The sequence below is a fragment of the Lepisma saccharinum genome, chromosome 20 (genome assembly GCF_977018435.1).
Source record: "Lepisma saccharinum chromosome 20, izLepSacc3.1, whole genome shotgun sequence".
In the NCBI taxonomy this organism is placed as follows: Eukaryota; Metazoa; Arthropoda; class Insecta; order Zygentoma; family Lepismatidae; genus Lepisma; species Lepisma saccharinum.
Window position 1 is genome coordinate 4929569 of NC_139248.1, and position 53600 is coordinate 4983168.

Sequence of the window (53600 nt, forward strand, 5' to 3'; positions counted from 1 at the left end):
CAATGACAGGAGTAAAAGATGAAAAGTTTCTGGACTTGCTAAATTCTCACCTTTTGGGAAATTTGACCATGCTAATGTATCACGCATTTAAGAAACGTTTACAACATCCTTGCTGGGAAAATTGGTGATAGTAGACTTCCAGGAAGGCAGAGATGAAGATGGAATAACAATATTGAGATGGACCCGAAGGAAATTGGTGTACTGGTCTTTCCATAGTGACAGACGGAAGCATTAGTTTGCACCAATTGCGGCGCAGTAGTACTATATTTACCCAGCCGGGCATCTCTTTAACTATTTTGATGGAAATATACTGTTAATCAACTTTATCTACTCTTAACATTCCACTGTCTTATTTTCAACAAGATCTTTGAAAATCATTCAGATTTCAGATCGTTCAGTGGATTAAATCATTAACTTCAAAACATTCTTGAGTGTTCACCGATAACGTAGTGGCTATCATTGTCACATTGTAATCAAGGACTTCGGATGGTGGAACACTTCAGTTTGGTCCTCGCTTTAGAGCGAGTATGCAGTTCGATTATTTATCTTTCTGATCACAAAATGAATTTTCTGTTTTTTCAAAGTATTCTTGGTTCAGCTAATAATATTCAGAGCTTAGTTAATATGTCCACCTGTTCCACTGAAAAGGTCACCGTTCTCTCATTTCATAGTAGAATTTGGTTTGCTCTTATTCTGGCAAAGTATCATGTGAGCGTTTATTTCTTTTATCTTTTAATAAATACAATCGTTTTCGACAATATTGCTCTAGTACATGTCGAGAGTATTTTAGAAGGTGTACTGAGAATTGCTAAAACAAACGTTGAAACGTTTCAGTAAACGTTCTTATACGTTCTTAAACGTTGAAACGTTTATATAAGAAACGATAAAACGTACTGTGATACTTATCTTCACGATTAGTCAAACGTATCATTCATTCGCTCTTCATATTTTCCATCCTTAAATTCTGATAATTATGTATTTTATCTAACAACAGATTAAATTATATACCAAATATTATCGAGAAGCAATTCTCAAAACATTATACTAAGATATTAACATTATAATAAGTGTCCTTCCATAGCCATTTCAGTCTTCAAACTGCTTCCAACGGCTTCCGTACGTTGATTCGCGATTAGTCAAACATGTCAAATGTAACTGCTATTAGTAAACGTACGAGGAAAAATAAGTTTTGTAGAGATTCTCTTCTCAATAAGAATACTATATTACTACCTTCATTATATTAAATATTAATTAATTAATTAATTCTCTAGCACTCTTGATTCTGAAAATTCGTAGTTACAGTTCAATTTGTACTTATCCTGAGCAAAATTTATATATATTCTATTCCAATCTTTACAGATTTCTTTTAGATTCATCTCCATGTTCGTTTTGGTCCTTTACCATCAGGTTTCCCAACAAGATTCCTGTAAAAATCTCTTTTATTCCTTTCTCATTCGTGCCGGTTTAAAAAAAAACATAGAGAGTTAGTTAGTTAGTTGTTTCCCACTGTACTATTTCAATTTTTGAATAATCACATGTTAGTTATGAATGCATCGTTGACATCCTGTCTGATCATATATGTGTTTGGGCTGAGGCTCCGTATCTACCTGCAACATTATTTCTTTTTTTTTTTCTTGTTATCTGCTTTCTATATTTAACATTAGAAACAACACATTCCCATTAACAATATTTCATGTTATGCAAAACATTTAAGTTTTATACACCATCAGAGGTGTGATTGCAACAAACGTTACCACTACGTCATCCGACAAAAAGCCAGAATCGGTATTGTTATATTTTATTGCTCAGGTCATTTCATTTTTTTAATATGTATAGCTATAGTGAATATACTAACTTAAGCCCTCAGACTCGTAAACCAACAAATATACACACCTCTGTTAACTGCCTTGTATTTTGGGGGGAGGGGGGGCAATTGTAGCTGTTGGTGCAATACACTTTGAAGTTTTTTGTTTTCTAAGTGCCACACATCAATTTCATCATAATTATCATTATTCATCCTCATCGTTGCCATTAGCCTCTTCTTTTTTACAAATTTTTTCGTACTGATATCGCCTTAGTAGATTAACAGAAATCGTCTAAAATTTGAACTCGTGACACCTCCCAATACCATTGCAAGCTTACTTGTGATTGTCCCCCTCAATTATTCAAAATACCTCACTTTCATATTCAAATACACACAAGTAAAAAAGTTCATATCACATTAGTGATTTTAAATTTTATTCTTGGGGCCACTTTCTAACATTGTTGCCTGATATTAAAATAAGCGAAAACACTCTGCTATGCTTAATAAAAAAAACAACATCTATTCATTGCCAGATTGTACAACTGTATAGGTCGAGGTTCATAAGCCTCATCCATCTCATTCTAGGGACTGCATATTTTGTATACAGTTTTTGTAGTGGAATCAAAACACAGGTTGTTAAGAATATCGTCAGTAAATATGAGAATTCTTGCTGTGAAATTTCTATGCTGTTTAACCTAATAGAATTCGAATCTCTGAGAGAGCCAAGTACTAAGCTTTAGCATTCCATATTAGCAAAACCTTTATACGTACGTATTTATAACCTCAATTTACTAATCAAAAAATCCCCCTTAACCAACCAATTAGCACATTTATATGACCTTCTATAGAGGAAGAGGACATGACATTTCCGAGCCGGTATTATTAATGTGACATTCTTAACAGGTTAATGCATCAATCTTTAAGCAAACACTTAGGAATGTTTGAAATTCAAACAATTCTTGTAACAAAAAAAAAACAAATAATTAGGAAATTCTTTTTAACCAAACAATCAACACAAATCTCTCTTTTTTATAGAGAAAAGAGGAAGCGCATAACATTCCTGATACAGTAATAGTGAACACTGTCGTTTGAAATTAGAAGAAGATTAATCACACGAGCATCATCATCGTCGACATCGCTTATCCTGACGGGGATGCACGACATGTTTATCCAACGTATAGGAATACACGTTGATCATTAAGCGTTTTCCTTCTGCATCTCGTGCTCGTGTTTCGAATTTTGATGTATCAGAAATAGTCACCGGGTATTCGATGCCAGACATTACACTTTCAAAACTCGGACTCGTATTGTTTGTAATATCCAACCCACTGTGGATTATTTTTGCAATAAACAGGATGCAGTGCAGCCAATATACACCAAAAAAAAAACATCCGGTTGCGGCGACAATATAAGCAAAAACTAGGTCGTGTCAGTATTGCCAACTCACTAGGCCTCTGAGTTTAGGGCGACCCGAATTGTGCTGCCAGAGCGTGTTGCGAGCGGACCAGGTTCGAGAGCACAAACTCAACTGGCATCTCTCGCATTACTATTTCAACGAAGCGTTGCAGAACAAGCAATATTTGTGTTTCCCACAGTCGTATCTCGAGTATCATCACAAGCTGGTCGGGGGTTGCGTACGCCGTAACCCTCACATAAACGTAGCACTCAAAAACAGAACAGAGAATGAGATTATTTTGACATTGGACTTTACGTCACTCTACCCGAGCATCATGGTCGCAGCCGGCCTCTCCCCTTTCAACGTGAACTTGGGGAGTGGCGCGAATTCCACGCCGCCGGAACAGGCATTCTGCCCGGTACGGAAGTTAATGTTTATCGCGGCGTTACAAATCCAGCCGGTTGTACGGAAGCTGATCTTCACGTGTATTTTTCACGAGACACGCTCAATGTCACGTGCATACGCAAGATCATGGCCTTGCGTAAAAAATCAAAAAATTTAAAAACAATAAGACTTTACCGCCGGGCAAACTGCTCGAAATAGATGCCAAACAGAACACGGCTAAATTAATAATAAATAGCATGTATGGTCAGATGTACGAATTGAAAAACATTCCGGAAGAGATTCGCCCGCACGTCAATCAATTCTACGTTCGAAGGCCGTACGGGAAAACCTTTACTTTTTTGGTTGGGCACCACACACTCCTGGCGGGGTTATGGGGGCCAGGAATCCTAAAAAACAACAATTATTATTATTATTTTGTCTGTTTGCTTGCGTCACAATACACGTGTGTGTGTATGTGTGTGTGTGTGTGTGTGTGTGTGTGTGTGTGACACATCGTTCCCCCGAGAGAGGTTTACAAAGGTCACGATATACAAACATTGGCCCCCGGGACTTGGAAAAAATTTACAATAAGAGGACATCGCTCATTACTGTTGCCAGCCATAAATCTCTTTTTCTCTTTTCATCTTACAGCAACGTTGGCATCTCTATTTTTTTTAGTTGTAAGTAAATTGCCAACACACTCTAGTTAATAATGCTACATATTATACGCACACACGCACGCACATACTATATTGCCATCCACCCATCTTTCTCTCTTTTACGGCAGTACATATTTGTTGCCGGCTCTCCTTGTTTAGTGTGTGTAGGTTGGCAAAAATTGCTTTATGCACTGTAAGGCAAGCCTCAAGCAAAGTTGCCAGCTCCTTGCTTTAGGCTAGGTTAGACCAAGAAAAAAAAAAGCTGTAGGTAGGTGTTGGCAGCTGTCGGTTGTTTAACTCTTCCCTCTCTCTCTCCTCTCTTTTTTTTTTTGTAAAAAGCCATGGCAAAAGTACCAGTAGGTTGGCAAAAATTGCTTTATGCACTGTAAGGCAAGCCTCAAGCAAGGTTGCCAGCTCCTTGCTTTAGGTTAGGTTAGACCAAGAAAAAACCTTGGTGATTTTTTTCGAGTAAAATATTGGCAACACTGCGAGAAAATGGAGCTCATGCCTTACAAGAAAAAAACATTAAGGCGATTTTTACTTGATGACGTTGAACCCGTGCAGTGTTACCACCCATCCATCTCTCTCTCTTTTACGGCAGTGCCGGCTCTCCTTGCCCAGTATATGTAGGTTGGCAAAAATTGCTTTATGCACTGTAAAGCAAACCTCAAGCAAAGTTGCCAACTCCTTGCTTTAGGTTAGGTTAGACAAAAAAAAGCTGTAGGTGGGCTGTCGGTTGTTTAACTCTTCCCTCTCTCTCTCCTCTCTCTTTTTTGTAAAAGGCTATGGCAAAAATACCAGTAGGTTGGCAACTTTGCTTTATGCACTGTAAGGCAAGCCTCAAGCAAGGTTGCCAGCTTCTTGCTTTAGGTTAGGTTAGACCTGGTTAGGTTAGGTTAGGTTAGGTTAGGTTAGGTTAGGGTGGGTTAGGTTAGGTTAGGTTAGGTTAGGTTAGGTTAGGGTGGGTTAGGTTAGGTTAGGTTAGGTTAGGTTAGGGTGGGTGTTGGCAGCTGTCGGTTGTTTAACTCTTCCCTCCCTCTCCCCTCTTCTCCTCTGCTGTATGACAAATAGCACAAACATAAAAATCAAGATTTTGGAGAGCAAAACATAAAATTTGCATGCATCTGATGTCGAACCAGGAACTTTTATCTTTCGGGGAGTCAACATTATTTTTTTACTCAGTCGTCATATAACATGAACACACGCAAATATTCACATGTGCTTTTTATTATTTTGTGTTCGGTAAGTACAAGTATATTCTTACATAAATTATTGTTTAATTTAATAAATTGTAAACTCGGAGCCCTCCTTCTGTCTATTGAAAGCGAATGTTGCGTGCATACGGAAATAACACAGAAAAAAAAAGCGGATGGAAGCAATTTAAAATCAGTGGAGCAAGGTTAGTATTACGAGAGCGTAAAAACATGTGCTTTCATTCAACTTCGAAAAATAAGAATAAATGTGTGCATACAGAACACATATGCTTTCTTTTCACAGTTGTAAAATCATATAAATTGTACATGAAGTAAGTTACGGGAAGGCTCTCTCTTTTATGTCTGTGTATATGTTGTACAATTAGGTACAAGTATTGTACAATTAGGTACAAATTGTTGTACAATTATTTTCCCCAGTTGCCCAGTTGGAGTTGGGGGCATAACACTGGTACTATTTGTAATCACAGTGCTTACTCATGTATTTTGTTTAATATTTTATTTCAAATTCACTGTCAGAAACTAGTGTTGCCAGTTCCTGGATGTAGGTTTACCTACTCTGTTGGTTGTCACTGTCAAGCTTCCAGTATTCGTACAGCATAAAAAGCTATAACCCCCCTCTCAAAATATATACATTGTATACGCCAAGATGCCCAATAGCCTAGCAACACATCATGAAAAAAACATGCCAAGAGGACCCAGTGGGTTTATAAGTCAGTGCTGCCAACTCCTATTTTTAGGTTAGCTTAGCCAGTGAAAGATCATATAGTAGAATTTTTGTGGAGTGGGTACGCAACACCGACGAGCCTCAAATAATAATTTCAAGCCTCAAATAATAATTTCGAGCCTCAAACAAAACATCCAATAGAGTTGCCAAATATAAAAAGGGGGCAATAGGTCCCCCTCATAAAAGACTACAGTAAAAACCCACAGTGTCGCCAACACTAGGCCCCCAACAGTGTTGCCAGACATAAAAAATACATAGGCCCCTCAGGTCCTTTGATAAAAATTTACAGTGAAAAAACCCAGTAGGTTAACAACACTGTCAATCTACGGTAGTGTTGCCAGATGTAAACAGAGGGCAATAACCCCCCCTCATAAAAGGCTACAGTAAACCCACAGTGTTGCCAACTCTGCCCTCAAAATATACATCATAAAAGGCTACGACAAGCGCCACAACCTTGGTGATTTTTTTGGGTAAGGAGTTGGCAACACTGCGCCTTACGAGAGAAATCCATTAAGGCGATCGAGCGCCAAATGATAATTCGAGCGCCAATTGATGACTTGGTACCCGGACACTAGGTCTACTCACAAGGAGGTCCCTATAACGTGCAGATGTCACTGTACAACTAACAGGCCCTCGAGGTGTCATCTCCTCAAAGAAAAACGGACCAAGAATGAAGGAGCTAGTGAACCCACACCATGCAGTCACGTAAACTGAGTGCAATGGTTGTTCCTGCACAACATGTGGACGAGTGGAACCCCATATGCGACAGTTCTGAGTATTCACTGTACCGACCAGAGTAAAATGCGCCTCGTCAGTCCACAGAATATTCCCCGGCCACATGTCATCCACTTCCATGCGTGCCAAAAACCGATGGGCAAACTCACGGCGTTGTGGAATATCTTGGGGTTTCAATTGGTGCACAATTTGAATCTTGTAGGGATACCAGTGTAAAATGCACCGCAATACCTTGCGAACTGTTGACCAGGGGAGTGACAATTCACGTGCCACAGCTCTAGCACTGGTTGCAGAAGTTGAGGCATGTGCTGGACGGTCAGCTACAGCTACAGCAACTTCGTCCACAACTTCCACGGGGATGGGCCGCCTTCCTCTCCCTGGTGCAACACCCAATTCACCTGTTTCCTCGAATTTCTTCATCATCTTCTTCAGCCCATTAATTGACATGGGCCCTCTTCTCAGCCCTTTCTGTTGGCGTTATTTCCGCAGTGCAGCGTTACTATTGCTCCCATTCTGGTAAAACAACTTCACTAGCAGTGCACGGTCTTTCTTCGCAATAGCCATTGCTTTTTACACGGGAAAAATCAAACTTTTAATGTTCGGCGAACATTCACATCACTAAAGGGAAAAAAAAGCAACAAGCGTCACCAACAACAACCAGGGAGCTCACACAATGGTTAGGCAATGTCACCGACTTTGACGTCAGAGTTACGGAAAATTCCACGTTTTGACTGCTTACAGCGCCATTTTTTACCCTGGTGGCGAGAATTGGAACTATTTTTTTTTTTTGCATAATTCGCGAGCGCATTGCTTCATTATCATATCTACGAAGTTTCAGACTGCCACTCTCATTACAGCCCGTGCTGTACCACTCTGAACACCGTCACTTTAATTATAACCACCTGGTATGACATTACGGAGTCCTGGCTTATACCGCGTTTGTTACAACCTGTCCCGGTTCCCGCGCTAGCTGGTCGCTCCCTTTTCTCCGTGCTGGGGAAAGTCAAAGCCAGGTAGCCAATTAAAATACGCAACGTCGCAACAGCGTCTACGTAAGCGCCTCTCTTCTGGCTTTCATTCGCTCCTCGCTGCCCAGCAGACGCTTTTTTCCTCGTTTCTCATTGGCACCGAAACTCTCGAGCGCTCCCTAGCGCGGGAAAGGGGACAGGTTCTACCAAACGCGGTATAGGCAACTGACAATGCATCCGTCCCCTTCCCTCCCTTGTCACCTCCCCTTCCCTCTCTTCCGCTACAATAAACTTTTCCTGTAGCAATAGGCATAACGATACGGACGGAACATAACGGACGACAACAACAAAAACAAGACTCAAATATACCTTACGTACCTCTTTTAAATTGAACGCACTGTACAAGAACCCGATTTTCGATGTTGGAAAATTATTGGAAAAGCTATTTTTTCAGTGTCTGTAAATCCCGAATATTTTCAATTCCAAATGTAGGTATTTTCAAAATTTTCCGTCTCGGGCAAAAAAAAAAGAAAAAAAAGTGAAACGGATTGTTCGGATCTTACAGCGGTAATCCCAAGTAAAATGTACTTAAAATCGGATCTTACAAAAAAGATGGCCGCCCATCAGTGGGAGAAGCGTCCTGCGGTCTAGTATCTGTGAAAGGTCTTTGAACAATTATCATAAACCCACGAATTGTCCAAGTCCATACAGAAATAAGTTTGCTAGAAATATTAAAGCATTCGTTCATGGGGTATCCAAAAAATCCTGAAGTATGCAACCTGAACGTTATCGCATATATTTTAATGTGTTAAAATCACATATGTATGAAATAATTATGTTTTCTGTCGTTAGTGTTTGTTCTTCTGTGCGATTAGGGCTTAATCGTAAGATCCGGCCTTGGAACACTTGAATAGATGTGTTGTGTGTGACGAATGTGGAAATATTATGGATTTATTTATTTAGTTAATCTTGCTTGGATTATTGAGTGATTGGAAAATGCGTGAAGACAAATATTTATTAAAGGACTGGATATATATTTATAAGGACTTCGTTCATAGACCACAGGCATAATACATAAATGATGTTCGAAGCATCGTCACTCCTCCAAAGAGGATATTGTAAAATAAACTATATTACAAACTATTTACAATAAGATCTTATCAGTTATATCGCCGCAATGACTTCATCCATATCATTTCTGTTCGATAAATACTGTCGCCTTTGTGCTGTTCCAGGCGAAGGGAAGATCTGCCTATTCAACACTTCAGAGAATAACATGGATTTAGTAACAAAAATTAATGAATGTTTACCGGTAAATGTAAGTGAATTACGGTTATACCTACCAGTAGCGTACGCAGGATTTCATCAAGCGGGGCGGTTATTTCTAAAACTATATCCAAATTCAGATTACCATTGTTTTATTATACTTTAATTAAATAATAATACTCATAATTATTTAATAATACTTATAATTAATTAATTAGCTGAATTACTACTATTAAACCTGGATTGGTAATGCCTCAATGCCATACGTTAATGCTAACATATGGCTAATGCGTAGTCTCTCAGACTACTCTTAGGAAAACAATGTTTAAAAAATGTAAAAATTAGAAATTATTTTAATTAAGACATGCACATTATAAATTACAATGTTTTACATGGTTTATTAAAATTTCGGTAACCACCAAACGTCTCTAATTCCCTTATTTTCGTATTTTTCACATTGATACTTACATATTCTGCATTCGTAAGGATTCTTCTATTTCGCGTTTCGTTTTTTGCACGCAAATAATCTCAATTTTCGAAATATCGAGTATTTTGATTTTGTTCGCTTTCGCTTGTGTTGCACGAGATATGGCGGAGAAATCTTGACTAGCGTAGTCCATGATCAGTGGTTATGCAGTGTTGCAACCTCCTTCATAGAAAAATACCTACTTTCGTGTTACTGATTTTGTATTTTATTCCAAGTTCGAAAACTCCACGAACCATGCACGGATAGACCCACGAACCATTCATAAATACCGTATTAGCCCCACGAACCATGCACGGCAAGGTTAGGTTAGGTTCTGTTAGGTTAGAAAACATAGTTAAATTTGTTTTTCAATTTTTTTTTTTCGGGTTCGAAAACCCCACGAACCATTCATAAATAGCCCCACAAACCATTCACGGATAGCCCCACGAACCATTGACAGATAGCCCCACGAACCATTGACGGATAGCCCCACAAACCATTCATAAATAGCCCCACGAACCATTCATGGATAGCCCCACGAACCATTGACGGATAGCCCCACGAACCATTGACGGATAGCCCCACGAACCATTGACAGATAGCCCCACAAACCATTCATAAATAGCCCCACGAACCATTCACGGATAGCCCCACAAACCATTCATAAATAGCCCCACGAACCATTCACGGATAGCCCCACGAACCATTCATAAATAGCCCCACGAACCATGCACGGCAAGGTTAGGTTAGGTTCTGTTAGGTTAGGAAAGATAGTTAAATTTGTTTTTCAAAATTGGAATTTTTTTACGAACCATTCACGGCTGGCCCCACGAACCATTCACGGATAGCCCCACGAACCATTCATATATAGCCCCACGAACCATTCATAAATAGCCCCACAAACCATTCATAAATAGCCCCACGAACCATTCATAAATAGCCCCACAAACCATTGACGGATAGCCCCACGAACCATTCATAAATAGCTCCACGAACCATTCACGGATAACCCCACGAACCATTGACGGATAGCCCCACGAACCATTCATAAATAGCCTTAGAGATACTGGGCGAAAGGGGGGGGGGGGTTATATCCCCCATCAACCTCACATTGAGCACGCCACTGATCCTGTGCACGTCATGTTGTCGCAAGTTCGTAATCAGAAATGATGAACAGTAACTCACGTTTATTTACGTTCTAGAACTGTTACACAGTTACAAAACCGCGCATTTGGAAACACTGACCGGTTGTTACGTCATGAAACGCTCGCAAATATTTGGTTCACGTAGTAGACGGACATCAAGGGAACAGCTTTCGTGCATCGGAGTGACATTAATGTCGAAAATTACATGATTTATCGGCAAAAAAATTTCAACCAGGTGAAAGCAAACTTCCAAGACCTTCCTAAAGTATAAATAAACCCATTTCGGTAAGTACTTTCTCCTGTAAAATTGAAGAAATACGTTTTGGGGATACGAAAATTTTACCCATGGTTTTTGATATTTGTATGAGATTTAGTCTTTTTTACCACATTCTATGCACACATCTCCTCGATGCTCTAAGCAAATATGCTTGGCACAGGTTGCACACTGGTCATCCTCCTTTTTTTGGCTGGGCAAATTGCGCATATTTTTCTTGTTCCTGGTTTTCTGTGAACATCTTGAGCAGAGGGAGCTGATGGTCCATATGTCGCTTGAGATTTGTAGACAAATTTAGCAGTTTTTGTCATTCCTGGACTTGAGGAGTAGTGAGTTCCATACAGATTTCCTTGGCAAACCCTCTTCTTGTCATTGGTTTCTCTCTTTCTTTGAGATTGCTTGATGAACATAAATAACATAGGAGTTTATAAGAATGCTGTTCAACATCTCATAGAATACACATAGGGACCATCTTCTTGTTTTCCGGGAACATGACATTAAAGTTGACATTTCGTCAAAACTATCTACAGCACCTTTAGTATAATTATAAAATTCTATGATATCTGGCTTTCCACTTGCACCGACTGTTGGCTTTTCGTGTGTTGTAGATAGAAGAACTACTTGTTTCGATTGTTTAGCCTGGTATGTCACCATTGTTTTTTGACCATCAAAACAAAAGTTTGAACTGCCAGGTTTCTCTTTTTTTGAGCATTATTGTAGGTATCTCTGGCTTGTCTCGCATCATTGTGCCTACAATTGTCAGTTTGTAAGTTTCTAGCATCATTTTTGCTAGAGATACTGAAGTGAACCAGTTATCAAGAGTGAGGTTTCTATTAGTGTTGTGCACTGGTAGTGAAAGTTCCCTGACAAAATACATAGCAGAGGGGCGGTTGTTTGTGTCCATAGTTTTGCCAATATACGGGATTGCATTTATAAGATATTTTGTTTTCACATCACACATCATAAATATTTTGATTCCGTACTTGGAAGGTTTGTTGGGCATGTACATTCTAAAGGCACAGCGACCTCTGAATGCTAACAATTGTTCGTCTATCGTCAAATATGATCTTGGAGTGTAAAATCTTTGGCATAGTTCAATAAACTTTTGAAATAGTTCCCTGATCGGGGCAAACTTGTCATTGACATGTCTTTCAGCTCTAGTAGTTTTATCATCAAACCGAAGACAATTTATTAAAAAGTCAAATCTTTTCTTACTCATTACAGATATGTAATGTGAACCACTAATGTCGGATCAAACAGCTCTTCAGAACTTAGATGGTTGGAGCTGCAGTCAAGACTAGCAGCCCAATAAGAGCTTTTAGCTCAACTAGGTTAGTTTCCTTTACAGTTGCACTTGGGTTACTATATTTAGACTGTTGCAAAACTATTTCTTGGTTCGTAAACTGCAATATTTTTCGAAACATTTCATCGTTTGCAAGTAATGAGAATACTTCAATTGGTTTAGTTACTCTAGTTGCTTCATTTTTTGGCTTCTGAGAGAAATGAACCACATTTCGGGCTGGTGTATGAGTTCTTTAAGGCCCTGGAGGTCTAGCAGACCATTTATGACCATTTCTACCTTTCAAATTAGTCTTTGGAAGTTTAACAATATTTGGATGCATAGCTCATTCAGGTTCGGTAGGCTGAACACCATTATCACTGTCGCTATCTTGACTCATACTAGTTGGTGCACACCTACCTTGTAAACTTGACATTTCATCATTAGAGGGGTTATAGTCCGGGTCCATGTCAGTATCGTCTGCTTCAGTGTGTGTATTGTGCTCAGAAACTTCATCTTCTCCCTGTCCAACACCAACCAATTCACCATCATCCACATCACTTTCTTGTTGATCACTGTCACTTCTTTCTAGTTGCGATAAAACTTCATTTATCTCAAAACTAGTCTTGAGAATATCATCCATTGTAAATAAAAAAGTAACGCAAACGGTAACGCATAGACTGACAGACGACTGGTGGGTCACTAGTTTTTGTGAGAAGTGTCGTCTGAGAGACTACGCGTTACCATTCCAGGGTTAAGTAGTCGAGATCTACATAGATATAGTATTTATGAAAGCAATAGAACGAAATTACTTTCTAGTCATTCGATTTTTATCAAATTCTTGGAGCATTTTATTTATTTCTTAGTTACTAAATAATTGTCTGGTCAACGAGGTGAGACATTTTAAGTGTAAAGAAAATCCATAAAAACAAGAAAATATATTAAAATAAATTGTAATAATCAAAGTATGGAATTCATCCAAGGAGGTGTGGTGGTCTAGTCGGTAGAGCATCTGACAACCACGCGAGAGATCCGGGTTCGATAATTGATTCCCGGAATTAGTTGGAAGTTTTCCGGCTTCTTCCCCGCATAAATGTCCACGATAATTCACATCTGGATTGTCTCGCTGTTCTTACCAACAATGGGAAGGCGGACTGGTGACTGTATTCTTGTCCACCTAGCCTTTGTCTATACATTAGCAGCTTACAACCAACCAAGAACTTTCTTTAGTTAATTCTCATTGTTCACACAAAGAATACATGTTCATTGAGGGGTGGCTGATGGGATTACAGCCCCTACCGAAATTTTGAGAAAATCAATTTTCAAATAAAAATCCGTGAAGAACTTTAAAAAATCAAAAAGGGTAAATGCGAAACCTCCTTTAATGTGAGTCCCGATTACCATTTTTGTCTTTGAATACAATTTGAGAAGCTCCAAAGATACGTATATTTATTATTCATCCTGCCCTCCAAAATGAAGTCATGTAGCCCTCCCGAAAAAAAAAAATCCTGCGTACTGTGTATTGAACCTTGCAACTGAGATACAAAACAACTTTTCTCTTTTTAAAATCATAATTGCCCTCATATTTTATTTTCAAGAATTCGTGTCAATTTTCAAGGCAGTCACTCTGAAAGACGCAAGTGTTTGGAATGCTGTGCTCTTCTTCGTGCTGAATGGAAATAATAATTATTATTAGTAGTAGTATTGTCCCAGATCTTTGACTGTGATAAATTGGCCATATATTTTTTTTACACAGCATTTTCCATAATATTTCACAAGCTATGGGGGGGGGGGGGGTAAAACCCCGTAACCCCCCTTGCGTACGCCACTGATACCTACACTATTTATGCTCTGGCCATTTAACGTTGCTTTACGTACTTTGTGAGTAATTTATGCTAAGTTCTCAAAGGACAGTGGCATGCTCAGGATTTTCAAAATTTTTTGTAGCAGTATGTCATATATGTTGCCATTTTAGAGATGCTTACCCAAAAGGGGCGGGGGCTTGTAACACCCATCAACCTCCCCCCTCCTGGGCATGCCACTGTCAAGGAAAGTAGTGTTTAGTAATTTCAAACATGTGATTGGTGTAATTAATTTATAGTGGCGAGTTGTTGATTGATTTATTGAATTGGTGTTTTAAGTTCACTTTATGCACATTAAGGCTGATTGGGACTGGACCTACAGTTTAAAGTGTGATCTGAACCACTATGTGCCTCCACCGGGTATCAAACCTGGAATCTCTTGATTAGAAGGCCACGATGCTACCATTGTACCATCGCAGAGGCACTAAAGTGGCGAGTTGTATTGTATTGTATACAGTGTGGTACTTAAGAAATTTCCAGTGGGGGGAAATTCTACTGACTGTCAAGAAACAGAATAAGATAATGATTTTACTCCACCTATCAGTTTCTCCTCTCTCTCTCTCCCCACACACGTACATATATGTGTGAGCCTTTGTACCTGCTAGAGGGGTTGCATGGGGGTACCTCAATAATTTTAAATGGGAAATGAGGTCAGACCATACTTCATTTTTTACCAAAATATATTTTTAATAATTGCTGAAAAATTGCCGATTTAAATTTGGATCTTAACAGAAAAAAAGATCAAGTTCACCAGCTAATCGGTACTGGACCTACAGTTTTGGTGTTTCAAACCCCCACCAGAAATGTAGTCTGGCAGGGAAGTAACTTGGGACCCAAATTTTGGGGATGAGAATTGAACTTGGGCACAATCAAAAAGTTTGCTACCCCATAAAAATAGCATGCAAGACTACTGTGCTAAGCGACTGTTATATTTACGAAATCATAAGATTTACTCATTTTCTCGATCCTCAAGTCCCAGGAGCTTAACACAAGCACCATTAGCTTGTTAATTCTTTTAAATCTGATATTTGTGGGGGGGCGGGAGCACCGGGGGCAAGTGTCCCCACCAAGTTACTATGTAGTTTAGGACGACCCTCGGTTTATCCCGAAAGATGTCCCTAGTGTCAGGATCACTGTGCAGGATGGGGAGGAGGGAGTTGAGGGTATGTCTGATTTTCGTAATGTGGGGGTGGTATTGGGTGATCAGAGCTGGAGGGTTGGTTTTGGGTTGTTTGGTGCAGTTGTGGGAGGTGGCTCTAGTGATTTGTTTGTTGATGAGGGTGGAGGGGTAGCCACGGTCGGTTAGGGCATGGTGCAGGCGTAGGTTGTAGTTTTGGCGGGATGAGTTGAGGCGCTGGCCTCTGAGAGCAAGGGAAAATGGGATGGCTTTTTTGGTGTGGTAGGGGTGTGAGCTGGAGTAGTGGAGATACTGGAGGTGGTTGTTCGGTTTGATGTGTATGGAAGTTTCCAAGTGGTCTCCCGCAATGTGGATGTCCACATCTAGGAAGGTCACTTGGTCTTTTGAGTGGAACCAGGTGAATTTGAGGGTAGTGAAATCATTCAGTTGGTTTAGGAATGTAGTGAGGGAGGGTTCGCCATGTGTCCAGAGGAGTGGTTTCAGTTGCTGGGGGTCAAGGAATTCCTGTTCCAGCCTGCCCATGAACAGGTTGGCATAAGAGAGGGCCATGCGGGTACCCATAGCTGTGCCACGTATCTGCAGGTAATGTTGGTCACCGAAGCAGAAGTTGTTGCAGGTAAGTACAAGGTTGGCTAGTTGTATCAAAAAGTGAGTGCTGGGATTGTGGGGTTTGGGTCGGCTGTTAAGGAACTAAAACAACACAAGAAAACATCCAACAACTTTCAAATTTTCCTGCAATTTCTACATGTATGAAAAGAGTTGTTTTATTTGCAGTGAAGCAGGTAACATGGGAGAGTAACACCACTTGATTCAATAAAGCTACATTCATTCAATAAAGCTAGGTGCATCTTCAAATGGTTGTACAGTAGTTCTACAATCAAATCAGAATGTTATAAGTTTGTACAAAAGAAAGTTAAATGATATTTCCTAAAGTGAGTATGTTTTCTGAAATTAAAGTTGAGAATTTTTTTTTATAATCCCAGTTTTGCTTATTTCTACATTAATTTTACATGTAATTCTCTTTCTTTCTCTCTCTCTCTCTCTCTCGCTCTCTCACTCAGGGGGGTATTTGACACTAGGCTAGTTCAGGTACACTGTACAAATATGAGACGGTGAAGTAATAAGTGACAAAGACAATATTGTGATAATATCAACATAAAACAACACGAATTGACTTTTCTCATTCATCAGTTGGCTGCCATGAAAACCAGAAGGGTTTAGGCGAGTGTTCTCTTGTTAAATCTAAGTGTATTGTTTTATCGAAGCTTAATGAATAATTTTTAATCCGATGTGTTTATATTTTAAAGTTTACACTAACTAACTCTCTAGCCTTCTTAAACCCGAATGTTTATGGCTGAAGCAACACAAGCCTTCCATATATATATATATATATATATTGTTTATGATTGGAAGTAAAATTGTAATTCCATTTTGGATTTTATCGTCACTTTGTTTTTAAGGTCTGTGAGGAGGATGATCTTCCGAAGTCCATTTGTGAAGTGTGCGAAGCTAAAGTAGAACTACTTCATAATTTTCGATCGTACACTGTGAAAGCAGAAACTAAGTTGATGAGACTTTTTAAGACACCAAATCCAGACACGTTATTTCCTGTTGATATAAAGGTAAGCACAGTTAAAAACACAGTACTTAAATACTGTTCAGATTGTTTGGTAGAAAGTGATTATAAATTTAATTGTACCTGAAATGACTATCTTTTGTTTGCATGGTTCTAACAAGTGTAATGATTTATTTCCACTATAATGACAGAAGTAACAAAAGTTACTGTCTCTTCCAGGTTACTTGTGTACTCTTTGTTGCAATGGTTCAACTTGCATTGGTTTGTAGAGTGGGATACATAAGTATTACCAAGCAATTTGTTCATCACCAAGTTGATTCTCTTTGTTTTACCCAATGGGAGGTTCAAGAATTGAAAAAAAAAAAAAAAAAAAAGGCAACTAAGCTGCTGACAACTTTTACACCAGCATTTGCGAAAATTCATTCCTTAAAGACACATAGGAAACAAGAGGAAATTAATGAAAGGAGCACCATGGACAATTTGCAGAGCAATGCTTGTGCATGCGAGTGTACAGTACTTGGCCAATATTTTACCGGAGATCTGTGTTATTATTTAATTTTTGATCATTCTGTTCTGTAACGTTACAATGCACCCAAAGCAAGTTTTCAAATCTACATAAAATAATGAAAATGAAACATAACAATGATTCTTAGTGCTGTGCGTGGTTGCCAAATGCGGTGATATCAAAGATTTAGGGAAGTAGTATTTTCTACCTGTGACTACTAATTTTGGAATGAAACACACACTTATACCTGGCACTGTGATGGATAAAACAGAAGATAACATGTAGCACTAGAAAATTACAACCCATCATTTATTCTCTTTCCCCACCAAGTTTTTGCTTTGACCACTTATTCCTGGAGAAGACTAGCTTAACCTAGGAGAGGTCACGTTAACTCTTTGGACACGAGGGGTCACACTGGGTGTTTTAGACCAGTTTTATTTGAATTATTTCTGTCAATTTTTTAAAAATTTATTCTTGTACTTATTTTTATATTCTTTAATACATTATTTTCAATATTTTATGCAATATAGCGAAACATAAATAATGTTTTGAATTTAACTTCTTAATTATTACTAATATTATTACATAACCCGGTATAGAACCTAATGATTGCACAAGTTAAAAATGTATCTTCTTTGGCTTGTTTAGGTGTTCATCCTCTGCCTCTCCTTGTTATCCTGCTCTGCAGTGTTTTAGGATGCTGCAAGTGCTCCTCTTCATTTCTCTGGATAAGCAGTAAACTGTTTCATAATATTGAATATCATCAATGGCATTCTTCCTTTTCTACACTCCACCACAGCCTCATAATCCTCTTGTCTTCTGCACGATCCTTTGTAAAATGGCAAACAAGTCAGGTCACATGTGGTTAAAAAGAGTCGGAAATATAACCCACAATAGGCTGCACTGGGTGAATAAGACCAGGCCCAAAAAGAAAACTTGTTCTCACTATATCTGGAGCCAAACTAACAAATGATGAGTGAGTGGGGTGTCCTAATAACAGAGCATGCATGCGGAGGGACACATGAAATGAGACGTAAATATAATGTCGTTCGGAAAGTAAGTTCCATCATGCAATAAAACGAAAAATATAAATAGTAATATCACGACCTTTATAGGGATGAGAATATATACATGGTACAACATTCACACATAATCGCCATAAGAATTCAAGCACGCATCATAGTGAGATACCAAGTTCGTTATACCCCTATCATAGAACGTTTCCGCCTGAATGGAGAACCATTGGGAAACTGCACGTTTCAGTTCTTCGTCAGTACCATAATTTTTCCAGCAAGGAATGCCTTAAGGTGGAGGAACAAATGAAAATCAGATGGGGCAAGATCAGGACTGTAAGGGGTGTGTGGTAGTTTTTCCCAATGGAAGGTCGTCAGGAGTTCCTGAGTTGCATTTGCCACATGTGGACGAGCATTGTCGTGGAGGAGAATGACACCCCGACTGAGCATGCCACTTCGTTTGTTTTGGATTGCACGACGCAGGTTTTGAAGTGTCACACAATAGGTTTCGGCATTGATGTGCTGTCCATGCTCCATAAATTCCACAAGCAATACTCCATGCCTATCCCAAAACACAGTGCACATAATTTTTTTGTTTGTAAGCTTTGGGTTTGGTTGCGTTTTCCACGGTGACGCGGAGTGCCTCCTCTCCATGGTGCTTCATTTCTGTTCTGGGGTTTCATGCAAAACCCATGTCTCGTCTCCAGTCAAAATCCGATCCAACAACTCTTTCCCCTCCTCACTATACCGTTTCAAAAACTTTAATGCACTTCCCATTCTTTCCTTTTTGGCATTTTCGGAGAGCTGGTGAGGGACCCAACGGTTACACAATTTGCGAAATTTCAAATTGTGTAACCGTTGGGTCCCTCACCAGCTCTCCGAAAATGCCAAAAAGGAAATTCACAATTTCATACAGCACAGTTCTGGAGATTTGTGGAAACTCTAATGACAGCTCAGACAAAGTGAATCGTCTGTTCTCCCTAATCTGCTCTTCCACTAAACGAACCAAATTGGGATTCACAACAGACGGTCGACCACTTTGTTCTGCATCATGAACACTAACCCGTCCACCACGAAACTGTCTCACCCATCTTCTTACCATTGAAGCACTCATTATTCCTTCTCCATACACCTGACAAATCTGACGGTGGATCTCCGCAGCTGGAACATTACGTGCATCCAGAAAACGTATCACGGATCGCACCTCACACGTGGCGGGAGTTTGGATTGTCTGAAACATAACAACAACGCACTACTATCCTGACCAACCTGCCTCAGACTGACGTGTGCACTTCATCAAGGTTGTGGCTACACAAGGTGCATGCGCATTCACACTGCCCCACTTTCAGCACCACGGTATTCATCAGTGGAACGTACTTTACGAACGACGTAATATGTAGTACAATTATTTCTCTTGTAGTCTACGGTTGTTACTTCTTCTTCTTTTCCATCCTTTTCTGCCATTAAGCGTCGGGTTCCATCATCCACTTCCTGTACACTTTCATTCCAAGGCTAGTTTTCGAACTTCCGGCATTGTTTTCCCTTTCTTCTTTCCTATCTTTTCCACATACTCTTCCCATTGAACTCTTGGTCGTCCTCTTCCCTGGCATCCAGCACCTGTCTAGGCTTGCGATCCTCCTCCATTCTTGTAACGTGTCCAAACCATTGCAGTGTCTTTCTCTCTATTGTTTCCAATAGTGGTTTTTGCTGTAACTGGTCTCTAATGGTGGTATTTCTAATCCTATCTCTTCTAGTCTTTCCTACTACTTTTCGTAGGTATCTCATCTCTGCTGCTTGAAATCTGCTATTCTGTTTTGGTAATAATGTTAAGCTGTCGGTTCCATACAGCAATGTGGGAATGTAGATTGTCTTGTAAATCATCATCTTCGTTTGTTCACTTATTTCCTGTTTACCAATTAAAGTGTTGTTGAGTTGATAGTACACTTGGTTTGCCCTTTGTACCCTGTTATTCACTTATTCATCCATTCTTCCATTTGATGTTATCGTTATGATTGTTCCTAGGTATGTGTATCTGTTTACTTGTTCCAGCTGCTTCTCTTTCCACTGTTTATTTAGGGGTGCAGTATCTCTCTCTTTTGTCACCACCATCACTTTACTCTTATCTATGTTCATGCTCATTCCTTTGTCTTCTATTGTACTTGCCCATTCAATTACCGCCTTCTGTAACTCCTCTCTATTCCTAGCCACCAGGGCAATGTCGTCAGCATATACAAATTATTGTACTTGTACTGATCTCATCTTTCGGTCTCCTACTTTGTATCTCCCAGTTCTTGGTTTACATTGTTTGATAATCTGGTTCATTAGGATGATAAACAGATGGGGGCTCAGGCTGTCTCCCTGTTTTACTCCTATTTCTATCTTAAATTCATCTGAGCATTTCCCTGCTGATCTGACTGTTCCTTTCACTCTCTTGTATACACTTTGTATTCTCTGTACCAGTGCAGGAGATGTTCCAATTTTTGCCAGTGCATCCCATAGTTGTTCTCTTGGTACCGTATCGAAAGCTGCTCTCAGATCCAGGAAGGCCACACAGGTTTCTGTTTTCTTATTTAATGCCTTCTCAATGACTTCCTGCAGTGTAAATATATGATCCTGTGTCTGACGATTCTTTCTAAATGCAGCTTGCTCTTTTTCTAGTCTGGTTTCCACTTCATTTCCAGAATTCTTGTGTAGATCTTCATATCTACTGAGGACAGGCATATGGATCTGTAATTCTCGCACTCGATTGTACTATCTTTCTTGTAAATTGGTATTATTACATTTTTCTCCCAGTCTGTTGGTACGTTGTTATTCTCCCATGCTTCTTTACATATTCTCCACATCTCCACATCCATCCTTTCTTCCATATTTGATAAGCTCTGGGGATATTTCATCTGCACCTGCTGATTTTCCCAAGCTTTATATTTTGTATTGCCAACTCTACTTCAAACAGTTCGATTCCATTTCTATCTTGGCTCTCACCGTGTACTCTCTCTGCAGCATTACCTCTCTCTTCCATTTCTTGATTCTGTTTGAACATTTCTCCATAATATTCACTCCATACTTTTAGTACTTCCTCTTTTTCTGGTTTGATGTTCCCTTCTCTATCTTCTATATTCCTTATTCTCTTTCCATATTTCCCTTTAAGGTTTTTGACTGTTTGCCAAAGTTGTTTAACATTTCTTTGATAGTTCTCTTCAGTTTCTCTTCCAAAATCTTCCCAAGCTTCCAACTTTGCTTGTTTTACTGCCTGCTTGGCACTATTTCTTTTTTGTACATATTCATTTCAGTTATTTTCTTATTTATATCTGATATACTTTTTCCAAGCTTCTTTCTTCTTTTTAACTTTTTCTTTAACAGCATTGTCCCACCATTTTGTTCTTTTCTTTTGTCCTCCTATTGTGGTAAGTCCGCACACCTCTTCTGCTTTCTTAAGCAGAGTTGTTCTTAACACATTCCATCTCTTTTCCAATGTATTTTCCCCATTAATTTTTTCTTCTCTTATGCTCAATTCTTCTGTCACTCTTCTTTCAAATTCTAATCTTTTCTCTGGGATTCGTAGTTGGGCTACTTTTATTTTTGTATATCTTTCTCTTTTCGGTCTTCTTGGTTCTTTAAATCCTGTTTTCATGATGAGTAGTCTTATGTTGAGTGCTTAGCTCTGCACTTCTATATATCCTAACATCCTGTACTGCATATCTCATTGTCCTAGTGTATGTAAAGTAATATATTGTACTTCTGGCTCCTCTATTTCCAGCTTCAAAAGTTATTTTATGAATCTGCTTGTGGGGGAAAATGTGTTAGCTATGAGCAAGTTGTTATCTATACAAAAGTTTATCATTCGTTCTCCATTTGTATTTACTGTTCTTTCAGCTCCATGTCTTCCCATACTCCCATGTCCTCTTTCTTCTTCATTTCCTATCCTACCATTCCAATCTCCCATTATCACAATATGCCTTGTAATATCTCTGGCTTTATCCACTGTCTCTTGGAGATTTGTGTAAAACTGGTCTTTTTTCAAATTCTTCTGCATCTTGTGTTGGGGCATATACTTGTATAAGTGCTACTTTTTCTTCTAGATCTAAATTTACTCTTATTATTCTGGAGCTCACTGGTTCCCAGTCTATCACTTTTGCTCTGTAGTTTGCTTCTAGAATAATTCCTACTCCTTCCTTAGCCCTGTTTTTCTTACTTATTCCCGAGTAGAAAAGTGCGTAATTTTTATCCAGGATCTTCTCTCCATTTCCTTTTTTCTTAGTTTCACTAACTCCTAGTATCTTAATTTTATATTTCCCCATTTCTCCAACAATTTCAGTTTCTTTACCTGTTAAAGAAGTAATATTCCATGTTCCAAATGTCGTTGTCCTATCCTTGCCTTGTTGCTTCCAATGAATCCGTCCATATTCTTTCCTTTTATTTCTCTGACTATTTGTTGTTTCACTCTGGGTGGGTTATTGGCCCTACACCTAGCTAGCCTAATGGAGGGGCTGCCTCCTCTTGGCCTCTAGGCTTGCCAGATTTTCATTTGGGGTTTCTTCCCCTTGCCTTTAAAGATCCCTCTTCCGCCTGCAAGGCAGCAGATCCTAACTTTTAAACTCTAGTGAGATTGAGTTGCCTCTTCCACCATCCGTGCTGAGAGAGTTTCTTCTCCGCCACTTCCGCCGTTGAGGACTTCACCATAACCCTGGCAAGGGGCCCTTACAAGGTACTGCCATGCGGAGCCAGATGGACCAAGGTTTTTTAAAGAGGTATTACTCCTCTAGGTTCCTCCTCTTCCTCAGCCATTGAGATGACTATCCATCTTCTTCCGCCTTTGGAGCCGTTGACCAGACCAATAAAATAGGGTAGGATATATAGGTAAGATGGGACTTTGCAGAACGCCTTAGTCTGGCTTCTCTTCTGAGACCTGTCCAGCATGGGTGACCCTGCTGGTAGAAAAATCTACTTCTGCTATAGCTCTCAGCCTCAACAAAGCACGCAAATCCCTCCGCCCGCACGGTCAGTGCTACTTTAAGACTGCATTCCCTGGAGGGGCTACGGTTGTTACAAGCATAAAAACACAGTTTTTTGTTGTGATGTTTAAGGAGAACACACGCTCCCTTCATCTGACATTTATTTTTGTTTGATTAAGATTAATGAAATGTCAGATGAAGGAAGCGTGTGTTCTCCTGAAACATCACAACTAAAAATGTGTTTTTATTTCTTGTAACAACCATAGACTACTATATGGCCTCCCCGATGGCGCAGCGGTTGCGTCATTGCCTTGTAATCAAGGGGTCCCAGGTTTGATATCTGGTGGAGGCACAAGTGGTTCGGATCCCACTTTAAACTGTAGGTCCAGTCCCGATTAGCCTTACTGTGCATAAAGGTGACTTAAATCACCAAATCATTCAATCAACCTAATTCTCCAATGCATATATACAAGAAGAAATAAATAGCACAAACCTGGTTTAAAATATCACTACGCGACCTCTCCAGAGTTAAGACAATTCAAATCATGACACTTTTTTACTGTTACGTGGGTCTTTATCCTGTTTTATTCATCATGACATGTGCATGTGCTAAGATTCTATTATTTTAAATTTTTAGCATAAGTCTCATAATGAGAAATGAAAAAGAAATTCTGAAAAATACCTTGTTTATTCTGTGTGAACGTGTATTTGAAGCTGTATTTAATCTGTACTTGCAGACTGAAATCAAGGTTGAGGAGCCTGAGCTAGGTGATTGTGACTATCAATGCTTGGAGTTGAATACAGTGTGGATCACAGAATCAAATTCAGACAAATTTCCTGCACCTGGCAGTGAATCTCACCAAGAATTGATTCCAGATGATAGAAAGAATGGACATGTAGAAGGGTCCAGCACTACAACCAACGTTGCACCAGAAAGCCCGACGGACAGTGAAGAAGTGGAGGATAAAATTGAAACTTTTGAAGACAAAATTGAAACTTGTGAAGAAGGGTAATTTTGAAATTCTTATTGTAAAAGTACGAGGGGCGTTCCATATTGCTTTACACTTTATTTATTTTTTGCACTCCCACAGAATAGCTGAACCTCTGTAGATATGTCCATCTTCTCAATGTAGTCTCCATTCAGCTCTATAAACTTGCTCCAGTGGTGTGCCAACTTCTCCAGGCCCTCCTGGAACCACTTTGTTGGAGTGTGTCGCACCTATGTCTGGACAGCTGCTTGCAGGTCCTCAATGTCTGTGAAATGATGTCCACGCACAGGTTTCTTCAAAGCACAGAACAGGTGTAATCAGAAGGAGCCAAGTTGGGAGAATATGGTGGGTGTGGTAGCACCTGGAACCCCATAGCAGCTCTGTCTTTTAATATGTTTAGTGTAGTGTTACTCATGCTGTTGTTTCTGTGCTGCATTCAGAGCTTTGGGATACCACCTGGCAGGCACCTTCCCGAGTTTAAGGTGTTCATGCATGATGCGATACAGGGTGACTGGTGTTCCCGTGGCTGCCTCCATTTCCGAGAACATTATACACCTGTTCTGAATAAGCGGCTCCACTTATGAGACGGTGACTGGCGTCACCATTGTCACTTTCCTTCCGGAACTGATTCCCTTCTCCATTGTTGTGTGGCCCTGTTTCCAGCCATCCACCCAGTTGTACATGGTTTTTCGTGACTGCATGATCTCCACACACTGCTATCAGTCGCCTGTGAATCTCTGCTGTGGTTACGCTCTCCTTCTACAGAAAACACATCATCTAGCGCTGTCCATGCTGTCCGCACATGTACTGACAGCTGTTGGCAAAATGTGCCATGGTTCACAGGTATTACACCCGTCTGTTCTGTGCTGACACCTGGTGGCAGACCTGTGTACTACCTATCAGCAACTGTTATGACAAGGAAATGGCGTACTGTGAATAGTGGGAATTTCTAAAGTGTAAATCAACATGCAATGTCCCTCTTAAGTTAGTTTTTGACTGATTGCAGGATCGATTACATGATTAAGTTAGCTGGAACACCAGGCTTGTTAAAAAATCACAAACCTGTCATATGTTTGATCCACCACCGGCAAAATGAAATTTGTTCACCTGAAGGCGAGAGGAGAAGTGCTCCCTTGAAACGTAGTGTTAAGATAAGTATAGTTAAAAGTACTAGGCAATGGATAGTGTTCAATTAACATTGCATGGTAAGAGAAAGAATTGGTTTTAGGGGAAGTGGGGTTAAATTTTTATAAAGAATTTGTTCTAATGACGACTGATACAAATATTGTCTACAAAAGCATTTTTCATTTTTTTTCCTTAGGGATTATTCAGAGGACGAAACTGAGTTAGATGAATCCACCGTGAATGATGCTCCACAAAAGGTTACATCGGACAGTAACACACGGACACAAGAAAGACCTATTGTTTTCAAGGCAAGTAAAAGTAATTCTAACATTATAGACAGTCAAGTTTCATCAAGAATTCTGGAAAATGAAATAGTCAGTAGAATTATTTACTTATATAATCTAAACTAGAAAATATTGTGTCCACATGAATGTGAAATTCACCTCCTTAACCCCTCTAGCCCTCTAGCTGGGTGATATTCTCTTGTGCATGTTAGTGGCAGCAAGACATACACACATAGGCATAAGTTGGTGGGAAATGGGAGGGCTCTCTAGTTAGTGGTACTTTTTGTTCACCTCCTGGAACCTGAGGAGCAAAGTAACGAGTAATTTGGCAAATGTAACAGTTATTTATCAAAATAGTCCTGGATTATATTTTTACGGAATTGAAAATTTTTCCATTTATTTTTCAAAAACACTTAAGTTGCTGACCAAGGCAGTTTATTAAGATATAAAAACACTTAACAGGTAACGTTTCAACCCTAAAATGATCTTATTTTAGTTTAGTTCTTCGTCTGAGGAAGACTCTGATACAGGGTTGAAACCATTTTAGTTTACTTCTTCGTCTGAGGAAGACCCTGATACAGGGTTGAAACGTTACCTGTTAAGTGTTTTTATATCTTAATAAACTGCCTTGGTCAGCAATTTAGTGTTTTTAATATGGAAACAAGGCTTAATTATATTACATTCTTTTTGTTTTGTTAAGCTCCAAGTTAGGTTGTGCAATGTTTCTCCACTAGGTATCGAAACCAGGACCCTTTGATTACAAGGCAAGGCAACAATGTTACCACTATGCCATCAGTAGCCAAGTTGCACTGGTCGTTTTTCTCTGAAACAGTGAATGCGTGGTCATTTATGAACAATAAAAACAATAGGGGTCCTAGTATCGATCCTTGGGGGATTCCAATAACCACATCTTTCAATTCGGAGTAATATGTTGTTTGTGTCCCATTATTGGATAAGCTATTTATTGCAACGCTCTGTTTTCTATTCGATAAATAGGATTCTATTAATTTGTTTGATAGACCGCAGATTCCGTAGTATTTTAATTTCTCTAGTAGTATGTGATGATTCACACAGTCAAATGCTTTTGATAAATCACAAAAAATTCCAACAACAGAATACATTTTGTTTATGGCAGAAAGAATATTATCAATTACATCAAAAATTGCATTTTTTGTTGTTTTCGATTTCACAAAACCATTTTGTTGCTTTATGAGTATCTTTTTATCTTCTACATTCTTTATTATCCTATTATAAATTAATTTTTCGAAAATTTTTGAAAAAATTGACAATAAGGAGATTGGTCTGTAGTTTTCAATTTTTGTTTTATTTCCTTTCTTATATAAGGGAATTACTTTTGATATTTTTCGACAGTCTGGAAAGCTGCCATTTTCCATACACTAATTAATTTAGCCAAAGGCTCGTTCATGTACATGCAAATCTCTTTGATCACGTTAATCGCCATTGAATCTAGTCCTGTTGACTTTATGTTTTTCATAATGCGAATTCTGTTGGAAATTTCTTCGTCTGTAGTAGGGATCATATATATAGAATGCATGAAAGATCTTTTCACGTTATTTAACTTTTCTTTGTATGTGTCCGTTACGCTGATGTTACATTGCAGGTTTAGTGCTACATGAACAAAATAATTATTAAAAGTATTGGCTATTTTTTGCGGTTCTGTCTCTATTACATTACCTGATTCTACAGAGGCTGTTCAGCATATATGTGACCAAACGCAATTCCTTCCCCCTGCACTCAGAATTAACTCACCCAACCTTGGTCCGGCATGTTTGTCAGTGTAGTGTGTGAGCTGTAAAAGAGTGGTAGTATTTTCTCACTGGGCCGTAAACCCCGCCCAAACTGAGCCACTTTTGGGAGGAGTACGTTGTATAACTTTTCCAAGCATTTGCGTTTTCTGGCTGGGCCGAAAATGCTGCCAAAACTGAGTTGCTTTTGGGAAGGTTATGTTGTAGCCCTTTCTGATGCAAAGTTCAGTGTGTCAATGATCAGGAAGTAGTGTAAGAGCAAGGATTGTGACGTTCATTTCACTTTATTCAAGAATGTGATCAGCAAGTATAAGGATTACATCGTCTCAGCGTTCGGTTCTCCAACAAAGGGGACGAGAACACGACCGTGCACACAAGCCACCACCAGTATGCAGGCGAAACTTTGCAGAATGGCCAACCCAAATACAGATGGCGAATCATCTAACTATGTCTTTGGAAACTGTTAACTGCACCTTGCACATGGTGGCTTGTGTGCACGGCCATGTTCTCGTCCCCGTTGTTGGAGAACCGAACGCTGGGGCCATGTATTCCTTATACTTGCCGATCACATTCTTGAATAAAGTCAAATGAACGTCACAATCCTTGCTCTTACACTACTTCCTGATCATTGACACACTGAACTTTGCATCAGAAAGGGCTACAACGTAACCTTCCCAAAAGCAACTCAGTTTTGGCAGCTTTTTCGGCCCAGCCAGAAAATGCAAACGCTTGGAAAAGTTATACAACGTACTCCTCCCAAAAGTGGCTTAGTTTGGGCAGGATTTTTGGCCCAGTGAGAAAATACTACCACTCTTTTACAGCTCACACACTACACTGACAAACATGCCCGACCAAGGTTGGGTGAGTTAATTCTGAGTGCAGGGGGAAGGAATTGCGTTTGGTCACATATACGCTGAACAGCCTCTGTAATATGATATCTTGATTCGTGTCTGTTTTTTTACCTCTTATATGATTAACTATTTTCCATAGTTCTTCAGTTTTGTTTTCTGAATTATTCAACTTTTTATCTACATACAACTGTTTGCAATGTTTTAATGTTTTCTTGTAATTTTTGTTGAACGGTTTGTAATGATCATTAAGGGTAGGGCTGTTTGCATATTTACACTGTTTATGCAATGATCGTTTTAATTTGCTCAGATTTTTAATTTCCTTGGTTATCCATAGGGAATCGGTTTTGTTGTGAACTCTTCTTTTTTTAATGGGAAAAAATTTATTAAAATTGTGTCTTATAATATCAAGAGTCATATTAAACATGAGTAATGTAGGTTTTAAATCGAGAACATCATTTTGACTTACTCTGTATTTACTTTTAGGTTCTATCAACATGCCAACCAAGAGTCAAGAGAAGACTGTGGAAACCTGAACAAATGATCAGTGCAATTAACGCCGTCAGGTACAATCACATATCCAGGAGAGCTGCTTTGTTGTACAACGTACCACGGAGAACCCTTTTGGGAAGACTCGAGAGGGAGAGTCCATATTCCATGAGGCTCGGGAGGGGCACCGTGTTCAGCGATGAACTAGAGCAAGATTTGTGTACCGCCATCACGGACATGCAAAACCACATGCTGTATATAACTTCGGGCAACTTTAGAAGACTTGCATATGAGTTTGCGGAGATCAATGGACTGAAACACCCTTTTCCAAAATCTACGAAGACGGCCGGGAAAAACTGGTACTGCCTCTTCACTTCGAGACATCCAGAATTCCAGGAGGATCCGCACAGGATGCTGTGACCTAAAAGAAAGTCCGGCGAAATCTCCCCTGTGCAAGTGTTCTTCAAGAATCTGAAACATCTCATGGACAAACACAAGTTCCAACCTTGCCAAATATTTAACATTTACATGTCCTACTTGGAAATTATTGAAGACAATAACGTGAGTATTGTTCAGAGCATCAACGAGACAGACTCTAAACGAGAACAGTATGTGCCTTTCGTGACCTGTGTAAGTGCTGATGGTGTATACATGCCTCCGATGTTCATATTCCCTAGCGATGAAGTTCAGAGCGAATTTTTGAATAACTGCTCGGAAGATTATGCTGGATACAGCAGTTCCCAGAAACTAAGCTGCTCCGACATGTTGTCTGTTTGGTTGGAACACTTCTCAAACTTTGTGAAGCTGAGTGAAAATAAAGTATTAATCTTGCTAGATAGCCAAAAGATACACGTTTCGTTCAAGTCATGGAACTTTTGCAAAAATAATAACATTATCCTGTGCTCATTCCCTCCATATTTGTCAAACTTCCTTCAGCCATTGAAAATAGGGTTTTTCCCCAAGTTTAGAAACTGCAACAGTAATCTGTTAGAGATTTGGTTGAAAGAAAACTCCGAGGAATCTGCTAGCATTTCAGTGGTCGCCCAGCTGTTCCAGAAGTCATTCAAGAAGTGTGCAACTCTAAAGAATGCATACATCGGGTTCAGCAGGAGTGGCATTTATCCGTACAATCCGAGTATAGTGTTAAACAGGTGCAGCAATGTTGATATCAGTAAAGACCGAGATTCTGCCAACACTAAAGAAAAAGACGTTAGGTTGCAACGTGGGAAGAGGAAACGTGATAATGCGGAAGATAGCTGTACAACAGAATCTTCAGAGAACGAATCTGATTGCAGTGACTATGTTACTCAAAACGTAGCACCGCAATCTGCGTCAATCCCAGTGAAGCGGAGTCCAAGGCTGCAAGAACGCAGGTTAAATCAGCTATCGTGCAAAAAGTTGTAGTGCTGGTAAAACAACATGTTTGCTTTCATAATTTTAGTGATTTGAACCAAGATTGAAATAATGTGATCACAACTGCAGCCTCGCCATACAGGCAGTGAAAAATTCCCACCTAAGGGTGTGATCAGCAAATTAAGCATCTTCATTTAGGGTTGATTAGCAACTCATTTTGATTAATCATGATTTTTTCGTTTCCACATACATGTTCTTGCAAACTTTTTTATTGCTTCTAATTGGTATTATTTTTATTAGTATATTTGAAGTCCTTCATTGTGTGTATTTTTTCTATTGAGTTGTAGAATTCATTATTTCCCGTTTTTAATCATTGTTGTCCAAATATAGAGCAGGTGTGTGATGGGAAACATGTTTTCAAGTATAGTTTTTTTGTAATGAACTGCAAATGGCACAAAATCACAACCATGATAATGTTTTTCAAATGATGGTGTATTTGTGCACCTTCTTTGATTGGACTGACCTCTGTGGCAGAGTGATTAGTACAGCATGCGAGAATGCCAAGGGTCCCAGGTTCATATCTCAGCCTGGTCTTGGATGTTCTTTGAGAGTCTTTCTTCGTCAATTTCATATCATATCATCACTCATCCTCATCTTTGCAATTAGCCAAAAGTGGTAGAGATGTCAGTCAAATCTTTGCTTGGAATGAAGTTTAGAGTGTACCGTATTCCATTGCATAATCTTTGCAATGGCATAATTGTTGCATTAGCAATCATAGCGGTGCAGAACCTTTGGACACATTTCTCAACACTGTAGTAAATTTTCTCAAGTATAATTGACTACAAAGCACAAATCAATAACAACTAATAATTATGTTAACATTTTTTTTTAGGATAGGAAAAATAATTTATTCAGTTTTAACACATAATCGTGAATATTCTGTGCATTCTTATCTTGCTCCAAAACCAATTTTACACAGTAATGATTTTTTTGTATATGTAATACCGGCAAAATTTTTTAGAAAGAAAATGGCTTCACACAATTGGCGCACCCCATTTTTTTTTTGGAAGAAGAGATTGGGATAAAATCTGCAATGATTATACAGTGAACCCACAAGTATCTTCTCTGACCACAGAGAACCTGTGTGTTCCAAGGAAAAATGAGAACAAACACACAGTCTTAATTTTCTAACATGAATTGTTAGGAGAAAAAAGTGATCTAGGAAGGATTGAGACATATTTAACTTTAATTTAAGAATTTAAGGTAAACACACTGTAATGTCTGCTTGTCTAAAAGAAGGGTTATCTAGTTTTGTCTGTCTTCAGGGATAATTTGTTAAGGGTGGGGAAAGTGGAACATTTTAATTTGTTGACAACATGACCCAAAATTTTATTGTTTATATCAATAATTTTTGTAGATGGTAAGTTGAGGTGGTGTGGCATTCTACAAGGGTGTATCCAAAAAAAATATATAGAGCATATGTTAATGCCCATCACTTGCCACGGAGAGTCATCACTGTTGTGGAACTAATCAGTTGGTATGATCGGCCATTCGTTTATGTGGTGTTTCCAGCACCCAGCGTGGATTTGAAGCTACAGCAACTCACGGCAATCAGGAATTCTCTCTGTAACTGAAACCCTGAAAATGATACAGGAAACTTTATCAAGGGTCACACAAAAGATTCAAGGAAGGTGTAGAAAATCTTGTTGATGCTCCACACAAAAAAATGAAGTGAATGTGAAAACCGTTGCTGCACTTATGCATCAAGATCATCTCACTGGCATTCCACAAAAAGTGGTCCTACTATGTAAATAACAAAATTAATTTATCTAAATATTTTTCAGATTTTTTGTTTTTAATTGCATTAAAGTTTAAATATTTGTGATAGGTCCCCACACATTATGATCTCAGTCTTTTGTGAGGTGATGTCATCAGTACCATGCTTCAGCCACCTTTGTTGCCCTTAGGTACACATTGATTTAAGGCTGAGAGCCCAAGAGCCACTTTATGTCGGGATAGAGCCAGAAAAATTCCAACCTTGGATCGAACACTGTTCTCTTGCGTGGCAGTCAGATATCCTACCGAATAGACCACCATGGCCGGTAAAAAATAATAATGTACAACTTAAATTAGTACTAAGAAGCGATAGTATTGGAATAAATAATGTCATGAGAAGTTTCCAAATTTACGCGTAAATAAATCAAGTCTATAAAACAACTCTATCTTGGTTGTCAAACATGAGGTCTAGATTGTAAAATATTAAAACACCCCAGTGGACAGATCTTTGTAATGTAAAAAAAATGGTGAGGGTATTTCTGTTTTCATGTTATTGACAATCAAAATTAAGCATTGTGTAACTTTCAGAAAATGCTATTCATTGAATGAATGTGCAAGGAAAACAAACGCCTTTCTGATTCTTTTGAGAAGCGGAAGGAACTTATGTTTTCCTTGTTCATCTTTTCTTCCTCCATTGTTCTTGCACATTTATTGCAGAACACCAAAATTCAACCCTCTTCTAGGCATTGTGCAGCATCAAACAACACTTTTACCCCAGTACCTAGGTAACTATCAACAGCCTCCTTAACAAAGATATGGCACAACAGACTTCTGCTACGTGCACTGTCACTCAAAACCCGGTCACGAATCACGTGTGAGGGACACGAACATCAAAGGAACCGACGCTACGCTATCTCTCTCTCTTTCCTACTTATACTACTACTACAATCCTCCTCATACTACTACCACTACTACTATCCTATTCCTACTACCACCAACCAACCTACCTACCTACCTACCAAATCCCATTGAATTTATACATATTTACAAATGCCCTGAGGCAAGTTTTCCACAGTTTAGCTTTTATTTTTGTCGAAGAAGAGAAAGAAAAGAAAGTTGCATTGAAAATAAAACAAAATTCTCTCAATCCATGTGCGTTGTTAGTGTCCTTTGCAGAACAATCTATCTGACATACAGAAGATTATAGCTAAATAAGATATCTTGAAGTTGATTAGGTAAATTTGAAATTGTTATACAGTTAACAAATTTTCGTAGATTACTATATCTCTTAACATTTGTGACATGTTTGTAGATGCATTTCTTGTCTGAGTATGCAAAATTACAAATGTCAACTCCACACCTTTAATACCGTTCAATTGAATTGAATTAGAATTTTTGGATACATTGGAATCGCACAGACCCTTTATATTCTTAATATATTTGTGTGTGTGTGTGTGTGGGGATCGTGGTGAGAGGCGGTAATATGTAAGGTTGAAATGGAGAAAGCATCTGCTTGTACCATTACAGTTTTGGAAAGTTCACCTTGAAAACCGGGAATTATACTTGGATTTTATCATGATCCTAGAGTGGCCACCCTGTATATCCGCTAATTTTTGGGGGCTACAGGAGAAAATAGCCGGCCTCTGTGGTGGAGTGTAACACCTAACACCACGATGCCAAGGGTACCTTTTCGAATCCCGGTCATCCATGGGCATTTGTAAGTGTCCTTTCATCATATCATCACTCATTCCCATCTTTGCAATTAGTCAAAACTGGCAGAAGAGCGAAGTAAAACAAATCAACTCAATCAATACAGCAGAAAATAAGGTTCCGTTTCAACAGATCACCTTCCTTAATGTGGACGTGCACATCAAGGGAGGACACCTGACTACCTCCATCCACATAAAACCCACCAACCACATGCAATACGTACACTTCTCCAGCTCCCACCCGTTCCACACCAAAAAAGCCATTCCATTCTCTCTGGCCCTCAGGGGACAGTGCCTGAACACTTCACCCATCTCCCGCCAGGATTATAACCTTCGCCTACACCAGGCCCTGGTCAACCGTGGATATCCCTCCATCCTGGTCACCAAGCAAATATCGCGAGCTGCCTCACACACCACTACCACCAAGAAACCTGCTGCCACCAACCCACCTGCACTCATCACCCAATACCATCCCCACCTCAACAAAATCAGGCACACACTGCACTCTCTTCTCCCAATTCTCCACAGTGATCCTGAAACCAAAAACATATTTCCCGACAAACCCAGAGTGGTTTTCAAATGCCCCCCCAACCTCCAAAACATCCTGGTCCACAACACTCCTTCACCACACATCCAACACCCCCCTGCCCATAAATGCAACTGCCCCAGGTGCAAGACCTGCCCCATTCTCATTACCTCTCACACCCTCCAGGTGCACATGGCCACTGGCAAATTTATCCTCCATCCCAAAGGGACCTGCCATGCCTCAAACCTTATCTACATCCTCACCTGCAACATCTGTGGTGATTTCTACCTGGGGGAAACATCAACGGCCCTCAACCTCCGCATCAATAACCACTGCTCCTCCACCCACAACCTGTACTTCACTGTCGCCGTCCACACCAACCACCACAACATCAGTTTCAGCGATTGCTTCCGGGTAGCGATCATCCATCTCCTACCCCAACCAGCCTACACCTCTGTTCGCAAAAGATGGGAGAGGGCCTATATATCGGCCATGAGTGCAACCACTCCTCCTGGCCTGAACAAGGCCACCCAGTAATGCCCAACCCTCACCCACCCTCCTGCCCTCCCTCCCAACTCATCCTACACACTCATAGTTTACGAAGAGCCTGGTGACGAAACAGTGTTTTTTTTTGTTCTACGCACCGCTTCTTCTTCGATGGGGACTCGGCAACTCTGCAGGGCCCCAATTTCCGGTTCCATCTATTTCTCCTCACACCGATGATGCTATGAAATTAGCGAAAATTTTGAATTTTTCTACTGTCCGGTGAGTGTTTACTTTTACCTTCTTTGATTTTTACTTAGCCCTTTTGGCCCTCCTTGCTTTTATCCATTATATATATAAATCAAAGAAGGTAAACGGAAGGCAGGGGATTGACCCTGCCAGGGAATGGGGCCGCCTCGGCCAATCCATTTCCTTGGGTAATTTTCATCCAGCCACTGTTGCATGCCCAGGCAGTATGCATGGGCGTCATCAACAATCATTTGATAGAGCCATTTTTCCTGCCCCAAATCTTAAATGGCATCATCACTTATGAACATTTTTTGAGGAATGGGATGGCAATGTTGTTGGAGGATGTGCCTCTAGCTACAAGACATGTCATGATTTACCAGCTTGATGACTGCCCAGCTCGATCCCCTGATCGATTTGACGCCTTGCGACTTTTACATTTGGAGCCACATGACAAGACACCGGTAAACTCGCAAGAAGAGCACAGGGAGAGTATCTTAACAGCTTGTCAACACATCAAGGACACCATCACATCACGAGTTAAGAGACCAAATGTCCGTGAAAACCTGCATGCCTACATTCGTAACGGAGGTGCCCATTTTGAGCAAGACGTGTAATGTTCTTTAATTTTATTGTTCATTGATTCCATTCACATGAAGATGAATAAAGTATTATTTCTTGTACACAAATGTGAATGTTAGCAACATTTGTACACTCGAAATCTAAGGAAACGCCCCCCCTTACGGTTATGCAACCCAGAATTTTATATCATCTAGTTTCGCCAGGAAGAGCAGCTCGCGAGGAGCGTAGTGTTTCCAACTCTTGAATCTAGCCACAGATTCACGCGACCGGGTGGAGATCTTGCTTTCCTCTTGATTTGATTTCAACGGACAACAAGTTTATTTTGAGAATGTCTCTTGTAATAATAACAAGTGTTATTAACCTTTATGCTTGATTTTTTTATTATTCTATTACCACTTCCGAACTAATATGTGAAGAAAGGAGGTATCACGGATTTCGTTATCACTTGGATACATGATACCTCTCATTATGACTAATTCTGTTATCTATTTGAGAAAAAAAAGCCCCTTCCGATAGCCTAAAGTCGCCTTGTAATCAAGCGGTCCTAGATACAATTCTCACTGGTGGCCCATCACTCTAGATCATAAGTTCCGTTTCCATTAATGTATCTGTGCATAAATTGAAAACTAAAATTTTCTTAAAAATTTACGTGTCCTCGGAACAACCCTTGAAAGGGAAAAGTAAAATGACGTGGAAGTTGTGATTGGTTTTTACATCACTCGCGCTAATGCAGACCCCCGAACTCCATTCCTGCAGTTATTATTTTCGAGATTTTTTTCTCGTTGGTCCTGCCACCATAGGTAAGTCCAAAGAGAAGATTCTGACCCCCATAACCACCCCCTCCCCGTTCAGTGTGCTTGTGCTTTTCCCACTGTATCCTATTTGCACCCATTGCACTTTTTTTTTTCATTTTGCAATAACGCTTTCGGCTTTTTTCTTCAGAGTTATTATTTTTGTTTTAAAATGTTTGGAGACATCTGTTTTGGAAAAAGTTCCACGAAGTTCGTTTTAAATGTAAATGTATCTGGACATACAGTGTGGAGTGGGATTCGAACAACAAATATGAGCTTCCGTCGCGAATCGAACCAGCTCTCGTTTCATTATGTTTTCTTTCCACGTTTATTAAAATTTGCTTCCTTCAGCCTACTTCCGATTGTCGTATATTTAAATTTGTATCAGTTCTTTTCCTTTTTTTTTTCATTTGCATTGTTCGAGCCGTGATAACTTTCTCTCTTAATCTGGTTATTCGAATACTTTTATACTTTTTTTTTCTTATCGATTTTCCCTTCGCACTCATTACATCATTCACAGATTTCGGTATCGCGCTTTTCCATATTTTCAGTAATTTAATTCTCTTGTGTATAATTCCTTTGACTATTTTTAATTTGCCTTTAGTCCGAATCAAGAACATATGTTAGGAAATGTTTCCCGTGTAAATCTTATTGTATGGTGGTGTAAAATTGATGCCAGCTTTTTCTTGCGATAAGGGTTTTGAAAGTGCAAGGTCTCATTTATTAACGACGGTGGGAAGGAGGGGGTGCCATAAACCTTCCAGACGGGATATGCTTGAAACGAAAAATAGGTGCAGCATTTGACCGTACTCTTCCATCAGCAGGTGGGGTGCTGAGAAGGCTATCTGCGAGCGAGGGGAGGGGGTGGCGAGCAGCACTGCCACAGCAAGTCGCTGTAAATGATTTCATCGTCTGTGCTGGGTGAAACCGGTTCTTGGTGCTCCTACACTTTTCCGATACATTTCTTCCAGCCTTTTTAGCGAAGCGAGGTCATATGTTCCAGATTCGAACTCTGGTCAGGCATGAATGTATCACTGAGTTTGTCCCGTCACAATTTTATAAATTGATAATTCATCCGTATTATCGCGGTTAACTCAAGAGGTAGAAGAGTGATGTAAAATAACCGAAATAGAAAGTGATGCATTTGTGCCTGGTGCTAGTGTAACGACGAAGTTGGCTCCTTATAAATGATGAAATAGGTAGCCCCTTGCGCTCAAATACACTTATACCTTGGGGGGGGGGGGATCCAACTTATCGCTGATCTCTTACTACATTTGGAATACAGCCAAGAGCGATGTAAAGCAATGCAATTACATTGTGAATGTTTCACATCCTATAGTCTTTCTTTTTCTCGTAGCGGGGGCGGGGGTTCATTCATTACAAATATCTAGGAAAGGATTTAGCAGCAATCCGTGACATACTTAATTATCATAACATGTTGCGTAGCCAGGGTTCTTGGGCTCTAGCCTCTGATAATTATGAGTTTTTATTTTTCGTTGTTTCCTCAATCTTCATCAATTTCCCTGAAGCATCATCCATCATCTGTCGCCATTGGCTGTATGTAAAAGTTGACATAAAATGAGTAAAATTCGAAAAGAAAACCCAAGGATCTACTTTTCTCATAGCTCGCCAAACATGCACATTTCCGTATTTTATGCTTTCAGCGCTATCATTATTCTTGGCAGGCAATGGAATTGAAGCAACTCTCACAACTAACCTAAACTACATGTCACTCAGGCATGACAATTCTCGCGGGCAAAGTGGATTTTTTTTGTATTGGCACATGGTAGCGCAATAACTATCTTCTGGCCTCCTAGATTTAAATTCGTACTTTTTATTCCAGTTGAGTGATTGACTCACAATTTCGCTATTGAAGATTTGGGTTATACGTATTGTGTTTTTGGTGCACTAGGAAAAAGCAATCCCAAAGGTTCGCACTGAACAGAAAATTGTGTGCTTTTCCTCTCTCTCTTCCATCTCCGTCCCTATCTCTCACCCCCACGTCCCCACTATTTAGGTAAACTGGTGTTATAAACATATTTTCCGAAGACTATCCACATTGAAAATAATATTCCCCAATTGTTTTGATAGGGCATTTCTATTGCTCCGAACGAATTATCTCCGTAAGAGGACTAGGGCCTCCCCGATGGCGCAGTCGTAGAGTCGTCACATTTTAATCAAGGGGTGCCGGGTTCGATACCCGGTGGAGGCACATAGTAGTTCGGAACACACTATAAACTGTAGGTCCAGTCCCAATTAGCCTTTCTGTGCACAAGTGGACTTAAAAAACAACAATTCAATTCAATTCAAGTGAATCATCTTATCAATATTTTTAAATCTGCATGCACCTGCTTAATTTAATGGATTATACATTTATAGTCATTGCGGGCAGAAATGTGAGAGAAAACAATGCATTTTTTCAGGAAATGCATGAGTCAATAATAATGTATATTTCACGGTATATACTCTTTTATATTGCATTGATTCAATAGTATCCTTATTTCCTAAAGCAAGCGTGAGTTTCTTTGCACACACCACGCAGGCCCTGCTTGACGTAAATCTCAGATGCAGTAACTTCACGGTTGCCTTTTGCCACCACGCTTTGGCTTTAATTCGAGCCCCGGTGGGTGCTTCGTTCGAGATCCTGCAGCAGTTTTACTCGTATCTATGCCTTGAGCATGTCACTTGCAACGGAACCAATAAAATGAAACTTTCTGCACCGGAATGGGTGTGAAACTCTACATGCACCAATGATAAGGTGTTTTCAAGAGGCATGTGCCACGTGCAGCATGTCCCTGCGGTCCGAATGTTCCTTTACGATATCATTTCATCATGCCTTTCACTTTGGAATTTCCAAGAGAGAAGATAGTCCGCATGTGTCTTGTGCGGCGGATCTGCTTTCAAGAGTAGATTGGCCAGCGAAGTCTCGCAATCGAAAACATTTGGGCGCTGATGGTGAGAGTGTGGGAACCTAGACAACTGAGAACAATGAAAGCTCTACTGGCTCACGTGTTTGATGTTTGGGAGAGTTTAAGGAGAAGACCAAACATCTGCTCGTGGAATCCTTGCCTCGTCGACTAGATGATGTGCTTGAATCCAACGGCGGGTGGACACAGTATTGAAACTCCACACTGTTCTTTGCTACATCCCAGAACAAAACTAATAATTACACACATCTCCATATGCAACTTATCTTTCCAATTCTTTCTTATTGATACCTTGGTGCTCATGGTTATTTTTTCGCACACCGGAACCATTATATTATATTCTATAATATTAATATTCACATTATTGACAGATTTGATTCACATGAAATTCAAATGCGCAGCACACATGCACCCATTCCTAACACTTAACTGTTAGTTACATTACACCTATCACGTTGTCACAGTTCTAAATCAGGGGTGCCCAGGGGGATGGGCATTATGGCGCAGACTGTGATGGAAATTTGACTGAGTAAACAGGGCACAAGTTGAATTACGTCATCAATTAGCCATTGCTGTTATACAAATAGTCATTTGTAGATTGTCAGGGGAATTGTTACGGGTAATAAGTAATATTAGTGGGGGAGGCGATATCCAACTCTTACATATTAGGCCTTAGTTTGATAGGGAAATTATGGTGGGCGATTAATGAAGTTAGTGAGATTTTAAGGTAGCGGGATTGATAATTATTTTGGGGCGCAGGGAATCCCAACTTTTATGTATTACTATTACGTCTTAGATTGCTTTTTTGGAGGGAGCAATATCAACAGGAAGTCTAAAATTGGCATGGAAATTTTGTTGGGAAGATTGAGTATTAAATTTGAGGTGGAGGGGAGGGGAATGAAAGTTTTGATAAAGTGTTATGTCTTAGATTGTGAAAGGATTTCTGACGATTAAGAAATTGACAAAGATCCGGGCGGGACTCGAACCCGGAACATTCGGTGTCTGTATCGTTAGTCCACCACTAACCGCGCTTGGCCGCAGAGCCGGTTCTCTTTGGTGGCCAGACGCGTTAAGTGGTCCACTTCCGATATCACGAAATTTCCGGGTTCGAGCCACTGCTTCAGTATTGGTATCATGGTGTCAATTTAATCTAATCGTCACTCATCCTCATTAGCCGAAAGTGGCAGAAGAGCGACTTAAAATAACAAAAGATACAAAAACAACTTTAACACTCTACTAATTTCTGATCTATAGATGCGTATTAGCTTTGATTGTTGACTCTTTAATGATAAGCTTACAATTATTATTGTTAATATGAATTGCCATCCATCAACAGAAGGACGGACCAATCGATCATTTAATTCATGTCGTTTTTTTTGGTATTTGTTGTCCCTTCGGATCAGCTTCAAAACCTAAGGAAATTATTAGATGTTTGTCTGAAGTTAGTGACAATGGTTCTTTAAATTCCCGTCGCTCTTTCAGCCGGCGCGGGAACCGCCTTTATGGCAGTGGTCCTCTGTTGCCGCGTTTACCTATGAAGGAACTCGTGGTCAATCAACCAATTAGGCCTACCGCTTGGGCAAGAAACGATAACTTTACAAAGCTCCCTTTCCCGAAGCAGCCAGCAGGGAAACAGGATTTTGTTAAAATAACCCTTCTGCTCTGTGAATGAACACCGGTTCTAACAGCGTTTCTACTTAATTGGACATTATCCATTGTTTTTCCTTTTGATTGACCATATATTCTATCTATATATTTCGAGACATTTCAAGAGATCACCTCTTCTCTCATCTTCAGGCGAACAATGTTTGCTGTCTGTAGTGTGATTGGAACTATGACAGTCCTTGATTTTGCTTCAAATCCGGTGCGGTAAGCAACCAGTCTTAGATGCCCATTCGAAATCGACAACTATAGAGCAAAATATGTTTGAAGTGAAGATCTTATTGAATGAAACATAGCTCGACTCACCCTCACATTTGAATTTTTTTAGATAACTTGCGTGCACTTCATATGGAAGGCACCACGAGACTGAAAATTCACACTATTTGGCATGGCAAATAGACCTTATTCCAGCTTCGCTGAAAGTTCGATGTATGTAATAATTGTCAGTCATGACGTTCACTGCCCTCTGCGCGTGTGTTGTGATGGGTTACCGTGTTTTAATTCCATTTCATGCTCAGAAAGGCTACCCGAAGTGGGACCTACAGTTGAAAGTGAGATCCGAACCACTAGGCAGTTGTGTCTCCACCAGGAATCGAACCTGGGACTCCGTGATTATAGGGGATTAACGAGTTCATGGCTTTACAGGTTCGTGAATTGAAGGAAGCTAAGGTGAGAAAAATGTGAAGAAATGTCTTCTACACTATGTGTGTGTATGTATGTATGTAAAACTTTCTAGCACATCCATTTTCCTACCTTCATTTTATCATCATTACGTTGAATTTTGCACCAGTGATTTTTCACTACGTTCTAGGTCACGTCACTTTGAGTTGTAAAGTATTGTCTGTAATTCAGTTTTAGTATAGTTTGTAGTCTCTCACCCAAGAATTTTTAAGGTGGGAGAAGGGAGGTGGGGCTCAACTTCTGGAAAATATAGTGCGAGTTCAATTGAGAATACGAAAATGGAGCGGAATGATTATATTGCTAAAATATCTTCAGGAAAGTAAAGCGTAAAATTGAATTCTGCCTCTGAGTGAGTCCATGATATTGTTTATGTTTGAATGTAATATATTAAACATGACTATCAGCATAACCGAACGCATATAATGAGATGATTTATTAGTGTTACAAGGCTAAAGGTGTGGAGTGCGGCCTGTTGCCTCTTTCATTACGGAATTCCACATGTAAAAATTGATCAGCTCTTATTGCGAGTAACCATTATAGGCTTAGACCGAATTCTGACGTTTATATTTGAATTCCCTTCCTCAATAAATCCTTTCTCGATTGACAAGATTTTAAGCGGAGCGTCATTCAGTTGTCTGTGAGTGTTCTTTTTGCAGAAGCAACAGCAGCTCGCTCGCATCCACAGTGCCCCGCCCACTCGACGAGACGCGTTGTGCAGAACAGTGACAGTGTTGCCTCTTTATTCGATCTTTGTATTCTCCTTTGCCTGCCACTACACACACATTTCAGACAATTCTTCCCATACAACAAATGGAAAAGCAATCGGGCAACTGTTAAATGGCTCTTTTCTAGATTTTGTATTAACACTTTCCACTGTCAAGATATGTTAACTTGGTTCTGTTTCGTATTCCCACAATTTGGCTTCGTGCAAGCTTAAAAAAACGTAGGCAGGTATTTTAACATTTTAATTTTCATCCGTTTCATGATTGTATGAAAGAATATGGTGGAAAAATACACTACTTAAGGCAATATCACTAATAATAATTGGCCGCCGCTGTGCCCGAGCGTGGTAAGCCGTCGGCTTTTGATCTCGCTGCCGAAATTCCCGGGTTGGAGTCCCGGCCTGGGTATGATTGTTTATGAGTGTTCCTTCATGCATTTTATCATACACTAATCCTCATCGTTGCGATTAGCCAAAAGTAAAGTAAAAAAAAAGAAAGATAATAATAGTAATAATAATATGAATCTAGCCCCCATGGTTTCTTTATGACTGTCCTCTTATCAATTTCATCGAGTCATCATTCATCCTCATTGTTGCAATTAGCCAATAAATGGTAGAGAAGGTGCGAAAAATAAGATGTAAAATAATAACAGAATTTTCTCCGCAGAAGGAAAAATAAATGGTCCAGAACACATGCAATACAGGAAAAGAGTGTCCTGTAATGTGAGTCTGTAAACCAAATGTAACTCACGAATGAAGAAGTTACGTGAAGGTTTTGTCTTCTACGAAGCAATACAGGCTTGGATGGCGTAGTGGTAGCGTCGTCGCCTTGTAATCAAGGGGTCCCGGTGGAGGCACAAAGGGGTTCGGATCCCACTTTAAACTGTAGGTCCAGTCCCGATTAGTCATACTGTGTATTGTGGACTTAAAGCACCAAATCAACAACCAACCAACTAATACAGGGTTGGAAACACTACAGTTATAGGTTTGGAAACACTGCTCTTCTCGGGAACTACTCTACCAGGCGAAACTAGACGATATAAAATTCCGGGTTGCATAACCGTAAGGGGGGCGTTTCTTTCGAATTCCTGTGTACCTTGTTGGATAGCAGATGACACAAGGAAGTAATTTAAGTAATTTGTATGCTTCGTGTCATACCATTTTTGTTATTAATGCGTTGCCAAGTAAACTAAGAGTGAATTTTTTTATCATCACTTGTAAGTTTAGACCCACCCGTTACTTACATGTGATTGTTATTTGGGAAAACCTTTTTTTTCAATGAACCACTTATTTGTTAGCTATCAGAAAACGCTGAAATAAGTTCCATACAATGAGCAGTTTTTTCTCAATTCATCTTTTTATGTGGAAAATTGTCATTTTTTAAAGAAACAATAGAAATTCGATTATCTCAAGAACTACTAATTTTCGGACGGGGTATCATATGGTCAAATTTATTGCAAATTGTCTCTACTTTAACCCCTTTCAAGGAATACATCTAATTACCAGTGGCACCCACGGACCACAGATTCGTATAGAGGACATCAAAACAAACAACTTTTCTCAGTAACATTTTTCTCGTTGGTGCGTCGATTCGACGCTATAGCCGTCCAAAAAATACCGTTTTGCCGCCTGGATGCTGGCAACCCAACACAACATTTGATCGTATCTGTGACGTCATTTCCCGCGGCGAAACAGCGCACGGTAGGGTTGCAAGGAACACACAAATTATCTTAAAAATGACAAACTACCAACCACATTATTAGCTGTAAAACGAAGCGAGAAACGCCTTCAGTAGACCGAACATCATAGCCTACCAGCCAGAAGATCAGCAGTCATCTTAGTGGAAGGGGGAAGTGAACCAAGGATATGAGAAATTGTAAAGAACTTATTCAAAATGAAGTGTCAATATCGGATTTTGTCTCAGCGTACATGTCAAATATCAACAACAATAAATTTTATTGGACTTACAACTTACGTGTGGCTGTTTACGTCCATCTACATGTCAAATATTTGCAAATCTCGTTGCAAGATTGATATCTACAGGACTGTGTCCAGATGCCTTGTGGTACTTTTGTGCTGATAACGGAAGTATCCGAGGTTCACGTTGTTACATTACTGCTAAAACACGTACAACCACAGTAACAATCTAATGATGAATCAGTAGCGAATATACTGCCCTGTTCACTGCTGCAAACTATTACATGTGTATCCGGTGCATAGATAAACACGGTCGTCGGAGAGCTTGTATTACTACTACTTATATCCCTGTATTTTCAACCATTCTTGCCGCTTGCCTCATAATGCCCTGAATATACATTATATTATGTGTTGCTTACCTTTGGAATTCTGAGTTCTTTCATTTCTATTTTGTCATCTGTTCAGTGTGTCACAGACACCTACGTAGTATTAGAAGGACGAAGTGAATAGACTAAATTGTAGATGCCAACTTGGTAACTAGATTTGCAAATATTTGACATGTAAGCTGAGACAAAATTTGATATGACCACTTCCACTTGAATTCTATTTTCTTTCTACCATTTTTCGTATCGTTTGTTTACTTCCTGTTAGGTTACAGAACGTGTTTTCTCATTTTGTTCTACGGTACATAATGTGGCTGATTTAAGCTATGTCATTTTTCACAAAATGTGTATATTCCTGGCAACCCTGTAACGCATCGCTTCAAGATGGGATATGACGTCACAAATGCAATCAAACTGATCAACCTAGCTACGTCCGTGACAACGCATGCACAAACTTGTAAATGAAATGTGATTGCATGTGTAACTTAATTCGAGTTAACTGTCACCCTAATACCCGTACATTGAAATTTAGTCTAGACGAATCTTACCACCGTTATTGAACCATATACTTTTTGAAAAATTAAGTATTTTCAAGCCCACAAAAGTTCCAAACAGCTACGGAGGGGAACGAAAGTGCATTATTTTCTATGAAATTGAACTATCCAACTTTGTTCTCTAGCAAATTTCATGTTATTCACATTCTCACACACTTTTATTCGCTAGTCCTGTTGCATTTTGCTTTTGCAAAATAAATTGCCTATACATTGGAAATTAGTAGCGGCGACTGGGTGACAAAAGTGGGAAGGGAAGGGCAAGGACAGTTTACTTATTCTTGGTAAACAAGGCTTAGCATTAAGAAGCCATAGTGTGGGCTCACCTAATTGCTGTCACTGTTGAAAATGTTAGTTTTGCTAGTTTTCGCCTCACATGATACTTCTTACCGCGTACTTGTCGATCGACTTTTGTTCCCATAAGACATTGCACAGAGCAGACAATCTGTACTGCGAAGATGGACGAGCAATTTGAAGAATGTCGTAGGAGAATTACTGCTTTGTGCTTTTAATCTGTGGTGAAATATTCTATTTTCTCTGAAAGTATTAGCAGCAAGTGTGCAATTCTTGCAATGAGACTTATTTTTGGTCAGCCCATTGTTGTATGCTCAATTTGCCTGTTGTTGAACCTAATACACACAATTTCAGTAATTGTGCATAAATCATATTTTTCTTTTCTGATACACAATGAAAGTTACTAACATTTCACAACAAAGAGTGAGTCTATTTTTAACAGTGAATTAAGTACACTTCAAAAGCCCAATATAAACAAAATTATTTCAATTATTATCAGGGGGGCACGAAGGGGTGCTTGCACGCCCCTTAATTTTTTTCCACACCCCCTACGTTCAACTGAAAACACTAACATTAATATGTGATATTATGTCATGTCATATTGAGTGCCAAATGATAGGTACTGAAGTAAGACTGTTATTATTGTATGCAACAGGCAAGCACTGGAAGAGGTACCAATACCTTTCTGTACTGACGGCAGCCTCTGTAAAGATCAGCGGCAGCTTTTTTTTCTTTCGTCAGCATCGTTGTTATGATTTTTTTCTTCTTTTGTTTCTTCAAGTGGTCTGTTCATGGTTTTTGATAATTGCCTATAGCTTAATGTGAGTTTTTTTTTTTTTTTTTTTTGCATTGTTGATAAACGGTTTATTTTCCGCCTACTTGTTCTTCCTTACACAGGAGCAAAAATTTCAACTGCTTTTAAGGTATCCCCAGGTCGTGCTCGGGAAATTATTTAATGCGAGTTGTAAAATGAAGGGTAGTTTACTTCTTAATATATTCTATGTATTTGTTGTGGGCCTCCCCGATGGCACAGTGGTAGCGTTGTCGCCGTGTAAAAAGGGGTTCCGGGTTCAATACCCGGTGGAGGAACATAGTGGTTCGGATCCCACTTTAAACTGTAGGTCCAGTCCCGATTAGCCCCGTGGCGGAGCGTGACCTTTCCAACAGTGTAAGCCTAGCATGATGAAGGCTTGTGTTTGTTTTTGGGCTGGGTCAGTGATTTATCCACAATCATCAATCCCTCCCCCATTTTTTCAGATCACAAAACCCTAATTTTGGCACTAAATTTAACCTTACACCCTTTAAAAACGAAGTTACACTAAATCAGATTAAATATTCTGGATAAATCCCTGAGCCTGGTGTTTTCTTTGCTAGGCTGTATATCTCCTACATTTTAACTGATAATTACGTCAGTTTTATTCCTATCACAATGAGTAACGTAACCATAAAAAAATGCAATGTTAGATAAATTGAAGAATAATGATAATAAAGAAAGGAAAACAGAAAGAAACAGAAAAGTGCTGAATACTTTTTACAACCGCTGCATAACCAAGTATCAGCTCGTACCATGAATCACAAAATCGGGGCACTTTATTTTTCGTTTCTGTTACCGTGCCTGTTAGAGAAGTGGTGGGTGGGCCTACCTACATCCACAAGTTTCTTCTTGGCAGCAAAATCTTTGCTGGACAACAGCGTCTTCAACAAGTTCTCCACCCCACCGCACAATCATACTCGTTTTCTTTCATAATGCAGTTGTTGTTGTTCACTATAACACTACAGCAGAGGAATGACAGCCCCCTTTTCAATGGATGGAAGTCGCAAAGAAATGCCGCGAGACTTTAACCATGCACACAACACATGAAATGGGAAACAAAAACAAATCACATCCAAAAGCGGTCAATGCTCAATGCACTGATGTTTCGGACTCAGAGGGGAATATTCCTTTCGGACATAAATAAATGCCCTCTCTTGCCTTAAAATTCCTTTATATTTCGTAAAAAAAGAAAGACAAAATAAAATATGAAAGAAATGCTAGCTAATTCTGAGGATTTATCCAGAAATTTCTGTGAAAGGAAATGTAAGTGCTAACTAAGGGTAGTGTAAAAGAAAATCCTGCACCTGAAAGACCATAAACAGCCATTTCGTACGTTGTTCGAAGAGTGTTTAAACCACGGACTATGTAATTAATAATATTTTGTTCACATTTGACATGAGATTTATATAACTGGTTCAATATTCAGTTTTAATTAAACATTTTAATTTTTGAAAAAGTTATTGCACTTGTTAGCTCAATTACTACCTGCTGAGTTCAAATATAAACGAAAAACAGAAATCTTAATTTTGCCAATGTTTGTGCTCTCCTACAAGCGAAAAACAGAAACAAGTGTTTGTATATCTAATTTTCCCGTTTCTCGCTCATTTTTAGATGTTTCTCCTTTTTCCCCTTCCTGTTAGTTTTTTGCTTCAGAATTCCCTGTTCCTGGAAAAAACCTCCTTCAAACACCACTGGCTCAAATTTCCTTTGCAGCCAATCATTCATTCATACCCGACAACGCTGGAGAACCCTCCTCTTGCAGGACCTTGGTCTCGCTCGCGCGTGTTCACGGTTAGCCAGTGAAGCCAACCCAAGCATAATGGTGCTAAATCTCGCACAAGTTTCAAAAGTCGTTTGGAAGTTGGGGCTATAAATTAAACAAGAGGGCCTCTGTTCGTGGTAGTTGAATTTTCTCAAACTTTTCACGTATGACGTCGAACTCATCCCATTGGTTGAACCATTTATTTCTTGTTACAAATAAATATTAATAATATGTAGATCGCAGAACAATTTAGTAGTATGTAGCATAATTATGGAGTTTAAACGAGACCATGGATGTCCAGAAGGGGCAAGGGGAGGAAGCTCTTCCTGGAAAATGAATGTCAACCATAAAAGAATATATTTCACACATACCATTTCATTTCAGTCACATCAAATTATGTTAATTATTGTAAGGGCGTTTCAGAAAAATGTTAACTTCAAATTGAATTTGTATCTTTTGAGGAGGCAACTTTATTATGGGGGAAATATACCTAGTTTACCCCCACCCCTGAAAAAAATACTATGCTTAATCCTCCCTGGTGGAAAGAAATACTGCGGACATCCATGAACAACACTTTTTGTAAACATAAGGTTTGCAACGCTGTTGTAAGCCTCTGGCCGGAAGGTTTACACACGTGGGTTTTGGCCCTCTCTTCTCCATCCAGAGAATGGGCCTTGCACCCAGATAGGGTAGGCACTGCTCGTTCGCGGTCAGAAATTTGTAAGGCAAAATTCAGAAGGCTTACAGCTTTCCACAAGCAGAAGGCGGGAGATCCCATGTGCCGCCTGGCGCTGAAGTGTTGCAATCTAACAAACATGATCTCGAACACTGGTGTCGACCCGATTTGAACTTGGAAGTTGTTTACGAATTTTTGCCAGATAATTACATACATTTTACTAGAACTAATGAAGTGTAAGCCCGGCTTACACGGCTTACATGGACGCTCCGCACCTGGATTAGCCTTACTGTGCATAAAGTGGACTTAAAACACCAACTCAAAAAAAAAAATTATGTATTTGTTCCACGTAACATGTCTAGTAAACGTACCATTTCAAGTTTTGTTTCAAAAAATGTTAGGAAGAGGCCCAATGTTCACGAAGAAATTTTACAGTATGTTGTTGGGGATAGTACGGCAGAAAGGATTTTAAAGATGACACAGTTGCTGTGCTCTTCATGTTTTGTCTTGTGGCAGACGGAAGATATAATATACTATGTATTTTGTATAGTCAAACCCAGATATTTCTGCTGCGATCGGTGCAGTAGAACGGGAGAAAATTCAGGGAGCATGAACAGCAGCTATTACATTCATTCTTTTTATTTATAAGAAGAAGTCTTAAGTAGCGGCAAGTATTTAGTAGATTCTTTTCTCTATACTTCAGAAAGTTTCTTCACAGGGGAGCTTCTTTATCTGTACCTTAGTTGCCCCTATTGCGACCTCCCATTTATACATAAATCTGTGACTCTGATGTCATTATGCAAATTCCCTCTGCATCTGCGTCAAAAATTAACAGCTCCCAAGTTTTGGGAATGAAGGGGAGTTTTATTGTTTCAGCCTGGGAGTGGAATGTACGTTATGCACTATGATTGAATATTGTCTATTTTTCTTGTGTAAAATAAATATCTGTATCATCAAACGTAGTATGGCAGAAGTGTGCGGTATGGAAAGGCGGGGCAAGCGCCGCTTGCGTTGTTTTTTAAAACACTTTTGATATCTTATGTCCGTGTTTTTCAATGCCTTTATATACCTTAGAATGGAATTTATTTCCATTACAGAATTTTCATTTCCCCTATTTCCTGTTCTATTGGCTTGAAACATAAACCGGCTGCACCCTTGACGATGCTGGGCGATGCGGCAGGACTGACCGCATTAGAGGAAGAGGACTGCTCGCCTTTCTCCCTGCTTTTCGAGTGACTTATGCAGTTCTTGCATGGTCACTGTCAATCCCCGTTCACGAAGAAAAAAGGCCAAGGGTAAGCAACCCCAAGACCGCATCTGTCTTTGGCAAGGGTGTTGGAAAGAATTCGTCCACACTGGCCACAAGTGTTGCTAACTTCCAGAATTTTCTGTGCATCCGTAGCACCACCTCACGCGGTACGATTTTCATGTTTGAAACTCTATAGTAATTAACAAATTACATTATGAAGCTAGCCAGTGATCACCAGTCGCGTGCTATTTATAAGAAATAAAATCACAGCCGGTACATATCCGTCATGTAGTCAGTTACTCTGAAATATGAAGGGTATGTAACACTGCAACTGCAGGTAGGGTGAAACGGAAGAAGCGTGGGTGCTGCGGATGTGTGTTGTTTTTTTTACTGTGATATTGTGTTGTGTTTTTCTGTTCTTTGTGTAGTGTTTTTGTACCTGATGTAAAAGTATGATTCTACATTGAAAATTTCCGCCATGGTTGACATACCAGACGAGCCATCGATTTGCAGTGTTGCAGGTAAGGACTTGATTATTAGGGGCCTCCTTTCAAAACCATTCAGTTCGAGAACATAAGGTGAAAAGTTGGAGCTTGTGAACCATGAGCGACATTGTCCTGAATTGTTCATAACCAAACCAACTAAGAAAGATGGGAAAGTTTTCATTAGGCAGTTTAAAACATCTCAGTACAACAATATTATCTGGTTATGTGGCAGATTATTTTGTTGGCCATGAGTTTTGTTCAATACAAATGTAAGACCATGGAACTCAGTGGCGTGCCCAAGCGGGGTGGGGGGTTGATGTGGGTTATAACCCCCCTTTCGCCAAGTATTCCTAAAAAAGAACGTCAAAAGTAGGAAAATATGATAAAATGAGGGCTGACTACCAAGAAAAAGTATACATAACCCCTCCCTTTCGAAAATCCTGAGCACGCCACTGATGGAACTATACAGGCCACGGTGAGTGACTTGAGCAATTTTTATAATGCAGTGCAAAGACATGAACGTTCACAGAATCACATCTGCGCTTGCATTCAGTAACTGAAGACAAGTCATGATTCATAATTCTAGCCAAGTAAGAAACCGAAACCCGTCAGTTTATTTAATATCAAAACTTTATGCTGATAGGATGTTTCTTATTTTCAGGGTTAAAGAAGAACGTAATTTAATTTATAGTTGCCCTCAAATATCAGGTAAATCATAATTTTCTTCATGGTTGGAATTTAAAAGTTATATCGAAAGGCTGTTTTCCTTCTTTAAAAACCGTGCAGCGAAGATTTGATTTTACGGTATGTATGCACATCACACACTCAAGCCCGATACGTCACCATTATGCACATTATTGTAAATGGGGATGTGTCTAGGCCTATAGTATATATATTTGAAATTGTTATAATTAACCGAAACGAAAAATTCACCCATCGCTTGCCTATCACGAAAGGTCACGGCGCGCCCCTGTAGTATGGAGTGTATAGTAAGGGATGATTTCAGTAGCAGCCAATTAACATTTCAAGTGATATTTTAAAAGGTATAGAAAATGTAGTATTTATGTGACATTTCTAAACTTTATGTAACTTAACGACCCCTCTCCCCCACCACATAATTTACCTTCATCTAACACTTTTAAACTTTTGAAAAATGGACTTGATTCACAAAGCCCCCCTGGAGATCAATTCTGGCTACGGGCCTGCCATTACCGGTTGAACTCCACACCTCTATAGTGGAGCCCAAGTTGAAGAGTTCAGTATGGGCTTTTACTTTTGAGATCACCACCCCTAAACAAGAGTGTTTCTGTCAGAAGCAAAAGTCGTTAACATTCGAAGAGAAAATAATAAATAAGCAAAAACCAGTGGAAATGTAAGGCTTTGATGGTCTACACTTTCTTTTGTAATTCGGACCTAAAAATAAAAAAAATGATCGAGCTGTTTTCCCTAGTTAGCAGTGATGTGCCGTAGACTATAAGTTTACGTCTACATGCGTTGTCTACACCTAATCTACGCGTAGATTACATTGGGTTGTAGTTTACATAGACTACGTAGACAATCTAAAGTGCATTAAAATTAATTTTCAAGGGTTTCATGAAAGGAAAGTGACATTTTCAACTATATTGGTTCCTAACGAAATGAAAAGAATCCTATTTACAATAAATTTCTCTTCTCTTCTATTATCAACTATGGAAGAAGATAAATAGTATGCAAAAAACAACAACAGATGGCAGTCGTGAGGCAAAAGTGGTCTTTTCCCCATAAAACACTAGAATATTTCCTATATTAGGTTTCTTTCTAGGTGAGAAATTGTTCGAATTTGGAGGAAAGAGTATGAAAAGTTCTCACACATCAGCAACTGATACGCAGTATAATTTTCTTCTAATTCCACGGCGCCCTTTGCTAAGTTATCACCTTTCGCCATGTTGTTTACATAGATTACGTCATCTACGTGTAGAATGTAGACTATCGTTGTTTACGCGTAGACGCACATCACTGCTAGTTAGTTAAAAGAATGTCCGTCTTCTTCTTTCTGTAATTATTCTTCATACAAATACAATAGAACTCCTTTTATTTCACACCTCTACTAATAATTGATTGATTGAGTTTTAAGTTCACTTTTATGCACATAGGTTAATTGGGACTGGACCTACAGTTTTATGTGAGATACAAACCACTATGTGCCTCCAGCAGGTATCGAACCCTCGATCCCTTGATTATAATGTGACGACGGAAATTCTGCTAATGCTATCCTATTATAATCGAAGGGCCCTGGGTTCATTTCCTGGTGGAGGTACATTCTAGGATGGATTATACGTTGAAGGTTCAGTCCCGATTAGTTCATCCGACCACAAATTAGACCTAGAACGAACCCTTGTAATTGTATTGATGTGAATCATGTGACGTGTCCAATGGGGGTATGTGCTGGTCATAACTCCCCCTTAGATAAGTATTCCTAAAAGAAGAGGGTCAACGGCTTTAAAAAGTATACATACCACCTCTCCCCCCCTCTTCGAAAACACTGGGCACACCACTGATATAAGGCAAGGTATATAGAGATTAGGTAGAGCCATCCGAAGATTGCCCATCTTGCACGAATGCGTGACGTCACCGGAGAAGCAGTGAGCTCGGCTGAAGCAGACGGCCCCTAGCATTTTTATGGGAGATTCAGAGAGCGAAAGTATATTATTACGTTTAGGAGGGGGAAAATAATAATTGTCATCCTCCAAGATGGTATTGAGGCATCCTTTTAATGATTAGTAACATAATTGAAAACGCGTTACTTTTAAAAGGTTGCATACATGTGAAAAAATGTATTGAAAATCCATATTCCTGAAACTTTCTGACCGATGCGCTATAAAGAAAGTTGCGTGTTCTCCTTTAAAATTTCGTCATTTTACAAATCGTAATATAATTTTAACAAAAACGTTGCATTCTAAAGAAGAAATAAAGAGTTTAAAAAAATAATTGATTAATAGACAGTTTATTTTACTTCGCTTATCTGTCACATATGGCTAATCGCAAAGATGAGGATGCGTGATGACATGAGGAAATTAAAGAGAGGAAAGTAGTAGACCCATGCCCGGGCGAGGATTAGAACGGCTCTTGGCATCGTAAAGCGTTGTGCTAACCACTTCGCCACGGAGGTCAG

The 53600-nt window shown here is 39.5% G+C and overlaps 1 protein-coding gene across 1 annotated transcript; it reads left to right on the plus strand.

Moving 5' to 3' along the window:
• The first annotated feature begins 8783 nt into the window (after positions 1–8783).
• LOC146003670 (uncharacterized) lies at positions 8784–30532 on the plus strand. Its single transcript, XM_083142032.1, has 5 exons — positions 8784–9202; positions 16775–16936; positions 24098–24369; positions 25671–25782; positions 28859–30532. Exons 1-5 carry the CDS (start codon positions 9062–9064, stop codon positions 29279–29281), a joined length of 1110 nt encoding a protein of 369 aa, XP_082998158.1. The 5' UTR covers positions 8784–9061; the 3' UTR covers positions 29282–30532.
• The last annotated feature ends 23068 nt before the right edge of the window (positions 30533–53600 follow it).

Coding starts and splice junctions, on each gene's coding strand:
- LOC146003670 (XM_083142032.1), top strand. CDS start 9,062: ATGACTTCATCCATATCATTTCTGTTCGATAAATACTGTCGCCTTTGT. Junction 24,370..25,670: donor ATTGAAACTTGTGAAGAAGG/GTAATTTTGAAA, acceptor TTTTTTCCTTAG/GGATTATTCAGAGGACGAAA. Junction 25,783..28,858: donor AAAGACCTATTGTTTTCAAG/GCAAGTAAAAGT, acceptor ATTTACTTTTAG/GTTCTATCAACATGCCAACC.